At 46.3% G+C, this 72,089-nt stretch overlaps 1 long non-coding RNA gene across 1 annotated transcript; it reads left to right on the top strand.

Annotated features, from left to right (window-relative positions):
- The first annotated feature begins 33,745 nt into the window (after positions 1-33,745).
- LOC125440364 lies at positions 33,746-56,727 on the top strand. The gene is made up of 5 exons (XR_007245677.1): positions 33,746-33,755; positions 39,071-39,077; positions 49,753-49,761; positions 55,076-55,081; positions 56,575-56,727. It is a non-coding gene; the product is annotated as an uncharacterized LOC125440364 (long non-coding RNA).
- Positions 56,728-72,089: the final 15,362 nt, after the last annotated feature.

The raw sequence follows: 72,089 nt of genomic DNA, 5'->3' as shown, positions 1-72,089 counted from the left end.
CGCCCCCGCAGGAAAACCAGGTGAGGTGCAAGGAGCAAGCAGAGAAAACTGCGCCAATGAGGAAGTGCAGGAAAGGCAGAGAGATGTGGGAAATATCTTTAAAAGACCGCACAGGCAAATGAAGCCGTTTTGAAAGCATTCCAACTAAAAGTTTATTTTAAAGGGTCATTCATTTAAAAGAGCAGCAGTGGCGTAGGAGGTTAAGAGCTCGTGTATCTAATCTGGAGGAACCGGGGTTGATTCCCAGCTCTGCCGCCTGAGCTGTGGAGGCTTATCTGGGGAATTCAGATTAGCCTGTGCACTCCCACACACGCCAGCTGGGTGACCTTGGGCTAGTCACAGTTCTTCTGAGCTCTCTCAGCCCCACCCACCTCACAGGGTGTTTGTTGTGAGGGGGGAAGGGCAAGGAGATTGTCAGCCCCTTTGAGTCTCCTGCAGGAGAGAAAGGGGGGATATAAATCCAACCTCTTCTTCTTCTTCTTCTTCTTCTTCTTCTAAAATATTTTGAGGCTGCAAACAAAACGTTTTGGGGTAAAAACAATGCGGGACTCCAAGGAGGAATGGTTTTATTTCCTGCCTCAAACCGTTTTAAAGTGCCTGTGCAGAAAGGGACAGTGACTGATGCTACCGTTATTAATACTGAGCACACAATTATCGCCCCTTGGGTGCCAAAGATGGTGGGACCAACGGTGAACAATTATGATGTGGTTTCTGGAGCTGAGGTTGAAGAATCCATTGGGACTTCTACTCAAACAATGCATGCTGATATTAATAATCAGAAGGATCGCTCATTAAACTGCATTTCAGATGCCCAATCGCGTCTACAAGATTTTCAGGAGAAAATACATGTTGTTCAAGCTTCCAGGAGATGTTGGTTATGCATAGCAGTGATTGGCTAGATTTTGTGCCATCATGAATCATGTCCTCCTTTCCGGAGTTGTTTTTCATGTAATAAAAAAAATGGATTGGTTTTAAAGAAATAACATATCAAAAACGTAATTGAATGTGCTTGTAAGGCATCTGAATTATTTTTTTTTTAGAAAGACCTACCTCAGCTGGGAAAAGGGAAGTAAAGGAGGAAAGAAAAAGCACTGGATTTGAAGACATATCTGTGTACATCTGAAGGCAGAACACAAGAAGGAGTCAAAGTTATTTTGTAGCATGCAAAAGACATTCTTGTATGCACCCAGACCTATATGCGCATTATCCTTTAAAAACATACACTGCAGTGGCGTAGCGCCAATGGGACAGGGGGCATGACATCCTGGGCTGAGCTGCAGCAGACGTGTGGCCAGGCCGTGGTGGGGAAGTTCTGGGGTGTTTCAGGGGCGTTCTGGGGTGGGGCAGGGCAGGCGCCGCCACGACAGGGGTGGAGGGTGCATGCATGCCCCGGGCGCAGTTTCTCCTCGCTCCACCCCTGATACACTGTGCTACAATTAAATTGCATTTATAATACCCCATGGTTCCTCTACAGAGCTTCAAGCAGTCTCCTGAAGCCAAAATACACCTGTACGTTCCCGGATCTTCAACAAGCAATCCTGAAAGAAGCAGAAGATAACTTACAGGGTAACAATTTCACCACCCAGAGTAAGGCATTAATATTTTCTTTTTATCCCTAAGATGGTAGCAGTTTATCACTGTGGTGTCATGATTAAAGTATCAGGCTAAGGCCCCTCCCACAAATGCAGAATAATGCACTTTCAATGCACTTTGCAGCTGTATTTTACAGTGCAGAATAGCAAAATCCAGTTGCAAACAATTGTGACAGTGGATTGAAAGTGCCTTATTCTGCATGTGCGGAAGGGGCCTAAGATCCAGGTACTTATTCTATTTTGGAAGCTTGATGGGTGAATGTGGGCAAGTTGCTCTCCCTCAGTCTAATCTACTTCACAGGGTTATTGGGAGGATGAAATGAAGGAGGCAACTGTGATTACTACTTTAAGCTCCGAAAAGACCCTGATCTCTGTGAAGGAGTGGTAGGGTGGAAAAATGTGAGTAAAACCCTACGCAAAGTAAACATAACTGCCCTCCTCTTTGTGCCCACCAGTTAATCAACTAATGCTTTGGTTGATTTATTTACCAAGATAAATCTCCTGCTAAGGCAGGAGAGGCCAATCTAGAGAAAATGTAGCCCGATGTAAAATCTGACGACGACGCGACTTGCGACGCGACGCCTTGCCTTGCCTTGCGACTTGCGACGCCTTGCGACGCGACGCGACGCGACTTGCACGCACGCACGCACGCACGCACGGTATGGGCGGATGCCCTCCCCCACCATGACCAAACAACTTTTTTTGCACTCAGGTCTTGAGGTCAGTGTATGGACCTGGGGGGGAAGGAGGAGGGATGTAGGGGTGAATTTTCACCCCCGCATGACTAAATGGCCACAGCCCGGGGACATTTGAACCCATATGTCTCCCTGGGCGGTATGTCCCTGCAAGGCTTACCAACACTATCCTGTAACTGTTCCAATTTGGAAAGGGACCCAGGTTGAATGTGGCCCTTTCCTACATATGAAATATTTTATTCTCTTCATAAGTCATGTATGCTATCAGCGGCACAGCAATTAACCTCAGAAGAATGATGTAATGGACCTTAACAGCTGACTTGCTCACATTAATATCATTTAAAATTATGGAGAGATAGGAAAGGAAGACAGAGGTTGAAGATCGGTCTTTCTGCCAGTGAATATTTCATAAGTGGGTGAAGTACGATTGTTTTTGAAGCTTCTGGGCTCTAACCTTGCAATTCTTCAGTCCGATTTTACTGGGTACAGTGTGTGTGTGTGTGTGTGTGTGTGTGTGTGTGTGTGTGTGTGTGTGTGTGTGTGTGTGTGTGTGCGCGCATGTGAAGAAGACGGAGGAGTAGAGGAGGAGGAGTTTGGATTTATACCCCACCTTTCTCTCCTGTAAGGAGACTCAAGGTGGCTTACAATCTCCTTTCCTTTCCTCTCCCCACAACAGACACCTGTTAGGTAGGTGAGGCTGAGAGAATTCTGACAGAACTGTGACTAGCCCAAGGTCACCCAGCAGGAATGTAGGAGTGTGTAACTCTTCTTCTTCCTCCTCTTAAAATACAAGCAGACATTGTTATGGCCCTCTTATCTCCTCTTCTGTTACCATAAGTTGGATAAATTTGCTGGAGACAGAGAATGAGAGCAGGTAACTGGGAGCAGTAACCTATGTATACCTGGATAGTCCTGGACGAAAATGAGCAGGCTGTTGTATAATTAAAATATGGTTTTACTGACGAATACACATAGTGAAACCAGAAATATATTTTATGCAATGTGCACCCAAAGCATAGAAAAGATGACTAAGATAAACGGGAGGAGGAAGACGAAGAGTTTGGATTTATACCCCACCTTTCTTTCCTGTAAGGAGACTCAAGTTGGCAGGACTTTGCAGGCCATTAGTGGACACCTGCCAAGCCTAGTCCATAAGTTCAAGAAGGTTAGGACCAGTGGTGGGGTTCAAATAATTTAACAACCGGTTCCGGTGGTGGAATTTAAATAATTTAACAACTTATTTTTGAAGGTTTTCACGGCTGGATTCAACTGGTTCTGGTGGGTTTCCCGGGCTGTGTGGCCGTGGTCTGGTGGATCTTGTTCCTAACGTTTCGCCTACATCTGTGGCTGGCATCTTCAGAGGTGTATCACAGAGGGAAGTCTGTGATGCACCTCTGAAGATGCCAGCCACAGATGCAGGCGAAACGTTAGGAACAAGATCCACCAGACCACGGCCACACAGCCCGGAAAACCCACCAGAACCAATTTAACAACTGTTTGTTTACAAGCACCATTTTAAGATCATAAGAACATAAGAACTAGCCTGCTGGATCAGACCAGAGTCCATCTAGTCCAGCCCTCTGCTACTCGCAGTGGCCCACCAGGTGCCTTTGGGAGCTCACATGCAGGAGGTGAAAGCAATGGCCTTCTGCTGCTGCTGCTGCTCCTGAGCACTTGGTCTGCTAAGGCATTTGCAATCTGAGATCAAGGAGGATCAAGATTGGTAGCCATAGATTGACTTCTCTTCCATAAATCTGTCCAAGCCCTTTTTAAAGCTATCCAGGTTAGTGGCCACCGGTTTTAACCACCAGTTCTGCTGAAGTGGTGCAAACCTACTGAATCCCACCACTGGTTAGGACCCCTTCAGTAGACCAAGGTCCACATTCCAACAGACTTCTGTCTTGTTTGCAAAACGGGTTTGTTGTCTTCTCTGCTGAATGGTAGACTTCAGCCGCTCCTGCCTGTGTACACGGGGAGCATTTGTCATCAGCGGAGGATGTGAAATATGGCTGTCACTCTCCAGCCTGAGTAAAGGAGGACCTAATTTGTTGGGTGGAAAGAGTTAAATGAACTTTAACTGCAAAGCTCTGCCTCTCCCTCTCCGGCTAGAAAATAGCCAAGGGCAACAGCGGATGACTAATGTGGAGAATATTGCAATTAGTATAGCAAGGTACTTACAGGGATCAAATTAAAAAATTCATTAACGTACGCACTTAATTAAGAAACACTTTTCAGTTTACATGATAAATTATGACACCTATTAAATCTTCGAGTACAAGCTGTAATGGCTTCTTTGCTCCCGGGCAGAGAACTATTGCCTTTGAGGTCCTTTGAGCCTCCCCAAGGACCGGCTGCATCTGATACAAGTGTATTAAAAACAATGCCTCTTCTCTCCCCCTCCAGAGAGGTGCAAGCATCTCTTTGCTGGAAACTCATTTCAAGTTTCAGAAAGCAGCCCTGGGATTCAGAGACAGACACATCACAAACACCGCGGAGGAGTGAATAAACAAGCAACCTTTTTTTTTTAAAGTGACCTTGGAAGGAAAAGGAAATTCAGAACGAAATCTGAAAAAGGAAAACAGGCTGGGGAGGATATGAAAGGAGACACACACCTGATTGACAAAAGAGAAAGCTCCATCTCAACATACTGGGAAGGATCCAATGAACTTGCGGCATGAACCAAAGACATGTTTGCTTAGGTGCAAGGAGGGCCCTGATCAGTGATGGGATCCAAAAATTTTAGTAACAGGTTCCCATGGTGGCGGGATTCAAACTGTGGCGTAGCGCCAATGGGGCTGGGCGGGGCACGACAGGGGCGTGGCCAGGCATTCCAGGGGCAGAACATTCCTGGGCGGGGCTGTGGCAAGGACGCAGTCGCTGCGCCAGTCCTTGGGTGGGAAACGAATGCACGCAGGCGCAGGCTGCCATGCATGCCGGTGAACCTCCTGCTAGACTGCTTCAAGTTCTGCGCACTACTGCTGAGAGGAGGGGCGTAACTAAGGCAAAAATCACGCGGCCAAATCACTAATTAGTAACCCCCTCTCGGCACACACAAATAATTAGTAATCTACTCTTGGGAACCTGTGAGAACCTGCTGGATCCCACCTCTGGCCCCGATTCTCTCCCTCCTGCTCCTAAGCTGCTGTCTTACCTGGATCTTCAGAAAAACAGGACTCATCAACTCTCCCTTATTTAGGGTTGCCAACCTGGGGGGAAGAAGAAGAAGAGGAGGAGGAGGAGGAGGAGTTTGTATTTATATCCCACCTTTCTCTCCTGTAGGGAGACTCAAGGTGGCTTACAAGCTCCTTTCCCTTCCTCTCCCCACAACAGACACCTTGAGAGGTAGGTGGGGCTGAGAGAGTTCTGAGAGAACTGTGACTAGCTCAAGGTCTCTCAGTGGGAATGTAGGAGTGTAGAAACATATCTGGTACACCAGATAAGCCTCTGCCGCTCAGGTGGAGGAGTGGGGAATCAAACCCAGTTCTCCAGATTACAAGCCACCTGCTCTTAACCACTACACCATGCTGGCTCTCAGACCTTCAGCCTAAACCTTAAGGTTACATGTAATCTTATTTCCTGACTTTTTGGAGTTGACTCTGCCCCTTGTGGTAGCCATTTTGTGTATGCCCACAATTCCCTGCTTAAGAACTAAAGATCCCCACAAGCTAGAAAAGGTTTGGGACCAGCGGTGTACAATGTTAGGTGACGTGTCCATTCTACCTGTGGTGTTCCGTGTATGACAGGTCATTCCAATTTCCTGCTTTCCTTGAAGTTAATATCTTTAGATTGATGAGATGCTGCCAATTTCATAAATTAAACCCAAGACAACATTTTTTTACAACTCTGAAATTTAAGCTGTTTTTCAGTTTGTGATTATTGCGCCTAGCATTTTGCATTGTGTTGAACAGAAACCAGAGGTGGGATCCAGCAGGTTCTCACAGGTTCCCGAGAGTAGGTTACGAATTATTTGTGTGTGCCGAGAAGGGGTTACTAATTGGTGATTTTGCCACATGATTTTTGCCTTAGTTACGCCCCTCCTCTCAACAGTAGCACGCAGAACTTGAAGCAGTCTAGCAGGAGGTGCACTGGCATGCGTGGCAGCCTGCGCCTGCGTGCATTCGTTTCCTGCCCAAGGACCGGCGCAGCGGCTGCGTCCTTGCCACAGCCCCGCCCAGGAATGCCCCTCCCCCTGGAATGCCCGGCCATACACCCGTCGTGCCCCGCCCAGCCCCGTTGGCGCTACACTGCAGTTTGAATCCTACCACCATGGGAGCCTGTTACTAAAAATTTTGGATCCCACCACTGACACAAACATTCACATTTCAAAAGCTCTGTGTCATCATCAGGGAAACATTTTAAAGAAAATCAGAGGCCACTGTGACATTTGAATTCAGAGTTCTTGGGACTCGGGACCCTTCACTGCGTCAGTGGAATGTTGCTGAACGTTCCAGGATTATAGTGCCAGTATGGAAAGCAAGCAGTTGACAATTCAATCCTGGGCAGAATTACTCTAGTCTGAACTCATTGATGTCAACAGGCTGAAAGTGGAGCAACTCTTCACAGGACGGCATCACAGGTGTATTACTTCCCGGGTCCAGTGATACTTTAGGGTGGTACAGCTGGATGCTCTGACGGGCCCATAGAATTCCTCCATCAAGAAGGATGTCCCCATTCATTTTGGGTAAGCTGCGAGATTCATAGTCCAAGCATTGTTTGTCAGTGCCGAGTTCAACCGCTTAACATGTACCACCCTCCCCTCTCACAATCCCATCCCCTATATGGGTCATGAAAATTAAACATTTCCACATTGAAACAAAGCTGGAAGGGACCTCAGGGATCATCAACGTCTTGCTCAATGGAAGAAATTCACAACTACCTTTCCCTCCGCACTCTCACAATGGTGTTTGGTGTTTGGAATATGCTGCCACAGGAGGTGGTGATGGCCACTTATCTGGATAGCCTTAAAAGGGGCTTGGACAGATTTATGGAGAAGTCGATTTATGACTACCAATCTTGATCCTCTTTGACCTGAGATTGCAAACGCCTTAGCAGACCAGGTGCTCTGGAGCAGTAGCAGCAGCAGAAGGCCATTGCTTTCACATCCTGCATGTGAGATCCCAGCAGTGGCGTAGTGGTTAAGAGCAGCTGTACTCTGATCTGGAGGAACCGGGTTTGTGGTTAAGAGCAGCTGTACTCTGATCTGGAGGAACTGGGTTTGATTCCCTGCTCTGTCACTTGAGCTGTGGAGGCTTATCTGGGGAATTCAGATTAGCCTGTATACTCCCACACATGCCAGCTGGGTGACCTTGGGCTAGTCACAGCTTCTCGGAGCTCTCTCAGCCCCACCCACCTCACAGGGTGTTTGTTGTGAGGGGGGAAGGGGAAGGAGATTTTAAGCCCCTTTGAGTCTCCTACAGGAGAGAAAGGGGAGATATAAATCCAAACTCTTCTTTTTCTTCTTCTTCAAAGGCACCTGGTGGGCCATTCCGAGTAGTAGAGTGCTGGACTAGATGGACTCTGGTCTGATCCAGCAGGCTCTTTCTGATGTTCTTATAAAGGCAGGCGGGGGCGTGGCAGGGGTGCGGGACGCACGCGGGCCCCGGGCACAGCTCCCCCTTGATCCGGCCCTGCCGACCATCCCATGATACTACCGGCTGCACTTGCATAGCTACGCAGATGCAATCTGCAAAATGAAAGAAAGAAGAAGGGGCCTCCCTGCAACGGCTGAGCAATGGCAGGCAAATTCTCCCTGAGCACGGGTGGCATGGCGGAAGGGAGGGAAGTAAAGCCCCTCCTGCCTGGCCGTTCCGCGCAGCTGTGGTTCCAACCTGGGATTTCTCCAAAGGATCGCTAGTTGAACAATTTTCAAAAAACCTGGGTTGGGGGGAATAAAACAGGGCAGGCTCCTTTTGGGAGCAGGGCCTGTGTGAATACACACCCCAAAGGGTCATATAGCATCCTGCACCTGTCATATTTGCCCTGTGGAGAATCAGCCATGATGTGCAGAAGTATTCCAGGTTCAGAGCTGCAGCTGTAACCCCTCTGTTCAGAATGGGTTGACCCAGAAAGGGGTGGAGACTCAAAGCAGCAGAAGGCTGCAAAAACTGGTGAAGTTGGAGGAAGCAGGGCTACCAGGCTGGGACCTTGATTTAATTCTTTATAAGCTCTTCACACCTTGTTTAAGGTAACTGCAAAGTTGTTGGGAACTAGTGGGAAGGGAGTTGTTTATTTCTGCTATATTTGTAAACGTTAGAATTTATTGTTTCAGGGCTTGCTATGTATGTAGTTGACGGGAGTTCGTTTGGGGACCTTCATCATCTTGGATCCCATTCACCAAGCCTCTGAAGTCTTCATAAGCCAACCACCAGCAGGAAGAATTGGACTTGGCATTTATCAGTAGATTGTCAAGATAAGGACTTGAAATGCAACCTAGAAGGACTGTAAATCGTTAATGTTAAATGTTAATGTTAAAAGTGTTGTTTGTTAAGGAAGTAAACCATTTTGTTTTAAAATTTAGTTCTGTGCAACTCCTTCCAAGTTCTGCCCCACAGAACCCACAGTTAGAGGTTACACAGCCACCCGTGAAGCGAATGGACCAGCTCCACGAACACATCAGAAAATACAGATCTGTTTATATCCAAGTTTTAAACATTGCATTCATTGTGTATTAAACCTTTTTTTCCCATCGTGCTAGATATGCTTGGGGGTAAATCTCTCTTACTCCCTTCTGCCTAAGAGCCTTATTTAACATTTCTGTAACAGATTAGCTGTTGACTTAATTACTTGGAAAGTCAAGTAGGAATATTACACGGGTTTTATATATACCAAACGAGAGAACATGATTGTGTTTTTACAGTTTGCTGCTAGGTATCTTTTTCGTTGGAGTAAATCAAGTAAGTAAAACTGCCACTAGAAAAACATGCTCGAAAGATTCTTTCAGTTAAAAATGAAGATGCTGCATTATCTTTGTTATGGCTTTTCTTTTTTTTGGTAGATAGATACATTATGTACAGCCAATGATCGATAATAAGTAAAAAGTGACAATTGGCATAAAAAAGGAATAAAATACAAATAATCATACCTGTGCCATTAAATTGACTAAAATGAATGAGTAAAATGAATGGATAAAATTAATTAAAATCTTAAAATCTACAAAGAGACATTACTAGACTGTCTCACATACATTCCCCTTATATTCGTCAAACAATTATTCCACTGTTCACAAGCTTATTGTATATTAAGCACATTTCCAAATCATAAATCAAAAGCCATCAACATACTTTATGTCATTCCTTAATATTGTATCATAGGTACTTTATTGCGGTCAATGACTAGCAATAACAAATAATAGTGACAATTGGACTAAATAGTAAAATACAAAAAAACACACCTATGTTCTTAATAAAATTGATAAAAATAATTGCATAAAATTGATTAAAATTTTAAAATCACAAATAAAAAAAATTCCCACTGATCTTAACTACTTGATGCTGCAAAACTGGTACATTTATTACAAAGGACTTGGCCATCAGCTCTGGGGTTTCTTTGACTGGTCTGAAAGAAAGTTTTGAGAGATGCAGGCTATCAACAGCCTCAAATCACATAAAGCACCACCTTTAAAAAAATCAGAGGTTTTAGTACTTGGGTGGTGGAAAGTGTTGGAAAATTCAGCCTTGTTTGCATGCAGCAACAGCAGAAGAAGCAGGGAATTCTGGGAAGCTGCGCAAACATTCTAAAGGTGAAAGTTAAAAACCATTGGTAGTGTTCTGTTCCCTCACTGCCTCACTGACTTGCTCTCTGACTGACTGAGTGAAAGGTTGCTCTGTGCACCGCTTAAACCAAATGCTATGTAAAAGTGCTCTGACAAAGGCCCCTTCCACACACGCAAAATAATGCGTTTTCAAACCACTTTCACAACTGTTTGCAAGTGGATTTTGCTGTTCCACGCAGCTTCAAAGAGCATTGAAATCAGTTTGAAAGTGCATTATTCTGCATGTGGGAATGAGCCATTGATATTGTACTGCAACCAATTTGTAACAAACTATGAGCAGTGCATGTAACTATATATGTGTGATACTTTGTTGAGGTTTATATACTGTATATATTTCCTCTCTCAGTTAAAGTAAAGTTCTCCTTATGTTTATGAACTTCTGAGGTAAAACGACTGGTCTTTTGAGAGATAACTATTCTAATTTAACATGCTGCACAATCCAGATTTCCGCTGTTACTCTGCTTGACAGGATTATTTATTCTAAATATACCTGTTGCCCTTCAGAAAGTGCCATGAGATCACAGCTGTCTTATGGCAACTCAGTAGGGTTTTCAAAGCAAGAGGCATTCAGACACATTGCTTGCCTTTGCTTAGCGACCCCGTGATTCTTTGGTGGTTTCCCATCCGAATACTGATCAATGCCAATTCTGCTTAGCTTCCAAGATCTGATGGGATCAAGCTAGCCTAGGCTATCCAGGTCAAAATAACTTAGAAATAAAGACCCTATATTATACTTATTCAAAATTTTCTTTGATTCGTAGGAAATAAAGGTTTAAGAGAGGCTGGCAATCAACAGTCCAAAATCACATAGATCACCTAAAAAAATCAGTTTCAGTACATTGAATCACATGCAAATATCCCAGAGGAGTAGCTTCAAGGGGGTGGAGTGGGTGTGTGAAGCATTGGGCACTCGCCCCTGTGGGGGTGTGGCGAGTGCATTCCGGGGGCATGGTGAAGGCGTTCCGGGGCTGGATGGGGGTGTTCCAGGGTGGGTTGGGGCATTCTGGGGTGGGGGCAGAGGACGCACTGGTGCACCTATCTATCTATCTATCTATCTATCTATCTATCTATCTATCTATCTATCTATCTATCTATCTATCTATCTATCTATCTATCTATCTATCTATCTGTCTGTCTGTCTGTCTGTCTGTCTGTCTGTCTGTCTGTCTGTCTGTCTGTCTGTCTGTCTGTCTGTCTGTCTGTCTGTCTGTCTGTCTGTCTGTCTGCCTGCCTGTCTGCCTGCCTGCCTGCCTGCCTGCCTGCCTGCCTGCCTGCCTGCCTGCCTGCCTGCCTGCCTGCCTGCCTGCCTGCCTGCCTGCCTGTCTGTCTGTCTGTCTGTCTGTCATCCCTCCCTCCCTCCCTCCCTCCCTCCCCACAGGGCTCAGGGTGGGTTTCAACAATATTTCAACAACAAACATAAACTTTAAAATGTATTAAAACCAGTCTCACATAAATATACTACAAGATGCAAAAATACAATAATAGAAGATAGAAAAATAGATGGCGATTAGAAGTCTCTACTCTTCCTTCCCGGAGGCTGTAAATGGTGGCATAACACGCTGCTGTGGCTGGCTAGGTGGAAAAGGCCTGGTGGAAAAGCAGAATGGTATTGACTGGATATTAGGAGAAGCATTTTTTACAGCAAGATTTCAGCAGTGGAACGGGCAACCTATGGAGGTGGTGAGCTCCCTCTCTCTGGCAAACCATATCTGTTGGTCTTTTGCCGGGAAAACCCTCTGGGATCACCTTACGTTTGTCTGCAGCTTAACAGCACTTTCCACCACAGCATGGTGGTGTGGTTAAGAGCGGTGGACTCTAATCTGGAGAACCGGGTTGAATTCCCCACCTCTCCCCAAGAGTGACAGACTCTTATCAGGTGAACTGGGTTTGTTTCTCTGCTCCTATACGTGCTGGGTGACCTTGGGCTAGTCACAGTTCTCTCAGTTCTTCACAAGGTGTCTGTTGTGGGGAGAGGAAGGGAAAGGAGTTTGTAAGCCACCTAGAGTTTCCTTACAGGAGAGAAAGGCAGGATATAAATACAAACCCTTCTTCACCTGTGAGGAGAAGAGTGATTCTATCTGCTGCCCTGGGGCTCCTTCCAAGCTCATTTACATATCATCGTACTAGAGACTGGCAATAGTTCTGTACCAGGTCATAAGCACCATCTCTCAACAGGCCTTTCCAATTTTCTCGCAAGCTTGACACAGGTAGACCTGGCCTCCTTGAATCTGCCAAATTAGCCAGCCAAAGCTGCTCGTCTCTGTGTGATTCCTCTGACATGTCGTTCAAACTGGGGAGCAAATTAGGGAAGGTATCCCCTTGAACAGAACCCCTATAACGGGATCTTCTGCCTCCATATCCCAGGGGCAAACTGTGGGAGCAGGAGGAGCCTCATTTGGTACCTTTAATTTTTTTCCCCAGGGGGAATTCAGTCAAATAATCCCCCCCCCCACGCATGGCAATGAGGCAATTTGGCTGATGAATTTTAAAACACAGGACAGCTGGTGTTAAAGGGGGTTGAGGAATACCCAGGAGAGCCGAGGAGAATGGGAAGCATATGCCCACTACCCATAGGTACCGAAGAATTGTGAGTGCGAGCTACCCAAATGTACTTTGCATAATATCATCCAATGATATGCAGCAGATGGAGCCCTTAATGTATTATTTCAATCACCAAATCTCTGATCCCTGAAAGGGAGCCCACAGTGGAAAATTTGGAGAACTTTAAAGGAAAGACGGTGATTGATTTTCATTTGCAAGAGAAGGGCCTGATTATCTGGAGTGGAGGGAAAAAGCGTTTGTCCACTATAAAGAGAACAGTTCCCTGGGCAGGCACATGTAAACAAAACGGCGCATCTAAACAAAGCAGCGCTCTGTGGAAACCACTCACGTTTTGTTTCGACAATCATGTTCAGCAGTACCAAACAACTCTGCGGTTTACAGCAGCTTTTCTGCCAAAATGCTCACCTGTTCATTTGAATTGCCGTCATTTGCCCTCATCTTCCATTGCCCTCACTCGCTGTCAGTCACTGGGTGGCCACATTTGGATGCCTATGTAGCGTTTCCTAATGGTGTTTATGAATAACAGGCACATAATACAAAGTTCAACCAGGGATGCATATATGCATAATAATACAAAGGATGCATATATGCACTTAATACGAAGTTCAACCAGGGATTATGTATGCATAATGCTGAACCCTAGCCTTCGGAGAGCCATATAGATTTGTAAATTATTTTAAATTACCTTTGTTTTATGTGTAAAATGTTGTTTTTAGCCTGCTGTGTTTAATGTTATTATGTACTGTTGTTGCAGGCCTGCTGTATACCGCCCAGAGCCCTTCAGGGATGGGCGGTTTAAAATTATTATTATTATTATTATTATTATTATTATTATTATTATTATTATTATTATTATTATTATTATTATTATTATTATTATTATTATTATTATTGTTGTTGTTGTTGTTGTTGTTGTTGTTGTTGTTGTTGTTGTTGTTGTTGTTGTTGTTATTATTATTTATTAGGTTTATATACCGCCCTCCCCCGGAGGGCTCAGGGCGGTGAACAACATATAAAATAGAGCACATATATCAGATTAAAACCATTAAATATCAATTAATACGGCTCTAATAAATATAAACCTTACCCCATTAAAATGCAGCATATTTAAGATCAACATAAGATGGCACCTACTAACAACTCCCTTAAAAACCCAAAAGGGAGGGGCGGCAGGATCCACTTGATGTTATAAGGAGGAAGAGGGGCCCATCAGTGGGTGGTCTCCCCAAAGGCCTGGCGGAACAGCTCAGTCTTACAGGCCCTGTGGAACTCGTTAAGGTCCCGCAGGGCCTGGACAGCTGGCCGAAGAGCGTTCCACCAGGCTGGGGCCAGAGCTGTAAAATCTAATATATAAATAAATAAATATCATTGGCTAGGTTTAATTTTCTGCCTTCAGAACTGCTATAAGGTAGATTTTTTAAAAAATAGAAGGTGTGGAGAGATTCTGTTCCCGTAACTCAAATCAACTAGAAACTTTAGCCCATTCCCCCCGTCCATTGCACTAAACATGACAGAATTAGGAGAAAATATGCAAATGGTCTTCTCTTGAACTGCGACAGGATATCAGATACCCGAAAGATCTTATACTTGCGAAATAATTCTGATCTTGTAGTTTGTGAATTGGTGGCCAAGTTTTTACTAGAAATTATACACCCTAAAGGAGCTATCCATTCTTAATTTTGTTGTGTTACTCTGTTATTAAGGGACGCTCTATAATTATTTTTTGGGGGGTGGGGATTGTCTTAAACTTGTTTTTTGTATCCTACCTGTATTGCCCTATATGCCAATAAAGGCTTGGTGGTAGTTGATACAAAGTTCCATTCTAGTGATAAATTTATTATGAAGTGGGCACCCTTAGCCTGAAACTTTTACTTCATTTGTAATTAATCACAAAATTTTGGAACTGTATTAGGCCGGGCAGCTGATTTCCATAGCTGAGACTGCTGACACATATTCAGAAAGCGATTTCTTCAGCCCCTTGCTTGGTCTGAATGCAAAGGATTGCGAAGAGCTCCAAGCGGACCTTGATAAATTAGGTGAGTGGGCTCAGAAATGGCAAATGCAGTTCAATGTAGCAAAATGTAAAGTGATGCACATAGGGGCAAAAAATCCAAACTTCACATACACGCTACAGGGGTCAGTGCTATCAGTCACAGACCAGGAAAGGGATTTGGGCGTCTTAGTTGATAGTTCCGTGGGAATGTCAACTCAATGCATGGCAGCTGTGAAAAAGGCAAACTCTATGCTGGGGATAATTAGGAAAGGAGTTGATAATAAAACTGCAAGGATTGTCATGCCCTTATATAAAGCCGTGGTGCGACCGCACTTGGAGTACTGCGTTCAGTTCTGGTCGCCACATCTCAAAAAGGATATCGAAGAGATAGAAAAAGTGCAGAGAAGGGCAACAAGGATGATTGAGGGACTAGAGCGCCTTCCTTATGAGGAGAGGCTGCAGTGTTTGGGACTCTTTAGTTTGGAGAGGAGACGTCTGAGGGGGGATATGATAAAATTATGCATGGGGTAGAAAATGTTGACAGGGAGAAATTTTTCTCTCTTTCTCACCATACTAGAACCAGGGGGCATACATTGAAAATGCTGGGGGGAAGAATTAGGACTAATAAAAGGAAACACTTCTTCACGCAACGTGTGATTGGTGTTTGGAATATGCTGCCACAGGAGGTGGTGATGGCTACTAACCTGGATAACTTTAAAAGAGGCTTGGACAGATTTATGGAGGAGAAGTCGATTTATGGCTACCAATCTTGATCCTCTTTGATCTGAGGTTGCAAATGCCTTAACAGACCAGGGGCCCAGGAGCAGCAGCAGCAGCAGAAGGCCATTGCTTTCACCTCCTGCATGTGAGCTCCCAAAGGCACCTGGTGGGCCACTGCGAGTAGCAGAGAGCTGGACTAGATGGACTCTGGTCTGATCCAGCTGGCTTGTTCTTATGTTCTTACGTTCTTATGTTCTTAATGCAAAAAACGTCCTTCCTTGGTAGACAGAGTTGAGGTGAGATTTTTTAAAATGGAATTGTGATTTAAAGAACAAGGATCCATCTCTATCTGTAGTCTAGCAACTAAGGGGCAAACTCAATGCAGCGGGATCCTCATATCTGTCACAAGGACGTTGCCGCCATTTTGAAGTGATTTAAAACAGCTGCATGGAGGGGATCGGGCAGCCATTTTAGTACTTGAAAAAAGCATGGGAGGGAAACAAGAACACCTCAGCTTGCTACACTGCAGTCCTGACAGGAATGGGCCCTCAAAGCATTCTTATTTGTTTTTATTAGATTTATACCCCACCCATTCCCAGCCAAGGCCGAGTTCAGGACAGTTTGCAGTAGAGTTAAAACACAATATCAATGACATAACCCAAGTCACCACAGAAAGCTAACATTTATGAAGGCACACTATTTAGTAAAAATCCAGCCTCAAAATTCATCCCACTCCCTATCCTGACATCCGTCATTCCCTATTGGGTCAGGAAGGGGAAGGGCCATGCAAGTTGGAAATATCCAAGGTAAGGGAGACTGGGTGATCAGCTGGGTTAAATGGACCAGTGAACGGCCTCAACCAAAAGAGCCAGCGTGGCGTAGTGGTCAAGAGCAGGTGGATTCTAATCCGGAGAACCAGGTTTGATTCCCCACTCGTCCACCTGAGTGGTGGAGGCGTATCTGGTGAACCAGATGTGTTTCCGCACTCCTACATTCCTGCTGGGTGACCTTGGGCTAGTCACAGTTCTCTCAGGACTCTTTCAGACCCATCTGCTTCACAAGACCTGTGTTGTGGGGAGAAGAAGGGAAAGGAGCTGGTAAGCCACCTTGAGCCTCCTTACAGGAGAGAAAGGTGGGTATAAATACAAACTCCTCCTCGTTCTTCTATTCCAGTCTGAACTGGGTTTGATTCCCTACTCCTCCACCTGAGTAGAAGAGGCTTATCTGGTGAACCAGATGTGTTTCCACACTCCTACATTCCTGCTCGGTGACCTTGGGCTAAGTCACAATTCTCTAAGAACTCTCTCAGCCCCACCTGTCTAGTTTGGCCCTACTTGGCATCAAAGAAGTGTGTCACAGTTAAGGGAATGCAACTATGCTATTCATGCTGCAGCATTTCACGATCAAGCTCCCGGCTGCTCCATCCAATTCCCCCCCTCCCTTATTCCACTGGGAGACTTAATCTGTGTTATACATAGAAAGCCGTACCACAACCACATTGCGGCTGCCATAGAAGTTGGCAGGCGGAGAAGTCTCTGCTTAGAGTTCTTGCCATTCTTGCAGAGTTCCTTGCCAAGTTTTTTTTGGGGGGTGGGGGGTGGCGGGGGATGGGCTGTTTTAATGTGATACAAGTGTGAAAAGAAAATTATCTGTTGAAGTGGCTTCTTTGCACTGCTGAAAAATACTAGTAAATAACCCCAAACTGGGGCAATAAGAGAGTTTTGACAAGCAGTTTTGTCTAGAAAAATTCACTTATGGTTTGTGGCATTTGAAGGGAATATATAGCCAAGATGGTGGGGTTTAAACATTGGCTGATGCTCACGGAGGGGCTGTCAATCGCTCTGTCAAATGACAGAAATGTTTTCAGATTTTCTTTTGCTGTTTTTTGGCATTTCTTCATACACCTCTTGGTTGCAACGGAGGTTGGGAGAAACAACCACCGAATCGTCTTTTAGTCATAGCAAACTCCAGAACCACAGAGGATTTAAAAGGCCAACTAGTCGTAAGCACCCTTTAAAAAAAATAGATAAGTACATTTTTAATAGATAAGTACGCTTATCGTAGGGGCTTCCAACTTGAGTATTGAGTATTAGTTATAAATACCTTGTAGCCCTTAGAAAAACAGACAGAGTTATATCTTTATAAACACTTTTCAAATAGAAAGTCAGCAGCTCATTAAAGGTCTTGGGACTTTTTCTGAATGGAAAAGATACGCCTTCAAAGAGAAAAGTTGTTACTATGGGCCAGATTTGTGTTTCACGTATTGATGATGGAAAAAAATACTGGGTTGGGTCATATCAACTTTTCTGCTAACAAAAGAGGAGAAAGGGGGACTCTTTGGCTACTGAAAAGAAGAAGAAGAAGAAGAAGAAGAAGAAGAAGAAGAAGAAGAAGAAGAAGAAGAAGAAGAAGAAGAAGAAGAAGAAGAAGAAGAAGAAGAAGAAGTAGTAGTAGTAGTAGTAGTAGTAGTAGTAGTTTGGATTTATATCCCCCTTTCTCTCCTGTAGGAGACTCACAGGAGCTTACAATCTCCTTGCCCTTCCCCCATCACAACAAACACCCTGTGAGGTGGGTGGGGCTGAGAGGGGTCTGAAGAACTGTGACTAGCCCAAGGTCACCCAGCTGGCGTGTGTGGGAATGTATAGGCTAATCTGAATTCCCCAGAGAAGCCTCCACAGCAAAGCGGGGAATCAAACCCGGTTCCTCCAGATTAGAATACACCTGCTCTTAACCACTATGCCACTGCTGCTCCTATAGGCTGGGGACTGTGAAAACTATAGGGACAAAAGCTGTTCAGGACACCAATGACCACATGAAGCTGTCGTATATTAAATCCAAACATTGGTCCATCAAGATCAGTGTTGTGTGTTCAGACTGTTGGTAGCTCTCCAGGGTTCTGAAGCAGAGCTTTTCCAAAGCACCTGTAACCTGGTCCTTTTAGCTGGAGATGGTAGGCTAATCCTGCCCAGCACCCCAGGGGGAGGTAGAGGGCGAGGCAATGGAGACTGTGCGGGAGGGAAGCCTGGTGGGAGGCTATTTATGTCCCAACCTTGGAACACTCAGTTTCAAAACAAATTCTTTTGCACCTCTCACACATTCTCTGAGAAAACGAGTAGGGAGGGGGGAGAATCAAGGGGCAGCAAGGGGATAAATGTAACTTTAGAAGCCAGGTCCCTCAGAACTGGCTTCTTTGGTGATGACAAGTGCTTAATGCCAACTCTATAAACACTACAGTGCCTACTTCCAGAGTCTGTTTATTGATTACTGGTTCAAGACCAAACACAATCTAATCCACCATTTTTCATGGACAGGCAAAATTCTATTTCTTTGCCGCAGCATTTTCTGGTATGCCCCGCCCCCTATCTTCCCAGTTGTGTTCCTCACACAAACTTCACACTGGGATACCTTCTTATAGGATTGCTTAGGTGGTAGGTCCGGTTCTTTGGAATGCTGCAGGTGCATAATTCTGCACCAATTGGTTCCACGGAACAGTTTAAGCTAGGGGTGTCAGCCTCCAGGAGGACCCGGGGGGTCCACTGGAATTACAGCTCTTCTCCAGACTACAGAGATCAGCTCATCTGAAGAAAAAGGATGCTTTGGAGGGTGAATTCTATGGCATTATGCCTTACTGGGGTCTCAGCAGTGGCGTAGGAGGTTAAGAGCTCGTGTATCTAATCTGGAGGAACCGGGTTTGATTCCCAGCTCTGCCGCCTGAGCTGTGGAGGCTTATCTGGGGAATTCAGATTAGCCTGTACACTCCCACACACGCCAGCTGGGTGACCTTGGGCTAGTCACAGCTTCTCGGAGCTCTCTCAGCCCCACCTGCCTCACAGGGTGTTTGTTGTGAGGGGGGAAGGGCAAGGAGATTGTTAGCCCCTTTGAGTCTCCTGCAGGAGAGAAAGGGGGGATATAAATCCAACCTCCTCCTCCTCCTCCTCCTCCTCCTCCTCCTCCTCCTCCTCCTCCCCTTCTTCTTCTTCTTCTTCTTCTTCTTCTTCTTCTTCTTCTTCTTCTTCTTCTTCTTCTTCTTCTTCTTCTTCTTCTTCTTCTTCTTCTTCTTCTTCTTCTTCTTCTTCTTCTTCTTCTTCTTCTTCTTCTTCTTCTTCTTCTTCTTCTTCTTCTTCTTCAGTCCTCCATGCCCAAATCTTCAAGAGTTTCTCAGGCTGAAGCTGGCAAGTCTACCCACCCACCCATCCCCTGCCAGTGGCCAGGGGGTATGTACCGTCAATCCACTTTTACACCCAAAAGGCTAATTCACTTGTCTCAATTTATAATGGTCTTAAAGAAGTTTGCTCTTCCGGGTTTATAGCTGACTGATTTCTCTCTTGTCTCTCATGTCTTTGAGAGAATTATAAATTGAGCTACAATTATTGGGCCTAACTGAAGGATTTCTGAGACCAAACCGAAAGTTTGGTTAGCCTAAGCCAAAATATACCTCAGTTGAAATACGATTAATGATTTGTTGGCTGACAAATGTGCATGTCCTTAAGTTTTACTGTTTAAATAATAAAAAAGACTGCCCAAGTCAAAATATGGTTGGTGATTGATGATTGACAATAGTGTAAATTGTTTAGATTTCTTTGTACAGTAAACATTGCAGTTACTTGAAAGTTTGAATGAGTTATTTTGGTGAATGACTGGAGAAGCATTTCTGTATGTACATTGTCTGGGAACAAGTGAATTAGCCTTTTGAGTGTAAAAGTGGATTGACTGCAACTATGTAGTGCACCCACCCCATAATAATATTTCAAATACAGTGCCCGGGTGGGAGGGGGACAGGGCAACCCAAATTCGAACCTGTTTGTCAGGTCAATTTTTGCATATTGTGCAATTGAACACTAGGCAAGCTGCAGCCCTTCGTGCATTTACTGTTCTCCCTCAACCTGATGATATCCAGTGATGGGATCCAAAAATTTTAGTAACAGGTTCCCATGGTGGTGGGATTCAAACTGTGGTGTAGTGCCAATGGGGCTGGGCGGCACTAGCGTAACGTCCATTGGGCAGGATGGGCGGCTGCCCAGGGCATGAGACCGTTTAGTCACGTGGGGGGCATGCGAGGGATGTAGTCACGTGCAGAGGTGGGATGCAGCCGGCTCCCGAGAGGTGGTTACTCATTTTTTTTCAGTGCCGTGAAGGGGTTGGGCATACAGTCTGGCCCCTCCCTCCTTCCCTCACTGCCGGCTGCGATCCCTGCCCTGCCAGGCAAACAGACTTGCAGCCAGCAGCACCTTCAGAGTTCAGGCTGTGAAGGAAGTTGAAGGTAAACAAAGGGAGGGGTATGTGCTAGTCAGGCAGTCACTCTCAGCAGTCGACTTTCAGTTTCCTCTCCACCCTCCCTTCACACACACAGAGACTCTCTGGAGCCAGGAGGCGAGGCCAGCTGCATGCAACACGTCCGCCTGGAGTCTGGAAGAAGCGATTAAAAAGGGAAGAGACAAGGTAACTATTTAAGACTCAGTGGGTCAGAGGCAGCTAGGGACCTTCAGCTAAAGTTTGCTCTCCTCTGGGATGCAAAGTAACTCTCTTTCCCTCTGTCTGCAAAACGGGCTTTGTATTTGCTATGGGACGAAAAAGGAGGAGGCAGGTCTGAACTCAGTGGCTGGCAAACACAGGGCAGGCATTCCTCCCAGTGACCTGCACTAGCTCCTGCAAGCTCTGAAAATTGCAGCATTAGCCCCTTGGGAAAAGATCCTCCCCCCTTCCCGTTTCTATTTTATCAGATAGACCTGTCTCTTTGAGTCAGAAAGGATTAATGACATCAACCCTCTGATTTTTGTGATCCATCATCCTTGACTTGGGTCTCCATCTAATTCCCAATTGGCTCCTACAACTTGCACACTAAATCATTGGAATTGTTTACTTTTATGTACTCAAACAAATTTTTTAAAATATCCATTTTATTTACACCAAAGACCCTTTGAGTTCTGCAAAATGGAAAGGAGGTTAAGAAACATTTTAAAATAAATAAGTAAAATTAATAAAGAGCCTTTGACATTCTAAAACTTTATGTTGCTATTCATCTTCCATTGGTCTAGTTACAGAAGGAGAGGCCTACACCCTGATTGGGTGGGGGACTTGCTGCCAGAGCCCTTGCCAATGCATGCAGGGGTGGGTGGGGATGCTGGCAGCTTTGCTTTGTTCAGAGCCCCTTGCAGCCCTAGGGTGCAGAGCTGCCAGGTATGAGTTCCTTGGGCAGGTTGGAGTCCAGCATCTTTGACTGGATGGTGTTTTGGGAGTCTGAGGATGGTGGAGGGGGGCTGAAGGATTCTCTCCTGCTCTGAGACTTAGAGCTCCTTTCAGTGGTTTCTGCTGGTGAGGAAAATAACAGTTCATTTGGGGACTTTTGTACCTGGATTTCTGTTACAATGTAATGGGTCATTCACTCTTTAATTGTTGTCCCTTGCAGTGGCATTCACAAGGTGATGGTCTCACCTAAACATTCTCCCCCCACTCTGGTTGTGGTGGCTTCCAGACTGTGTGGCCTTGGTCTGGTAGGATCTTGTTCCTAACGCTTCACCAGCATCTGCATTGGCATCTTCAGAGGTGTATCCCAGAGAAACTGGTTGTTGTGGGTTTCTGGGCTGTGTGGCCGTGGTCTGGTAGATCTTGTTCCTAATGTTTCAGCTCTGCATCTGTGGCTGCATCTCAGAGGTGTACTGCCAGAGAAACTGGTTGTGGTGGTGGTCTTTCCAGGCTGTGGCCGTGGTCTGGTAGATCTAGTGAATGAGCCTATAATTGTTATAGTGAATGAGCCTAATGACTTTGCTTCACATCCTTTTGATGTAATCTGTGCTCTGAGCTTCCGTGTGTGGTGCGGGTGCGTTTTCCTGTTTGTCACTGCTTCCACATCGCGACACCATTGTTTGTTTGTTGGTATTATTGGAACAATTGTAAACAGCTTTTTGGTTTCTCTCTCCTACTTAAGAACATAAGAACTAGCCTGCTGGATCAGACCAGAGTCCATCTAGTCCAGCACTCTGCTACTCTAGTGGCCCAAATTCAGGTGCCTTTGGGAGCTCTCATGCAGGAGGTGAAAGCAATGGCCTCTCAAGGCCAGTTGCTCCTCCCAAGCACCTGGTCTGCTAAGGCATTTGCAATCTGAGATCAAGGAGGGGACTGGTGACTGGTAGCCATAACTCGACTTCTCTCCATAAATCTCAAGGTCCAACCTTAAAGCTATCCAGGTTAGTGGCCATCACCACCTCCTGTGGTAGCATATTCCAAAACACCAATCACATCACAGGCGAAGAAGTGTTTCCCTTTCTATTAGTCCCACTCTTCCCCAGCATTTTCTGCAATGAATGCCCCTAGTTCTAGTATTGTGAGCCAGAGAGAAAGTAGAAAAATTCTCTGCCAACATTTTCTACCCCATGCATAATTTTATAGACTTCAATCATATCCCTCCTCAGCCGCCTCTCTCCAAAAATAAAGAGGTCCCAAACGCTGCAGCCTCTCCCTCATAAGGGGAAGGTGCTGCAGTCCCCTCAATCATCCTCGCTGTCTTGCCCTTCTCTGCACCTTTTTCTGTCTCTTCGATATCCTTTTGAGATGTGGTGACCAGAACTGAACACAGTACTCCGGCGCGGTCGCATCCACGGCTTTATATAAGTAAGGCATGACAACTCCTTGTAGTTTTATTATCAACTCTTTCCCACTTATCCCCCTCGCATAGAGTTTGCCTTTTCAAAGCTGGGCTATGCAATTGAGCTGACATTCCCATGGAACTATCAACTAAGACGCCTTAAATCCTCTTCCTGGTCTTTCAGACTGATAGCACTGACCCTTATGTATGTGAAGTTTGGATTTTTTTGCCCCCTCTGTGCATCACTTTGCATTTTCCTACATTGACCTACATTTGCCATTTCCTCAGCTCCACTCCACCTAATTTATCAAGGTCCTGCTTTTGAGCTCTTTCGTAACCTTTGTGGTTCTCTACCCACCCTACCATAATTTGGTATCATCTGCAAACTTTACCACACTACCCACCCTTTCTACTTCCAGGTCATTTATGAATAGGGTTAAAGAGCACTGGTCCCATAACGGATCCTTGAGGACACCACTCCCTAAGTATCTCTTTCATTGTGAGAACTTCCCATTTATACTCCACCTCTTTGTTTCCTGTTCCTCAACCAGTTTTAATCCATAGGAGGGACTTCCTCCTTTATTCCTTCATTGCTGAGTTTTCAACAGTCTCTGGTGTGAGGAACCTTTGTCAAAGCCTTTTGGAAATCCAAGTAGACAATGTCCACTGGTTCCCCATTATCCACATGCCTGTTTACACCCTCTCAAAGAAACTCTAGTAAGTTTGTAAGACAGGGACTTGTTCTCTGCAAAAAAGCCATGCTGACTCTTTCCTCAGCAGGTCTTGCTTTCTCTACATGTTTAATAATTTTATCCTGTAATGATAGATTCTACTAATTTACTCAGGAACAGATGTCAAACTGACTGGCCTGTAATTCTTGGGTCCCCCTAGGCTCCTTTCTTAAAGATTGGTGTGACATCGGCCATCTCTCTCCAGTCTTCATTTATTTATTTATTTATTGTTTAAATTTATACCGGCCTCCCATCCCCTCAAGGGGCTCTGGGTCTTCAGGGATGGAGAGGTATTGATTTCAGGGATAAGTTGCATATTAAAGTGAGAAGATCAGCACTTCATGCGTTTGGAGCTCTTTAAGAACTCTTTGGATGAATGCAATCTGGGGCTAGGGGATTTGGTAGCATTTAGTTTATCAATGGCTGCCAGGAACTTCTTCCTTGGTTCTACCACTATCTTCGCTTAGTTCCCCGGATTCCTCCTAAGAAGCTTGTCTCAGGTGTGTGCAGGAATTTTCCTCACCTCTTCTTGGGTGGAGACACATGCAATGAATTTGTCTAGCTTCTCTCTGCAATCTCCTGTCATCTTTTTAGCACACCTTTTATTCCTTTGTCATCTAACTGGCCTACCGCCTCCTAGTTGGTTTCCTGCTTTTTTGATGTAAATTTGAAGAACTGTTTGTTACTGGTCTTGATGTTCTGTGAGCCATGCTCTCTATATAATTCTTTTTGTCTCCCCTTTACAGCTAACTCTTGTTTCTCTCTTTGCCACTCATTTGTGTTCTCTCTGGTATTCTTCTATCAGTTAAGTTGGACTTCCATTTTCTAAAAGACATCTTTTTCCCTAATACACCTTCTCAACCCCTCCTTGTTAACCATGGTGGCTTCTTTTGACTGTATACTGCCTCTTCCAAAACCTGCTATGGAACACATCTCCCAGCTGAGCTTTCTAAAGACTGTATTTTTAAATAACCCTCCAAGCATCTTGGACAGTTTTGATTCTCTCTGATTTTCCCTTTCAGCTTCCTTCTGCGACTATCCCCTCATCTTTTGAGAAATTTCCCTTCTGAAGCTGCAAATGTAACTACATTAGTAGTTGTCACTCTGTCTTCACATGCAGAGATACCTGAATCTGACAGCATTGTGGTCGCTGTCTCTCTATCGGCTCAATAACAACATCTGGACTTCCCCTAACTCAGGTCCCAAGGTACCACATCGAATTAGATCTAGGATCACCCTCCTTGGTTGGTTCTCACAACCATCTGCTCTAAGTCATGACATTTAGCATATCAAGGAATGTTCTCTCCTTTACTATGACCTGCTAGGATGCATTTTTCCCCGTTTATATGGGGATAGTTAAAACGTCCATTACCACTAAGCATTTTTTGCTTTCTATTGGCCCCTCTGATTTCTTTTCCATCTCTCAGAATCCCTCTTGTGTGCACTTTGGTCAGGGGACCTATAATATATTCCTAATGTTAAATCCATGCTTCACCCCTGATATTGATATCCATAGTGCTTCTGTAGAGGAACTCAGCTCCTGCATTGTCTATTTTATGTGACACTATGCTCTCTTTGATGTAGAGGGCCACTCCCACCCCTAATACCTGTCCCATCCCTTCCTGTAGAGCCTGTAACCTGATAACAGCATCCCACTGGTTCTCCTCATTCCACCATGTCTCTGTGGATGCCCACTATATCAATGTCCCTCCTTCAAAACTCTGTACCCAGCTCCCCCCATTTTAGGTCGAAGGTTTCTACTATTCAGTATAGAGACACTTGTATATTCTGTCTCTTGTCCCTAACCTGGGATTTCATGTGTTTTCTCTCCTCTAGCCTTTATTTGTAGACACTACTGTACCTATCACACATTGCTATGCTCCTTTGCTTTGTATGTGGTTGATTTAGAAACCTCTCTCTGTCTGCATCCCCATAGATACTGTATTCTGAACCGAAGTCACCTCTGTTCCTGCTCTTTCTGGCTTTCCCTCAGGGATCAATTCTAAAAGCTGTTCCCACACCTTTTTAATGTTGAGCCAGCAGCCTGGTTCCTCTTTGGTTAAGATGAAGCTCCTGGCCCCTTTGTACACAGGCCTGCCTTTATCCCAAAAGGTTCCCAGTTCCTGGACATTAAATCTGAAACCCTCTGCCTTACAATCTCACCTCTCTCTCATCCACACATTGAGTATCCTGTATCTCCGGCTGTCTAGCTCACTTTAAAAGCTGGTGGAACAGGTAGCATTTCCTGAGAATGCCACCCAGGGGTCCTGACGATTTTAACTCTGTTTCTAGCAGCCTAAATTTAGCTTCCAGAACCTCCCGGGCTGCATTTCCTAATGTCATTGATGCCTCATGTGGGACTACAACTGTTGACTCACCAGCACTGTCTAACAGCCTATCTTAGACGGCAAGCGACATCCAAGTAACCTTCGTGCACTCAGGCAGGTAAGTCACCATGCGTCATCATGCCTTCCTCACAAACCCAACTCTCTATATTCCTAATGATCAAATCAACGCACTACAAGGGAGCTTCACCTCACCTCCTCGAGGTGGCATCCTCAATGCGTAGAGGATATCTGACTACCAGCTAAGGAAGGGGTCCCATCTAAGGGAGCTTCTTTCACCACCTCAGACTGGCATAATCCCTCTGTCTCACACAGAACTTTATTTCCCAAAGACCAAGTTGCCGTTGTTGTATTTTCTAAAGTTATTTTCAAAAGCACTTTTCACAGTAAAAAAATTTTTTAAAGCATTTTTTTATTTCTCATGTGTTGCATGGCCCATTGCTGTGCCTAGATTTGTGGAGAGTTGGGGTATATTCTATAATGTGATGATTTAGAAATGACCTGGTGCAAAAAAAAAAAAAAATTGGTCGTGGTGGGTGGGTCACCGGGGCATACAACTCAGGTTTTGCCCAGGGCTACAGTTTGCCTCGTTACGCCCCTGCTGGGCGGGGCACAACGGGGGCATGGCCAGACATTCCAAGGGTGGGGCATTCCTGGGCGGGGCTGTGGCAAGGACGCAGCCAGCTGCCAAGGGCCGGTCCCATGGGCGGAAACTAATGCACGCAGGCTGCCAGGCTGCCGCCACGCATGCCGGGTGTGCACCTCCCCTGCTAGGACTCGCTTCAAGCCTCTGGCAGCGGTTAACAAGCGAGAGGAGGGGCGTAACTAAGGCAAAAATCACGTGGCAGTTTTGGCTGTAGTTTAAGTCTTATCTCAGCAAGCTGAACAGATCTGAAGGCTGGGCTATGAGTTATGTCAGCCGTTGAACCGTGAGATTTTTCTTGTCAAACAGGTTCACCACAAAAAAGCCTTCCAATTAATGGCAGAGAGGGCAATAACCTCCAGAACCAGTCTGGTACACTGGTTAAGAGCAGTGTACTCTAAACTCGAGAACTGGGCTTTGTCTCCAACTCTTCCAGGATCAACCTAGAGCATCCCTGGCAAATGTTTGTCCAGCTTCTGCTTAAAGAGGAGCTGTTTGTCTAGCTCAGTGATGGCGAACCTTTTCGAGACCGAGTGCCCAAACTGCAACCCAAAACTTATTTATTGCAAAGTGCCAACATGGCAATTTAACCTGAATACCAAGGTTTTAGTATAGAAAAAACGGTTGGCGCCAAGGTGTGTGTTACTCAGGAGTAAGCTTGGTGGTAGTCGGTAGCTTTGCCTTGAAGCAACTGTGCAACGCTTCAAACGGGTGAATCATGACCCTAGGAGGGTTTACTCAGAAGCAAGCCCCATTGCCAGCAACCAAGCTTACTCCCAGGTAAAGGATCACGCTTTCGTTCTTCCCATGAAAATCAATAGGGTTTAACAGCGCTTAACAGGGTTACCTACACTGCTTCCCCAAAACTAGGTCTTAGGTTTAATGCTAATAATCTCCCTGAAATAATGACACTATTATCACATGACAAACTCTATGCATGCGTGCCCACAGAGAGGGCTCTGAGTGCCACCGCTGGCACCCGTGCCATAGGTTCGCCACCACTGGTCTAGCTTCTGCCAGGGAGGGGAAACTCACCGCCTTGCTAGGCAGCCAATTCTACTGCTGAACTACTCTTCCTGTGAAAAGAAATCCCCAGCGTCCAGCTGGTAACTTTCAACCTGTTATTTTTCCCCATATAAACTACTGCCCTCCTCTAAGTGATAAACCTTCAAAAACCTCCGAAACCACATTACCCCTCCCCCCCCCCTTGCAGGTAATTTTGAGATCATCAACTGCAAACCTCCTGGTGACACCCACCCACCCCCCAACTACTGTTAGATTGGCCTCAACCAGGGCCAGGGCTTTTTCGGCTCTGGCCCCTACCTGGTGGAACGCTCCGCCTCCTAACATCAGGGCCCTGCGAGATTTGATGCAATCCCACAGGGCCTGCAAGGCAGAGTTGTTCAGCCAGGCTTTTGGTTGAGGCCCAAAATTGAAACTGTCCTGAAATTATTCCCATCCTTAGTTTACACTTGCTGTCAGCCTTAAATCGTTAATCTCTGTCGTGTGGACAAATACTTAATTAGCAGAGTTAATGCAATAATGAGGCAGAGACCAGTTGCTTTACTGAAATAAAGTTTACTTACTACAGGGAAGGGAAACTTGGAAGAAAAACAATAAACATCTTTCTTACTTGCTAGCACCAACAGCCAGCTTGCTGCTTAGACTATTGCATGGCTACTAAGCTATAGACTGGACTGGACTGAACACGTGCAGAGTGCAACACAAAGAAGATATATCTAAAGCCTACGTTTGACAAGGAGCAGCAGTGGCGTAGGAGGTTAAGAGCTCGTGTATCTAATCTGGAGGAACCGGGTTTGATTCCCCACTCTGCTGCCTGAGCTGTGGAGGCTTATCTGGGGAATTCAGATTAGCCTGTACACTCCCACACACGCCAGCTGGGTGACCTTGGGCTAGTCACAGCTTCTCGGAGCTCTCTCAGCCTCACCTACCTCACAGGGTGTTTGTTGTGAGGGGGGGAAGGGCAGGGAGATTGTCAGCCCCTTTGAGTCTCCTGCAGGAGAGAAAGGGGGGATATAAATCCAAACTCTTCTTCTTCGTCTTCTTCTTCTTCTTCTTCTTCTTCTTCTTCTTCTTCTTCTTCTTCTTCTTCTTCTTCTTCTTCTTCTTCTATGTGCAGACCTGCATGTAGCCCACCCAACCAATAGGTATCAATTACCTGGTCACTGACTTCTGACCTCACTAACTAATTAGCATGCAACAATTAACTCCTTCATTACTGGATTATGTTACTAGCACTTGCCAAATCCCATCAATCTCTTATTGGTTTTAGTGGTGTCTCTTGCCAGTCTTATTTTATCTTTGATTTTAACTCTTTAAGCAGAAGGCAGGGACGCTCCAGGTTGATCCTGCCTTGGGCAGGGGGTTGGGCTACATGGCCTGTATGGCCCTTTCGAACTCTATGATTCTATCACCACCTCACACAGAGCAGCAGCCATGCATGCAAACCCACTGAATGCTGGGGGAGCGCCTGGGCACTTTATGCGATTGCCATTCATGCTGAAGAGAACTCTCCTATCGCTGCTCTCCGAGGATGTCAGCGGCAATCGCAAGCCGATTCTTTTATTTAACAGTGGTGTTGATACAGAATGATCCCCAAAAGGCAAGTATTGGCCGCGAGAGCATCCTTGCTGAAGGGACAAGAGAACTTGGTGTTCATGAGCCCCACTGGGTAATCAATACTGATTATTTCCACTGGTCTGCTTACTGGAGTCAATAATCAGGAAGGTCAGGGAAAAGTTCACTCGCTCTCTCTTCTCTCATCCTGCTGAGAGCCCTGGGTGGTTTTGTAGAAGTCAAGGGGAAAGAGAGACGGAACACTTCAACTCTGTTCAGGTGCAGGCCACCATTCTTCTCTTCCTCTGGTCAACTTGTGCATGCCATGGGGGCAGGGGTCCAAGTGAAGGGATGGGAAATTCCTTTCTTGAGCAACTTTACAATATTGGAAGTGGTTGGGGGTGAAATGACTCCTCATCCCACATGTGACTTCTAGAAAATCTATCAGTCTGGGACATAAGTGTTTAATTTGCACTCTGATAACACCCATACTAACACTGAAGAAGAAGAAGAAGAATAGAAGAGGAGGAGGAGGAGGAGGAGTTTGGATTTATATCCCCCCTTTCTCTCCTGTAGGAGACTCAAAGGGGCTGACAATCTCCTTGCCCTTCCCCTCTCACAACAAACACCCTGTGAGGTAGGTGGGGCTGAGAGAGCTCCGAGAAGCTGTGACTAGCCCAAGGTCACCCAGGTGGGTGTGGGAGTGTACAGGCTAATCTGAATTCCCCGGATAATCTGAATTCCCCACAGCTCAAGCGGCAGAGCAGGGAATCAAACCCAGCTCCTCCAGATTAGAATGCACCTGCTCTTAACTACTATGCCACTGGAGGAGGAGGAGGAAGAAGAAGAAGAAGAAGAAGAAGAAGAAGAAGAAGAAGAAGAAGAAGAAGAAGAAGAAGAAGAAGAAGAAGAAGAAGAAGAAGAAGAAGAAGAAGAAGAAGAAGAAGAAGAAGAAGAAGAAGAAGAAGAAGAAGAAGAAGAAGAAGAAGAAGAAGAAGAAGAAGAAGAAGAAGAAGGAAGAAGAAGGAAGAAGAAGAAGAAGAAGAAGAAGAAGAAGAAGAAGAAGAAGAAGAAGAAGAAGAAGAAGAAGAAGAAGAAGAAGAAGAAGAAGAGTTGGATTTATACCCTCCCTTTCTCTCCTATGGGAGACTCTCTTTCCCCCTCACAACAAATCTTTGACTTCATTATTTTAGCCGGCACTGTCCCAAGCAACAAAATGCGAGCTTGGAAACGTTCAAGCCTGCAGAAAGCTGAATTACACTCTTCCTCTGATTATCTATGTTTCAGAATGACATTCAGAATTGGACATCATCAATACTCCTTATGTCACCTGGCAATCACAAATTGGAGATTCGGTAAGGGAATGCGAGAGCCTTTGTTCTAAGTTTGTTTCAGACATTAAATAAAATTTTAATATGAAGTTATCTTAAGATATGAAAATTGCCGCTCTTGCAGCAGGGATGTTCAAAGTACCTTTGGATCTGGCTTATGGATAAGTGAGGCATTCAATCTGACATGCGTGCAAGGCACAGCCCAGTAAGGATCGATGGTATTGACTGATCTGACAGAGACTAGCTTGGTTCACACAGCAGGTGGTAGATTAGCAGACAGCAAGTGGCAAAATGGAAGATGGGATCTTTAGAGCCACGGACAACTCCGGGGCACCATAGATGGGGCTGTCTGGCTGAGAAGACGGACTGAGCCCCACTGACCTCTTATATCCTGGATTCTGCACATCTGAGAAGGGCCTGAGTTTTGCAAGTTAACTGAAGAATTTAAAAGGGGCGAGCTTCTGGCTTGCAGAGGTTTGTTGTTGGATGGCTTTTAGTAAGGCGTCTGAACTATCGAAAGGAGGTCTATGTGAATGTTAGAGAGCCAGTATGGTGTAGTGGTTAAGAGCAGGTGGAGTCTAATCTGGAGAATCGGGTTTGATTCCCCACTCCTCCACCTGAGTGGCAGAGGCTTATCTGGTGAACCAGATGTCTTTCCGCACTCCTACATTCCTGTTGGGTGACCTTGGGCTAGTCACATTTCTTTGGATCTCTCTCAGCCCCACCTACCTCACAAGGTGTCTGTTGTGTGGGGAGAAGAAGGGAAAGGAGCTTGTAAGCCACCTTGAGGCTCCGTACAGGAGAAAAAGGCAAGATATGAATCCAAACTTCTCCTCTTCCTCTTCTTCTTTCTCTTCCTCTTCCTCTTCTTCAATGAGTCACTTCTGATGTACAGTTATCCAAAGTATTAGTGACATCCAAAACGTTCTATCCAGTGGTGGGATCCAAAAATTTTAGCAACAGGTTCCCATGCTGGTGGGATTCAAACTGTGGTGTAGCGTCAATGGGGCTGGGCGGGGCACGATGGGGGCGAGGCCGGGCATTCCGTAGGTGGGGCGTTCCTGGGCGGGGCTGTGGCAAGGACGCAGCCGCTGCGCCGGTCCTTGGGTGGGAAACAAATGCACGCAGGCGCAGGCTGCCACGCACGCCGGTGCACCTCCTGCTAGACTGCTTCAAGTTCTGTGCGCTACTGCTGAGAGGAGGGGCGTAACTAAGGCAAAAATCACGTGGCAAAATCACCCATTAGTAACCCCCTCTCGGCACACACATATAATTAGTAACCTGCTCTCGGGAACCTGTGAGAACCTGCTGGATCCCACCTCTGATTCTATCACAAGCAGCTTGGTTCAAGTCTTGCAAACTGCGGGCCATGGCTTCCTTTATAGAATCGATCCATCTCCTGTTGAGTCTTCGTTCTTTCTTGCTGTCTTCAAATTTCCTAGCATTTTTTTTTCTTTTTCAGTGACTCTTTGATAGATTGTCTCAGTTTAGTCATTTTATCTTCTAGGCGAAATTCAGGCTTGACTTTATCTAGATCCTACTTATTTATCTTTTTGGCAGTTCGTGGCCCTTTTCTGCACAAATCCCCTAAAATGATGGCACACCTCTGCTGGCGACTAAGGTTGGCCCCACCCTCCGGAATGCCTCCACCACACCAACGCAGCTGGGGGCAGTGTGAGAGCGCCACCATGAGGCCAAGTGCCACGGCAGGGTGCCACAATGGCTGGGCGCCAGCAGATTATCCCCTCTGCTGGAGTAAGTCCCCCGGGAAGGGCATTTCCACCAGCATAAGCCCATGCCACCTCCAGAGGGGTATTCATTTCCCCTCCCTGGATTGGCTGCCCGACATACCATTCCAACCATTTCCCAATATGAGACAGATGATATCGTCAACCGAAGAGTCAGGAAGTGACATCTGACCCCACTAATCATAGCAATATGGATGGCAAACTCTATAATCTAGAGCCGTATCTTGAGTCAAATTAATCCCTTTGACTTCAGTGTCCTTAGAAGGGTGTAACTTTGCCTAGGAGTGCACTTACTGCTACTAATGAGTTTCTTTATGACATTTGTTGTAATGAAATAAGTGGACCGAACAAATAAGTCCGGGGTGCCACCCAGTTCTCACACCGCATGGTCCTTTTTCCCTCCGGTCAACGGGGACTGTCCCCGGCCCAAAAGGGCAGTTTGCAATCCCACTTCTAACACCAAATTGTTATGGAATATTTTCTGCCCCAAAATACTCATGAACAAGGCGGTCAGCAGTAAGCAGTTTATTGTAGTCACGACTGCAGACATGGAGAGAGGGCACCTTGGTGGGTGCGGCTCTCTAAAGTCTGTGGCGCACAGCACAGCTCATTTTTAAGGCCCCTGCTCTGCCCTCTTGCCCACCCCTCAAGTGGACACGAGGTTCACATATCCCCTTGATATATCAGTGGCTTTCCACTTGCAGGCATTAGCTAAGCGAGCATAGAATACTCTTATTAGGAAATCAGCTAATTCTATATGTGGCACAAACATGCATCAATATCCTGTGTTTCTGGCTACCACAGGCTACCACAGGCCTAGTTCCCTGTTCTTTCCTCCCTTTAGTTCCTCTTTTCTCTTTGTCTCATTTTCCGTAGTGTGACCTTCACACTCAAGAAATACATTTTTCCATATCAAGACCACCATTTGAGTTGCTTTCTTTCTAACAAGTGTCTGTCAAGAACTATCATTTAGATGGAGTTGAGACTGGAAGTTGAGACTGTTGGTACTGGAAGTTGAGATGGAGCTGAGACTGGACACCGTGGGTAACAGACTTCCCTCTGTGATACACCTCTGAAGATGCCAGCCACAGATGCAGGCGAAACGTTAGGAACAAGATCCACCAGACCACAGCCACACAGCCCAAAAAACCAACCGCAACCAGTTGAATCCGGCCGTGAAAGCCTTCTTCAAAAGAAAGTCCAAATTGATACTGGAAGTTTCAGGTGCTGCACCATACATCATCCACCCTCTTAACAAGTTTCTTTCTTAATGACACAGACATACTTCCTGTCTCTTGAGGAAGCCCCTTTACATGGGGCTGGGCCCCCTACTCCTTAGTCCTTTCCCACCTAGTTCACCTCGACAGCTTCCTCCACAACAGACACCTTATCAAACGTGACTGATTGCTGTAATCTGCACTCTGGGCAGCCATTAAGCAAATTACCTGAATCATTGCAAGGATTAGTCTCATTAACACATGATTAGCATCAAATTAAAATAATGAGTGTTTAACTTCTGATGTCTTCCAGTTGTTTGAACAGCTTGATCAGCCACACCAAGCTGGAAGGGAGCTGGTGGGTGTCAAAAAGTCATCAGGCAAAGAATGGGGGGGGGGTCTCAAGGTAAGCCACATGATACAAAAAGAACATCAGTCTCAAATACAACAGGCTGCGGAAGAAGTGGGAGCAAGCTGTTGAAACGTTTCCTGGTGCAGCTTCTAAGGCAGGGGTCCCCAACGTAGAGCCCGTCAGAAGAAGAAGAAGAGTTCGGACTTATGCCCCACCTGTAAGGAGGCTCAAGGTGGCTGACAAGCTCCTTTCCCTTCCTCTCCCCACAACAGACACCTGGTGAGGTAGGCGAGGCTGAGAGAGCTCTGAGAGAACTGTGACTAGCCCAAGGTCCCCCAGCAGGAATGTAGGAGTGCGGAAACACATCTGGTTCACCAGATAAGCCTCCACCACTCAGGAGGAGGAGTGGAACTTGAAGGAGAGGAGCGGAAGGGAGCGGAAGGTGTGGGAGAAGAGCTGGGATAGTGTGGTAGTGTAAGCCAATTCGGTGGTAGTGTAACCCTACTCGGTGGTAGTGTAACCCAATTATCCTTGGCTACATCGATCTCCATTGGAGACCTAGGAAAATTCAAAAGTTAACATAACGACAGCACCCTGTGGCTTGACAAACAAATATAAAATTCCTTGAACAGATTAACAAACCTTTAATTTAAGAGGGTGCCCTGCTTTTATCCTCCCCTCTGCTGTATAGGGTCCCTAACATCATCGGGACCCATCATTCTTCTTGGGAGGGTTGCATATGGGTTCATGGGATACTGTTTTAGAATGTAAATTTTAAACTTTTATATGTTTATGTTTATATATGCTTTTATATTGTTCACCGCCCTGAGCCCTTTGGGGATAGGGAGGTATACTAAATCAAGTAATAAATAAAAATAAATAAATAAACCCACAGCTTCTCCAGTTAAGGTGATTCCGCACAGCACATTACCAGCAGAGCTCGACGTGTTCGACTCAGGTAGTCCGCACAGCTGTAGATCTTGATGCAAGTCTGACTCTCCTTCAACCCGCCTCAGCAGGATTTTCTCGATCCTGCTCCCGAGCTAGTACTTTCTGGTGAAGTCACGTCGAGCTCACGCTTGTGCGGACCGTCTGTTGAGCTCGACTCACCCCGCCAGCCAATCACGTCGCTCCTGTCTCTGCCCAATCAGGGCTTAGTTTCCCTTTAATTAATCAAGGCGCGTTTTCGGCCAGCCAATCATTACCGACCATTCAGAGCATGCGTAGAGCTGGAGTTTGTAAGCCCCTTTGAGTCTCCTTACAGGAGAGAAAGGGGTGTGTGTATATAAATCCAAACTCTTCTTCTTCTTTTCATCCAAACATTCTGCAGCAGCCCACCTTGATAGCGACTTTGTGCTTGGTGAAAGATCGGCTCCTGAGAAGCTGGTAGATGCAGTGGATGGGAAGGAATCCCCTCCCTCCTTTCCTTGGTCCCTTTCCAGCTGCATTTCTGTCCTTTATGTGTTGCCTTGCTGGAAAAGATATGCCAGGGCTGTGTCATGTCTTTCCCGTTTGTGACCGCACCACAAATGCTATTTTTGGATCCTCATCCCATCCTACAGAGCCACTATGCACAGAAAAAAAAAGGAATTTCACGTTTCCAGCCATGGGAAAGGGAACCAATCGGGGCAGAGGGGTGGATGACGCACAGAGTCGACCCCGCCCACTGAGCTCAGGTAAGGAGAGCCGAGCTCGGCAATGTGCGGATTAACGGCGAATCGAACTCAGGTGCCAACTTTTCGTGGCAGCCAATAGAATGCGAAACAGGAAGAGGCGTGCACAGCTCATCCCGCCCTCTGAGCTCGGCTAAGGAATAACGAGCTCGGCTGCTGTGCGGAACGACAGTGAATCGACCTCATGAAGAAAAATTCCGGCTGACCCGAGTTGAGCTCTACTGAATGTACTGTGCGGAATCACCCTTAGAAAAGATCAGGTAGACTAGGGTAATGAGAAAGTCCTCTGTCAGACAGCTGGACTGAAGCTGCCAGTCAGAGTAGGCAATATTGACATTGGTGGATAAAGGGTCTGTTTCAGCTTCTTGTCTGCATGCCCAAGAGACCAAGATAACTTCTTTAGACATGCTTTCTATCAGCAAGGAAGACTTCCCAGTTTTTAAAAATAATATGTTCTGTTCACGAGGGCTTTGTGTTGATAGAATCTGGTTTTCAACACTAATTCCCTTCTCAGTTCAAGACCTAAATCAGTTGCAGGCTCAAAGAGCTGACATTGTCCAAACACTCTAATTTTAACAATTGTTAGAGTAAACAGATGTTTTCCCCCCCACTGGTTAGGACCTTCCAGCTTTTCCTTGGTTAGGCACAGATATAATTATTCCTCTCACTTTGATTAAAATGCACTGTACAGATGATAGGATTTTGTCATGCCTGAATGTCATTATTCGCTCCCCCCCACCCCCCCCGCAGCCGCCGCCATTAAATTATATTACAAACTGTCACTAAAATCACATAATGGGCAGCTTAGTGCTGGTTCTCCATTCCGAACTGAAATAACGTTGGTGAGGCAAAGGGATTGTAATACACCAGGAATGGCCAATGTCTGTATTCTTGGGGGTTCAGCATTGGCTTTGCATGCAGACCTTATGTATTTAATCCACCTAAATCACAGAGCCTCAAGGTGGATTACAACATATAAAAAAGCAATGCAACAAAGATCTGTTTATCTGTCTGTCCGTCGGTCCGTCGGTCCGTCGGTCCGTCGGTCCGTCGGTCCGTCTGTCTGTCTGTCTATCTATCTATTTCCTTAAACTTTTATACCGCCCCATCCCCGAGGGGCTCTGGGTGGTGTACAACATAGGAATAACAATGTAGAACAACTAAAACATTTAAAAGCAGCGATAAAACCGTAAAAACTGTTTCTGATAAATATACAATAAATCTCAATAAAATGAATGGCGTTCAACAGTCTATTTTAAAAGTTCCCTCCCCTCCCCCGAAAGGGAGGAGTGGCATCCAGCATTCTAATTTTAAAGTTCCATTTTAAAGATGGTACTAAGACACATAAAGCGTGCAATAAGACTGGCCTGCAAAACTACCAGCAGGGAATCCTGCAAGGACTTGCAAGGTGGTGGCATCCCGTTGAATCCTTCCCTGCTACTTCCTCTTTCCTGGCAGCACCCATAGCCCGCCCCCTTTCCCTGCTTTCTTTTCTTCTTGCCTCTCACCAGCCAACTTATCTTAATCTGCTCCCAATCCTCAGCTGTCCCTACTTTCTTCCACCTGGCAGCCTCTGCTCAGGAAAACTATGGGCTAGTTGTGCTGTGGTGGCTGTCAGGTTCAGATCTGTGGTGGGGAACCCACAAGGGCTTGCCTCCCCCCTCCCATCTTGCATTGTTTCTTTTTATCCCTTCTCCTGGCAACCCATAGATGGGAAACCCACATATTTTCACCTTTCCCTGCTTCTTTCTTTCCTTTTCACCCACCTACTTACCTTTCATCTGGCGCCATCTATATTGGTTTCCTTCATTTATATGCAACCTGTCTCCAGAATGGGAACCCAAAGCCTCTTGCATCATTATTCTCTGCTTTATTCTCACAACAGTCCTGTGAGGTAGGCTAGGCTGAGAATATATGACTGACCCAAAGTCCACCCGGTGAGCTTCCACTGCAAAGTGGGGATTCAAATCTGGGTCTCCCAGTTTTATTCTGAAACTTTAACCAATATACATACTGGTTTTTGTGGGGTGGTTGCTGTTCAATAGTAGCAAGCAGTGAGTCCTAAGTAAATCTCGCAGGTCAAGTGGTTAAAAGTCTGGTGGCTGTTGCCATGCTAGCTCTGATGAGTCCTCCCTCAAAGGCCAAAACAGTCCTTGAAAAAGCCCTCCCTGGCTTTTAATAATAGAAACCAAGACTTGAAGGCTTCTAATACAGTTTTGGTTGCCTAGCAACACCAACTGGGGGCACTTGTTTCTTAAAGCCACAGGCACCGCTGCTATCGTTTGGGAGGGTTTCCCACCAAGGTATTGTTTTCTTTTGATGTTTCTGCAAACCTGAGCCTTTTTTTCAGTTTCAGAGAAATAAATATCTGTTGTGTCTATTCATGGTTGCAGTCTCTACATTTAAATATCCACATTGGCCATGTTGAGAATTTGATCTATCGATTCAAACAATAGATAGCATAGGAGATGAGCACAGGGCACTGTCCGCGATTTGTGATCTGTAATTCCGGTAGGAGCAGCAGTGGCGTAGGAGGTTAAGAGCTCATGTATCTAATCTGGAGGAACCGGGTTTGATTCCCAGCTCTGCCGCCTGAGCTGTGGAGGCTTATCTGGGGAATTCAGATTAGCCTGTGCACTCCCACACACGCCAGCTGGGTGACCTTGGGCTAGTAACAGCTTCTCAGAGCTCTCTCAGCCCCACCTACCTCACAGGGTGTTTGTTGTGAGGGGGAAGGGCAAGGAGATTGTAAGCCCCTTTGAGTCTCCTGCAGGAGAGAAAGGGGGGATATAAATCCAAAACTCTTCTCTTCTTCTTATTTTTGGATTAGAGCTTGTACTTCAAGCATCCTCCAAAAATCATGAAAAATCATGATAGGGCTTATTTTCAGGGAAACACGGTATATTGTTCTGCTGCATATTATGGGCCGTATGCCACCGCAAACTTTCCTGGGATGGAGCAACAGGCCTCAAACTAGGTTGTGATAAACAGTTCAGACAACCCATTTACCACCCGCTCATGGTGCAATTTGGGAACGCAGGGCAGGAAAAGTACTCCCACCAAGCAGTAGCCGGCATGACTGTGAAAACTAGTCCTAAGTTATCTTGATCTTCATTTTATTAAAAACGTCTGAAAATACTTTAGGGTTTATCAATTATTGTTTGCACACTGTAAATTACCTATTTTGAGAGCATAATTTGTCTGTAATGTATGTTTTAACAGCGTGATTTGTTTCTTGTTTGTAATTAATGCCGAGCTTTGAAGCTAAAATTGCATGACAAATCGTTATGTGCAAAAGCCATTACCTCGGATATGACTGCTTAAGATTTGTAATATAGTTGAGCATCACTTTGTTTGCTTAATTGCCAGATACACCACACTGGTCTTCAACTCGCGAGCGGGGGAGGCAATTCTCTCTGGGTTTTGGGATGTGCACAGAGATATATCCACAGCAGGCTTTCTACCTTTGGAGAACCCTGGGCATCTGCCGCAAAAGCCCAGTGGATAGCAAAGGATCTGGGTGTACGGTCATTCTGAGATGAATTGTTCCACCTACATTATCATCTGACGTGAACCATGGGTTTGATGCAGACCCCATTTTCACATAATTCCTCTTCAGACTGAAAAATCATGATAGGGCTTATTTTCAGGGAAACACGGTATATTCTGCTGCATATTATGGGCCATATGCCACCGCAAACTTTCCTGGGATGGAGCAACAGGCCTCAAACTAGGTTGTGATAAACAGTTCAGACAACCCATTTACCACCCACTCGTGGTGCAATTTGGGACGCAGGGCAGGAAAAGCATTCAGCTCCCAACCTGCATGGCTTTTGTGTATTTGGGCCCCATGATCCCCAGCATAGCCTTTTCTGGCCAGCATGGTGTAGTGGTTAAGAGAAGGTTGATTCTAATCTGGAGAACTGGGTTTGATTCCCCACTCCTCCACGTGAGTGGCCGAGGCTTATCTGGTGAAACCAGATGTGTTTCCGCACTCCTACATTCCTGCTGGGTGACCTTGGGCTAGCCTAGTCACAGTTCTCTCTGAACTCTCTCAGCTCCACCTACCTCACAAGGTGTCTGTTGTGGGGAGAGCTTGTAAGCCACATTGAGTCTCCTTACAGGAGAGAAAGGTGGGGTATAAAATCCAAACTCCTCCTCCTCCTCCTCATTTGATCTGATCCATTTGATCGGTTCATTTGATCTGATCCAGCAGTCTCTGTTTATGTTCTAAGGTTTTCCCCTTTCTCAGTTGGATCCAACTCCATACAATCAGAACGGCCAGGGTTTTGAAATGTCATAAGGCTGTCGCTGTGTGCGTTAGGGTTGTCAACTTCCACGAGGAACCTGAAGGTTCCTGAATTACAGCTGATCTCCAGACTATGTACAGAGACAGAGAGCAGCAGTGGCGTAGGAGGTTAAGAGCTCGTGTATCTAATCTGGAGGAACCGGGTTTGATTCCCCGCTCTGCCGCCTGAGCTGTGGAGGCTTCTCTGGGGGATTCAGATTAGCCTGTGCACTCCCACACACGCCAGCTGGGTGACCTTGGGCTAGTCACAGCTCTACAGAGCTCTCTCAGCCCCACCTACCTCACAGGGTGTTTGTTGTGAGGGGGGGAGGGCAAGGAGATTGTCAGCCCCTTTGAGTCTCCTGCAGGAGAGAAAGGGGGGATATAAATCCAAACTCTTCTTCTTCTTCTACATCAGTTCACCTGAAAGAAATGGTAGCTTGGGGAGGCAGGCTCTATGCCGTTACATCCCTGATGAGCTCTCCAGGAATTTCCCACCCTCTAGTTGGCAGCCCAAGCACGGCCCGGGCCCAGCACCCCCTTTCCCATGTGATTAGATGGCGTGTCCCTGGGGACATGTGATACCCCATCTCCCTCTGGCAGATACGCCCCTGGGTGGACCACGAAAGGCGTGGAGAATCACAAGGCCCCACTGTGAAGCATGGTAGCATCATTTGTATAACATTCTCAAGCAAGAAGGGAGGAAAAAAAGGGAGAAATCACAAAAATGGCGGCCAGGAACTGTTTTGAGGGGGTGAGTCTGGACACACATCATGGTAAAGGCAGGGGACAGAAAACACTTAACAAACATTTTATTTTATTTCTTTATTTTATTAGATTAATCTCCCGCCCTATCCCTGCAGGGCTCAGGGGTGTCGAGGGTTTGTGTGGAAAGGGCCTCTATCTGGTGGAAGGACCCCCTAAGCAGATTGGCCTGATCGTGCTTTGAGGACTTTAAAGAGATGCGACGCAATTGCCGAGCACTGTTCGTATCTGTGACGAAGCTTTCAAATGAGCAAAGGGACTACCATCGATCACTAAACAAAAACTTTGGCAGGCAAGCCGTGAGGACCCTGGGTTGGGGACCTGCGCCTGGTTCCAATTATGTTTACTCCTGATGGGATTTGTGGCTCAGATGGGAACGTGTGTGAATCCGTGATGATACTTAGCAGTCCAGACTGACAGGAACCAGAAGCCAGGCTGATCAGCGCTTTCGGATCCAGAATTGCTAAGCCCGATCTGTGCCAACACAGACCTAGACTGTCCAGATAGACTGAACAGGAGGCAAATGTAATGCCAAAAAAAAGAGAGAGAGAAGGAGAAGAAAACTGAAATTTAATTAATTGGAAGCAGAACAAAGTCGTTACAATGGCAGCTCCAAGGCAGAACACATTTAATTGGAGGGTGCCCTGTGTTTTGTAAGGAAGACACGGGGAGTGGCCCTGAAGTCATGCACTGCCATTTCTGCATCTTGGTATTGGACAGTGATCAAACCTTTCCCATGAAGTCCATGCAGACAACTGTTTTCTTCAAAAATAACGAATGGGGATTTTTGTCTCCCCACAGGGTAGGCAAGGGTGCCATGGGTGTTGAGGCAAGGAGACTTAGCAGGCAAATCATGTTTGTGAGCCATGACCCTTAATGAACTCGGCTCAATGGGGCTCAAGCCGCTACCCAACTCCTTCGTTGCTGCACAAATAACCATGGAGATGGTCAAAAATGCTGCCAAGTTGCAGCTGACGTGGCGATTCCATATGGGGTTCCAAGTCAAGGTGTGAACAGAGATGCTTTCCCATTGGCTGCCTCTGCGGAGTGACCCTGGACTTCTTTGGTGGTCTCCCATCCAAACACTAACCAAGGCTGATCCTGCTTAGCTTCTGAGACCCAATGAGATTGGGCTAGCCTGGGCAATGCAAGCCAGGATGTATGTATGTATGTATGTATGTATGTATGTATGTATGTATGTATGTATGTATGTATGTATGTATGTATGTATGTATGTATGGATGTATGTATGTATGTATGTATGTATGTTTGTTTGTTTGTTTGTTTGTTTGTTTGTTTGTTTGTTTGTTTGTTTGTTTGTTTGTTTGTTTGTTTGTTATATTTATATACCGCCCTCCCCCGGAGGGCTCAGGGCTGTGAACAACAAGCATAAATAGAGCAAAATAAAATCAAGACTAAAATAAGTTAAATATTAATTAATTTGGCTCTATATAAAATAAACCCCACCCCATTAAAACGCAGCACACTAAATCAGCATAACAGATGGCACCTACAATCAGATCTCCTGCTGGGGGTGAAAAGTTGCAGCCAACTTAGTGACCTCATTGGGCCTTTAAAACAAGACACAAACTATATAGCCGTGGTGGCGAACGTTTGGCACTCCAGATGTTATGGACTCCAATTCCCATCAGCCCCTGCCAGCATGGTCAATTGGCCATGCTGGCAGGGGCTGATGGGAATTGTAGTCCATAACATCTAGAGTGCCAAAGGTTCGCCACCACAGCTATATAGTGACCCTGGGCTTCTGTGATGGTCTTCCATTCAAGTATCGTTTGGGACTGGCCCTGCCTAGCTTCTGAGAACAGATGAGATTGGGCTAGCCTGGGCCACTCAGGTCAGGATGGGAGTGTTGTGCAAAAGGCCCCAAAGCCCTTATCCGTTTTTAGGTGGACCTTCACATCTTCGGATCTGGGCCTATCTCAGTATCGGTCAATACAACAGACTCTCCCATCCCCCATTTAATCCTCAAAACAATTCAGTCAGATCAAAAGTGAATGGCCCAAAGTCACTCAATTAGCTTCATGACTGAGCAGGGATTTGAATTCAAGTCACCCAAGTCTGACGCTTTACCACACTGGCTCCTGATACTACCTGCTTCCTGCTCCCAGTCCCTTCTTTCCAAGCCTTAAATGTTTTATTTGGAAAGGAGGGACCAGTCATAGGGTTTCTCTTTCAGTGTTGGGAAACTGCTGGAGATTTGGGAGGGAAGCCAGGTGACAGCGAGGTTTGGGAACGGGGTGTCTTTTTAGGACATAAATTCCACCCTCCAAGGAAGCCATTTTCTCCAGGGGGATTGGTCTCTGTCATTTGGAGACCAATTATAATTCTGGGATATCTTCAGGCCCAACCTGAAAGTTGGCAACTCTACATAGTCAGCAGCATTTCAAGGCCCTAAATGGGGTCCGTTGCTCCTATTATTACCTTCCGTAGCATTTCTTCCCACTGTGACTGACGATGAGTTTTTTCTCGGCCTCCTTCACTGAACCAGAAAGCTGTGCAAACTACAATTCCTATCAACCCCAGCAGGTACTAGCCCAGGGGTGGGGGAATATAATGACTGAGGAAATCAGTTTGCCTGTTCTCTATTTAACAAGCCCTCCCATGCGTAGTTACTCCCTCACACCTTCATGATGGTAAGATTTACAGCTTGTAAAATGTGTGTGTGTGTGGGGGGGGTGAATGGGAAAGGAAAGGAGTGAGCATCATAAAGGGATGGGCCAGGTACGTGTGTCCCACTTGACAAAAGCCTATTGGAAGTAGAAACGTCTTTTTTTCTTTGCCCGCAAGGAAAAGCCCAGAAGCCCCTGCTGCCATCTTTTAGGACCAAAAATCTTCCAACCAAGACTGTCTCCTATTATTGCCAGGAGTCCTTCATCCTGCATGTGAGCTCCCAATGGCACCTGGTGGGCCACTGCGAGTAGCAGAGAGCTGGACTAGATGGACTCTGGTCTGATCCAGCTGGCTTATTCTTATGTTCTTATGTTCTTACCTATGCCAGTTAGAACAGAGCAAGTTTTGTGCTTTTGCCTAGCTGGGGGAAAGGTCCTTCACACAACGCGTGATTGGTGCTTGGAATATGTTGCCACAGGAGGTGTTGATGGTTGCTTACCTGGATAGCTTTAAAAGGGGCTTGGATAGATTTATGGAGGAGAAGTCGATCTATGGCTACCAGTCTTGATCCTCCTTGATCTGAGATTGCAAATGCCTTAGCAGACCAGGTGCTCGGGAGCAGCAGCAGCAGAAGGCCATTGCTTTCACACCCTGCATGTGAGCTCCCCAAGGCATCTGGTGGGCCACTGCGAGTAGCAGAGTGCTGGACTAGATGGACTCTGGCCTGATCCAGCAGGCTAGTTCTTATGTTACCATAGCTGGTGTGCAGGGTGACTTGAGGAAAGGGGAGAAAAACGGTCTCGCAGGTTGCAACTTCATACCAAATGACTTGGGGATGGCATAGGGGCAAAGTATCTTCTAGCAGTATCTCACAAAAAGAATGGGGAAAGCCCAGCTGTTTCAACAAGATTTGAATGGTTTGGCAGGATTGGCTTTTCACCTTGGAGAGGTGCTTTTCAGCACCTTGGAGAGACTTAATGGCTTTGAGTGGTTCGCTTTTCAGCACCTTGGAGAGCAAACTACAGGCAAGGAAGATTATGTTGGTTACTGTTCTTTGCACCCCATATTCCATCTGCCTCCAAATTATGTTGCTCCTTCTTTTGCAGTAAATACAGCCCTAACAGCAAAAATATGGCCTTTTGTTTCTACCCAGCATGGTGCAGTAGGAGACTCTAATCTGAAGAACTGGATTTAATTTCCCAGTCCTCCATATGAGCAGTGGACTCTGATCTGGAGATCGGGTCTGTTTCCCCACCCCTCCACATGAAGCCTGCTGGGTGTCCTTGAGTTAGTCACAGTTCTCTCTGAACTCTCTCAGCCCCACCTACCTCACAATGTGTCTGTTGCGGGGGGGGGAGGGAAAGGTAATTGTAAGCCTCTTTGAGACCCCTTAAAGGTCAAGAAAGTTGGGTATAAAAACCAACTCCTCCTCCTCTTCCTCCTCCTCCGACACCCAGAAATGAAATTTCTGCAAAGACAGATATTGTAACAATGTTGTCTAGGGCTAGTTTGAATTAGCTCATGTGGTTGGATTTCACCCTGTCCACTCCTTCCTTAATTTTGGAGGATCACAAAGGAAAGTAACTGTGTACAATATTCTTATAGTGCACAGCTTTTCTGGCAATGCATTTTAAAACACTGCAGCCCTTGAAATCTCACCGAGACCTTTGCTCTTTCTGAATGAAATTCAAAATGGAGCCTCTAGTTACTCTAGTGCAGTGGTGGCGAACCTTTGGCACTCCAGATGTTATGGACTACAATTCCCATCAGCCCCTGCCAGCATGGCCAATTGACCATGCTAGCAGGGGCTGATGGGAATTGTAGTCCATAACATCAGGAGTGCCAAAGGTTCACCACCACGGCTCTAGTGCATGGAACAGGATGTTTCACCACACAATCCTAAGCAGACCTGCCCCCATCAAAACCCACTGGAAGTCAATGGGTTTAGGAAGGTGGACTCTGCTTAGGAATGTACCTTAAGCTAAATGCAATGTTTGCATTGCCATTTCAGGAGCTTCTGAACTTTAGCAGCAGTGGCGTAGTGGTTAAGAGCAGGTGCATTCTAATCTGGAGGAACCGGGTTTGATTCCCTGCTCTGCCGCCTGAGCTGCGGAGGCTTATCTGGGGAATTCAGATTAGCCAGCACTCCCACACACACCAGCTGGGTGACCTTGGCCTAGTCACAGCTTTTGGGAGCTCTCTCAGCCCCACCTACCTTTTGTTGTGAGGGGGGAAGGGCAAGGAAATTGTAAGCCCCTTTGAGTCTCCTGCAGGAGAGAAAGGGGGGATATAAATCCAAACTCCTCCTCCTCCTCCTCCTCCTCCTCCTCCTCCTCCTCCTCCTCCTTCTTCTTCTTCTTCTTCTTCTTCTTCTTCTTCTTCTTCTTCTTCTTCTTCTTCTTCATGAGCATAAGCTATGAAGGCTGCGGACTTGACATTTTCCAGTTGACGGGGAAGCACCAGGAATGTATATATCCTTTTTCTGCAGAACAAAATATCATCCAAAGTTGCTTTTTTACACTGTGCTTAGATGTAAAAAGTTAATTTGAGATATGATGGGGGGTGGGAGAGAAAGAGAGAAAAATAGAGAAAGCGATTGCACTTGCATTGTTCTACAAAATAAGCGGCCGGGTTGCCGGGGGGGGGGGGGGGGGTTTAATGCAATTTTTTGTCATGTGAAACTCTCAGATCTGAAAAAAGTTAACTCGATTTGAGAGAGGCTTTCTGTTTTGCGTGGCTTGACAAGTTCAGACTGCTTTTGTGCATTCCAAGTAGTCCAGTCCAAATTTCGCCACCTGTTCCATAATTCTGGGTATAGTCGGGGTACAGCTCTATTCCATATGGGCAATGTGATTCTATTAAGTCAAAATCCAGCATAGTTATAGCCTTTCAAAAAAAAATGTTAAACCTCAAGAGTTAATCATCCATCTGGGTGTAATCATTGATTCCATTCAGCCTTATGGCCTTGTCAGATTATCAAACATTTTAAACAGCATGATATCCCCCACCCTGCCAACAGAAAAGCGTTTGATAATTAAGGCCATGGGTAGATCAATGTTTTGAGACCCCTGTGAATTTCCCAGTATACCTGGCCTGTTTTCAGATGGGCTTTTCTTTTAAAAAAAAAATAAAAACACACACCTGTATGAAGATCTCTTGTAAATCTACATTATGCTTGTCTGGAATAAGTGCGCTCCCACCTTTTTCTTGCCCTTTCTTCTTCATTCCATTCGTCCCACTCGTGGGTTTAATCAGGAGGATTTCGAAAACGAATTCCAGAATTTGCACAGTTTGCTCCAGCTGTCAGTTCAAGATTCCTCTTTGTGCGGAGGATCTCTGATGGACTCCTGTGCATTGGTGAACACTATTCCAAAATAAACCGCATGTCCGTCATTTACTGAATGTGAGTACATTCAGACTGTACATTTTGCTGAGTTCTTCCTTCAACACCCAATTGGCACTGGAGCATGGGATATGCTGATCTTATCAAATATTGGAAGCTAAGCAGGGTTGGTACTTGGAAGGGAAACCTGCAAGGTAGATTCTGCAGAGGAAGATAGGAGCAAAGCCCCTCTGCTTCTCATTTGTCACAAAACCCCATTGCTGGGGTCGTCAGAAGTTGGCTGACTTGATGGCGCTTTATACTCACAGAAGAAGAAGAGTTTGGATTTATACCCCGCCTTTCTCTCCTGTAAGGAGACACAAGGTAGCTTACAAGCTCCTTTCCCTTCCTCCCCCACCACAGACACCGTGTGAAGTAGATGGGGCTGAGAGAGTCCAAAGAACTCTAGCCTAAGGTCACCCAGCAGGAATGTAAAAGCGCGGAAACATATCTGGTTTACCAGATAAGCCTCTGCCACTCAGGTGGAGGAGTGGGGAATCAAACCCAGTTCTCCAGATTAGAATCCACCTGCTCTTAACCACTACACCATGCACATATATAAAATTATAAAATAGTTCAGTAAAAAGACAAAAACATGCAACACCAATACCAGGGAAGAGGGCTAGTGAGGATATGCCAAATGAAACAAACTAACAAAAGTCTTCACTGGTGGAGAACACTGAGAGAGGAAGACACTCAAATCACCTTGGGGAAGGTTTCCAACGTTTTGATGTCATGACTGAGAAACCAGAAAAAGTTGCCCACAGGATCCCAACTTTCCCAGTTTGAGAGATGAATGCTTGCAGACTTTCACACATCGCAGTAATGATGTGCCTTTCCATCCGGTGAATGACGATCACTCACCAAGCACCTGGTTGAGGTTTATTCCTCTTTCTCCCCATTCTTCAGATATCCCACTGGTCTCGATTATGGCCCACCTGGGTGATCTTGAAGTGATTGCTTCACATCCTGTGCTTGTTCCATAACTGCATGCCAGGTATCTCATAGTGGGAAGGTAGCTGCAGTCCAGTTATAAATGGTTGATAAAGTACTGAGCGGGACACTAAGCAGATCCTTCCCCACCATATTCACTACTTCTTTCCACAGCTATAGAGGAGCAGCAGTGGCATAGTGGTTAAGGACAGGTGCACTCTAATCTGGAGAACCGGGTTTGATTCCCCGCTCTGCTGTGGAGGCTTATCTTGGGAACCAAATTAGCTTAATTCAGTCCAACACATTCCAGCTGGGTGACCTTGGACTAGTCACAGTTCTTCAGAGCTCTCACAGCCCCACCCACCTACAGGAGAGAAAGAGGGGATATAAATTAAGGAACAAGTGGTAAACTTTAAAATCAACTCTATCCCGTGCAGAAGAAATCAGAAATATTTTATTTTTATTCTTCCATATTGTGACTTTGTCTACCATTGGATGTTGGTATTGCATAGTCGTAATAAATAACTAATTAATCAATACAAAAAAAAAGAATTAAAGGATCCTGGGAGCTTTGGTAGAAGATCTCAAATACCTGCATTGAGAAGGGAAACAGAATCTCATTCCAGATCCTATTAAATGGTAGTCGTATTTCTAAGAATTTTTCTTCCTTGGTAGATGAGCCTCTAGCCACATCTAGGCTTCAATATTTGCACCAAGAACAAAAACAAACCCTCATCTCAGACCTCATGAGCAGCAGTGGTGTAGCGGCTAAGAGCAGGTGCACTCAGATCTGGAGGAACCGGGTTTGATTCCAGCTCTGCTGCTTGAGTTGTGGAGGCTTATCTGGGGAATTCAGATTAGCCAGTGCACTCCCACACACGCCAGCTGGGTGATCTTGGGCTAGTCACAGTTTTTTGGAGCTCTCTCAGCCCCACCCACCTCACAGGGTGTTTGTTGTGAGGGGTGAAGGGAAAGGAGATTGTAAGCCCCTTTGGGTCTCCTGTAGGAGAGAAAGGGGGGATAGAAATCCAAACTCCTCCTCCTCCTCCTCCTCCTCCTCCTCTTCTTCTTTTTTGACGGTAGCCAAGAATATTTTTCTCTTGATAGACGAGCCATTGACCATATCCAAGCTTAAATACCTGCAGCATTTATTCATGGAGAAACTCATGGTGGGCAAAACGTATTCAACCCCAGCATTTGGATGGTTGTAGATAAACTGTAACCAGCTGTTTGAAACAACAGAACATGGAGAATCCAGGACAAAAACCCCCAAACTCTGTTCCTACATGACCATGATCCATTGCCTTGGATAGGATAAAATGGCTTTTATTGGATTTGGCGCCTGTGTTCTAATTTATCCGCATGAAAATGCTCCTCCCCCCCCCCCCACGTTTCTGCCGGAAGAATTGGCCTAAATATGATACGCACCGCTATTTACATAAGCAGATAGCAACACCGCAAGCTCATCAGTTCTGCTAACTGTGTCTTGTTAGCCTAACTAAATTTCATACTCCGCAAGGAACGGCATTTTCCCCTGAAGTTATTAAAGAGTAGATTTCTTTTAATTAAACTCATTTGCATGTCTAAATGAGACGTAATTGCTACCATTCATTTCACTAATACCGCTCTTTGATTGGAGAAAAGGAACTTTTGTAATTGCTTTAAATGCCACTAAGTAGTTCTCGCTGGTTTGCGATTTCGGGAAAGCTCGGATTCGAGGAAGGGGTAATGGAACAGATATGGCGCCACTGGCACCCGTCCCAGCTCGGAAACACGACTGTTGTGCCTGATCAGACAACAATGAAAGCCGCTTTCATTTCGTAGTGTCGTCCTGTTCCCTTCCCCTTTCATGTCTCAAACTTCACAAACTTTCACACTTCAAACTTCCAGGAGCAATGCTCATCAGGTTGGTTTCTTCCATGGGTTTGCCGGCCCGCTAAGTAGCTGATTAGCACATTAAACATTTGGAGTCTCTAATGTGCAATTCCCAGTGGAATCCCCAAATTTCACAAACATGGAGTGCCATTCACACTCATGTGCTTTTCTTGTTGTCGTCCCCTCAAGTGTCTTTTCCTGCCTGTAGTGGCTGCTGCTTCTCAAAGCTGCTAAAGGCAACCATGCCTTGAGAGCCCACTTCTAGCCCTCTTCTTATTTATTCCATGCTTAAGAAAAATGGGGAAACTTTACAGCCACACAGCAGCCCTTTCAGCAGAAGAGCCAGCAAGGTGTAGTGGTTAAGAGCAGGTGGATTCTAGTCTGGAGAACAGGGTTTGATTCCCTACTCCTCCACCTGAGTGACTGAGGCTTATCTGGTGAACTAGATGTGTTTCCGCATTCCTACATTCCTGCTGGGTGACCTTGGCCTAGTCACAGTTCTTCAGAATTCTCTCAGCCCCACCTACCTGACAGGTGTCTGTTGTGGGAAGAGGAAGGGAAAGGAGCTTGTAAGCCACCTTGAGACTCCTTACAGGAGAGAAAGGTGGGGTATAAACCCAATCTCCTCCTCCTCCTCCTCCTCCTCCTCAATAGTAGTGGAAGCAATGGGGACTCTACTTTGGAGAACCGGGTTTGATTCCCCACTCCTCCACATAAGCGGTGGAGTCTTATCTGGTGAACTGGATTTGTTTCCTAGTCCTACATTCTTGCTGGGTGACCTTGGGCCAGTCACAGATGCCCACAGTATGGACATCCTTAAGAGGGGATTGACAAATTCATGGAGCTTAGGTCTATTGGTGACTATTTGTTATGGTGTCTATAGAAAACCTCCATGTTCAGATCAATCTCTGAATACCAGCCCCAAGAGGCAACATCAAAGAAGGTCCCAGTCTATATGTTGGACCCTTGTAGTATCTAGTTGGCTGCTGTGTGAAACCGGATGTTCCAATAGTTTGATCCTGCAGGGCTCTTTCAATCCAATGTGCAGGGTGTGGGGGCACACAGAAGAGCTTTCTTGGAGATTGCCCCTTGGGCTCTGGAATAGTCTTCCCTTAAGAACATAAGAACATAAGAACTAGCCTGCTGGATCAGACCAGAGTCCATCTAGTCCAGCTCTCTGCTACTCGCAGTGGCCCACCAGGTGCCTTTGGGAGCTCACATGCAGGAGGTGAAAGCAATGGCCTTCTGCTGCTGCTGCTCCCGATCACCTGGTCACCTTGGAGATTCACCATGTACCTACCCTTCATGGGTTTATGGCAAAGACTTTCTCTTTCACCCAGTCATTTGTCAGCCTCCCTGGAGCCCCCCGCTACAGCTACTGATCGGGGGGGGGGAGCTATTATTTTAATGCAATTTTTATTGCTGTTTTAATTGTAATATTTTATTCACAGTGCTTTTATTGTGGTTTTTATTGTTTATTGTTTTTATTGTTTGTTGTTTTTAATCTTTGTAAGCTGCCTAGAGATGCTAGTATGAGTCAGGGTACAAGTAATATAAATAAATAGATAGATAAAACTCCTCACGTCAAACAAGCTGGTTACGGTTCATCTCAAAGGCCATTCCTGCACGGCCCAAAGACGATGCCCAGGGATGGTAAAAACATCGTCCCTGGGGTGCTGTTCACACAGCTGCCACTGCTGCATTGCGGCAGCACCACGCCAAACTCCCCCAAACAGCAGGAAAATCCCACTTTTGAAACTCGCTCCCTGAGCAAGTTTTTTTTAAAGTGGCGTCTTCCCGCTGGTGCAGTGCAAAGTGCACCAGCATGAGGGCGCCGCTTTTGGCCCCTTCAGTGTTCTGTTCACCTACTTCTCCTCCCTGTGCAGCTCTGGACAGCTGGAGGGACACACCCACACTGCCCTCCAATCCCCAGAGGTTGGAGGGCAGCATGGGTGTGTCCCTCCAGCTGTCCAGAGCTGCGCAGGGAGGAGAGGTAGGTGAACGGGACGAATCGTGGGCGGCTCCACGCAGAGCCACCTCTGTGGTTCACAGCAGCTTCGGGGCCACCTGCATGGTACCATGCGAGCGGTCCTGAAGCTCCATGACAGCCATTTCTGCCGCCGTGCAGAAACAGCCGGAGACTCACAAACAAAGGGAAGCACAAACCCAACCTATCAAATAAGCCAGGAATCAAAAAGGTTGAGAAAAGTTGCAGGAATATTAAAATCTTAAATATAGTTAAGTATATAGTTATTAAATTGCACTCACAAGAATTGTATTAAAAACAACCATTTAATATTGAGGGAATTCAATGGAAATGTAAATCCTGGAGTTGCATCTCCAATAGTACCAAGCATGCACATGCACACGCACACGCGCGTGCACACACACACACACACGCACACAAAATAATAGGACATAAACTGTTACATAAACTCCCCTGAGAGCATGGGGACAGGGGTGGGCGCCATTTTGCCCTGGGAGCCATTCCCCGCCCCCCACACCACTGGTTGGACTTGATGGCCCTTCTGGTCTATTCCAACTCTATGATTCTATGATTCCCCCCTTTTCTATCCCAAATGTAGTTCCCTAATAAACATTTACTTTTAACCCTTTTTAATCAGCGTGTTAGTCAAGTCAAGTCATTTTATTTACAGTCAGCGACCAGTAGTACAAGATCAGGGTACATCAGTTTCAAGATACCGTTACCATAGTATATATATATATATATATATACAAAAGAGTACTAGAAGCACTATTCAAAATGTTACATAATCTATAATTATAATAAGAGTACTAGAAGCACTTTACAAAATATTATATAGTCTATGGTATTTGCAAGATGGAATATTTGCGACACTAATATAATTATTATTATTGTACTTATACACAGTCGGTGACTGTTTACTAAAAGGTCAACTCGTGAAAAAGCAAGTAGTAGGTAAAATACATTTGATTATGACAAAAGATTAAAAAGTTAATATAGCTACACTTGTAAAGTGCCCGTGCAGCCTTGCTAAAACCTATAGTGACATTACTAAAAAAAACTCCGGCCTCCGACCATATCTTCTAAGGATCACAATTTATTCAGTCTTTCCTTCCCTTAACTATTCAGCCGGCAGATGTCTCTTATTTTGTTTGCAGATTAAAGAACAAAAGCGGGCAGTTGCCCCAGCATGTTAGTCAATTCTCTGTGCAGTTAAACCCAGCACTTCCTACCTGGTCTTTTCAACTACAGATTGAACCTGAAATCATCCCCATGCAAAGTAGATTTGCTATCCCTGACCCGTGGCCTTCTGCCAGCACTCCACCCTTCCTTCATTTTGACGTGGAATTCTGATGTGAGGAGAACACGTGGAGTTTGCCATCTCCGTGGATGCCGAATGTATCGTTCATCTTTTCTTCTTTTAGCACCTCCTCTCCACAATCAGCATAACTGCTCTTGTCTTGGACAAAGCAAATTAGTCTTCATGGCCCTTGGATATTTATGGCTGGGGTAAGAGAGTGCCGGCAGCCATTTGCGGGGCATCAAGTCAAGGCAACCCATCTATTCTGATAGAAATAGGAATGCCTTTTTCGACTCTGATGGATGCGGTGAGATTAGCAAGGATACGCCGGTGAGGAACCATCAATTGAGCTCAATTTGTTTCCCATGCAGAGATCTGCAAAGGTACATTAACGGCTGGCAGGGAAGGCTTTGGGGTTAATAAAGTCGGCTTTCAAAAATGCCATTAGGAACACTTAAAAACTCATCCGTTGTGCTGGTGGTGTGTCCTGCCCAAGGGAGGACCTTAAAGCAGCATAAAAGGCACTTTGCAGAGGGCTGTGTGGGATGGGTGGAGACATGGGGGGAGAGGAAGAGGAGACACCGCTCAGAGGAAAGGACTTAAGAACATAAGAACATCAGAAAGATACTGCTGGATCAGACCAGAGTCCATCTAGTCCAGCTCTTTGCTACTCGCAGTGGCCCACCAGGTGCCTTTGGGACCTCATAAGAACATAAGAACATAAGGAAGAGCCTGCTGGATCAGACCAGAGTCCATCTAGTCCAGCACTCTGCTACTCGCAGTGGCCCACCAGGTGCCTTTGGGAGCTCACATGCAGGAGGTGAAAGCAATGGCCTTCTGCTGCTGCTGCTCCCAAGCACCTGGTCTGCTGAGGCATTTGCAATCTCAGATCAAGGAGGATCAAGATTGGCAGCCATAGATCGACTTCTCCTCCATCAGTCTGTCCAAGCCCCTTTTAAAGACTTGCAAATGGCTTTGCTGGATCTGGAAGGGGGGAGATTGAAATAAAGATGTATCTGGAAGAAGAAGAGTTTGGATTTATATCCCCCCTTTCTCTCCTGCAAGGAGACTCAAAGGGGCTTACAATCTCCTTCCCCCCCCCCCAACACCCTATGAGGTGGGTGGGGCTGAGAGAGCTCTGAAGAACTGTGACTGGCCCAAGGTCACCCAGCTGGCATGTGCTGGAGTGCGCAAGCTAATTTGATTCACTAAACAAGCCTCCACAGCTCAAGTGGCAGGGCAGGGAATCAAACCCGGTTCCTCCAGATTAGAGTGCACCTGCTCTTAACCACTATATCATGTTGGCTCTCCATTTTCATCCCATCCCATCATGTGGTTCTCCATGCCCTCCCCCCCCCCAGCACTTTGCCATTACAACCACCATCATGACCCTCTTGTGGATCCTAATCCAACACAGTGTTTCCCAACCTTTTCGAGTCAGGGTACCCTTGACCTCACTCTTCATATGTCATGGTACCCCTGCCGCCACCCTCCACCTTCCCCTCCCATTGCCCCTGCTTGCCACACACCCCACCTTCCCCTCCCAGGGTGAAGGGTAGCACTGGGGGTGGGGGTGGCTGCTGACCTTGTGGCAGGCCCTGCCCCATGGGCCAGCTCCATGTCCTTGCTGGCGCCGGTGGGAGACACCACAAAAATGAGGGGGGAGGGGCGGTAGTGTTGCTGCCGTTCCCTTGGGACATGCTCATGGCACCTGAGGGTACCATGGTACCCTGGTTGAGAATGACTGCTCTAACTACTGTACATCACCAACTTTCAAGGACAGCTTTCTTGTTGGTGCCTTGGGCTTGATGTTCCTTCATATCACTGTTTATATATAGAACAAGACTTCAGTCCAGTAGCACAGAAGAGGAAGAGGAAGAGTTTGAAATTATACCCCCCCCCCAAATTATAAGGAGTCTCAAAGCAGCTAACAAACTCTTTTCCCTTCCTCTCCCCACCACAGACACCTTGTGAGGCAGGTGGGGCTGAGAGAGTTCTGAGAGAACTGTGGCTGGTCCAAGGTCATTCAGAAGGCCTCATGTGGATGAGTGGGAAAACAAATCTGGCTCCTCAGATTAGGCTCCGCTGCTCATGTGGAGCAACAGGGAATCAAACCTGGTTCTCCAGATTAGAGTCCACTGCTCCTAATCACTACACCATTCTGGCTCTCTTAAAGATCTATAAGATCTGCAAGTTATATGCTTCCAAGAGTCAAAGTTCCCTTTGTCAGATACAAAGGGTATCTGATGAACGGAGCTTTGACTCTTGAAGATGTGTTCTCCGGAACACTTTAAGCTGCTACTGGCATCAAATCTTGCTATTGTATTGCAGAATAAAATGGTTATTTGCCTGAAACTATGTTAGATTGCACCTAAACACCAGGAAAAAGTCCTGACCGTCAGGGCTGTTGGACAGTGGAATGCGCGACCTCGGAGTGTGGTGGAGTCTCCTTCTTGGGAGGTTTTTAAAGAGAGGCTCGATGGCCATCTGTCAGGAGCGCTGTGATTGTGGTTTGGCCTTGATGGCCCTTGGGGTCTCTTCCAACTTTATGATTCTACGATTGGATCTAGAACCCACTTATGTGCCTTTTTGGTGGTCCATAGGATCCATAAAACTCTTCTCCAAAACCACATTTCAAAGGAATTCACTTTCTCCCTTTCACCTTTCTTCCATGTCCAACTTTCACATCCATGCATAGTCATGGGGAAAATCATAGCAGGAATTATCTTGATCTTAGTCACTGGCGACACACCCAGCGGTGGGATTTGTCCGGTTCGCACCAGTTCAACCGAACTGGTAGCTAGTGGCTGAATCCCACCAACCCAGGCGAGGGTGAGCGAGGGGGCTTTCACTTCCTGGCCAAGCTGCAGCCGCTGCCTCCCCTCACCTCCCTGCCCCCCTGTGGCCCAACAATTGGCAGGTCATGGGGGGGGGAGAGTGGCAGTGGGGGTGCACGACAGTGGGGGGGATGAGTGGTGGTGGGGGGGGGGGCGAATCTTTAGTTAAATTAATAGAATCCACCATTGGATACATCCTTACACTTAAGAACCTTTTCTAGCTCCTTCACAGCTGTCCTTCCCAAGTTTCAATCTGATTCCTGGGTTGCCGTCTCCCTTGCGATTGATGACGGAGCCAAGGAACAGAGGATCGGTAAAAAGTTATCGTTACATATGTAAAATGAATCGCCAATATTAGTAGCAAATGCGAGGTTATAGTGACATATTTAATATTAATAGTTAATATTAATAGCATATACGTGCTTGGTAGGCTGGTGCAAAGCGTGTTACAGTAGCCATATGGCTTTTCTGGTGGATGGCAACTGCGAATGTGACTCTCTCCGAGCCACAGAGTTGGCTCCTCTGTGATAGTCCAAAATGTATACTGCATTCTTGGGCACCTGCTGAGTCTGGCAAGCTGTTCAGATGTGTACAAATGAATTCAGACTTGTCCTTTTGCCAGATGGTGCTTCTTTCACGTGCTCTCAATGGGTTTTTTTCTCGGCAGCGTCTCCCACCACTCATCTGCCACCACCTCCCAGTTTAAAAAGCACAGAATGAAAAAGAAATGATTTATGGGGAGCTACATGACTCCATCATCAACTGAGAGGATTTAGTTTGTGGATTGGGCAAGGGCACCCCTGAGCTATAGCAGCCTGAACCCCAAGAGGGGCTGTTGCATAGTCACCAAGCCACCTGAGATGAAGTTCAACCACACCCATCAAGGCAACCTGAACAGTACCTTGCCTCACTTGGAGTGAAGAGAAGGTTAAGAGGTGACATGATAGCCATGTTTAGGTATTTGAAGGGATGTCATGTTGGTGAGGGAGCAAGCTTGTTTTCTGCTGCTCCAGAGTCTAGGACCAGGAGTCATGAGTTCACCAGGAGATTCCACCTGAACATCAGGAAAAACCTGCTGACAGTAAGGGCTCTTCGACCGTGGAATGCACTAACATGGAGTGTGGTGGAGTCTCCTTCTTTGGAGGTTTTTAAAGAGAGGCTGGATGTCCATCTGTGAAGAGTGCTTTGATTGTGTGTTCCTGCTTTGCAGGGGGTTGGATTTGATGGCTCTTGGGGGTCTCTTCCAACTCTGTGATTCTATGATGGATTCAGAGGAGACCCAAATAATGTAAGCCTTTATTGTCAATGTAAATAATGTAAGAATAATGTAAGAGGACCTTTACTTTACTGGCGAGGGAGCAAGCTTGTTTTCTGCTGCTCCAGAGACTAGAACCAGGAGTCATGGGTTCAAGGTGAAGGAAAAGAGATTCCACCTAAACATCACTAAGGGCTGCTCAACAGTGGGATGCACTACCTTGGAGTCTGGTGGAGTCTCCTTCTTTGGAGGTTTTTAAAAAGAGCCTGGATGGCCATCTGATAGGAGGGCTTTGAATGTGTGTTTCTGCTTTGCAGGGGGCTGGACTTGATGGCCCTCGGGGTCTCTTCCAACTCTACAATTCTATGATTTCATCCGATGATCCCGCCCATGGGAAGAGAAGGTAGTATGGAATAGCCTGATCTTGTCAGACTTTGGAAGTAAAGCAGGATCAGAACTTAGATGGGAGGCCAGCAAGGAAGACTTTACAGAGGAAGGAAACGGCACCTCTGCTTATCACTTGCATTGAAAATCCCTTGCTGGGGAGGCCACGAGTTGGCTGCAACTTGATGGCACTTTACCCACACGTTGTGCCCACGTCGCAATTTTGCAGCTCGCTTGCGTATCACTTCTCATTTGATGGCACAGTGCTCAAGACTTGCAGCTGAAGACAAGAACCCTTGATGGGAATACTTCAGCTACTGGCTACAAGGCAGCATGGAGATTAGGCTCTTCCTTGGTGTCTATCCAGCCAGCCAGCAATAGCCATTTCCCCGCTTTCCCTTTCATTCTGGAACCCTTTCATGATCCTTGGAAAGATAATTCACAGGATCCATGCAGAGGAATGGCCGTCATGCAGGCTGGTGGACTGGAGTGAGGAGTGTCACAGAGATAAGTCACAGGTACCATATGATGACTCAGACCCTTGGTCCATGAAGGACAAAATTGTTGGCAGCAGCACTTCAGGGTCTCAGGTGGAGGTCTATCACATCAGCTGCTTACAGATCCTTTTGCTGGAGATGATGGGGATTGATCCTGGGACCTTCTCAATGCCAGCGGAAGCTCTACCACCCTTTCCTTGGGAGAGTCAGTTGCACTTGTAGAATAGGAAGGAGAAATTTCACTCTCGCCCTTCCTCATTTAGGCTGTCCCAATCTGCCCTTCCAGGTCTCATAGAATCATAGAATCATAGAGTTGGAAGAGACCTTAAGGGCCATCAAGTCCAACCCCCTGCCATGCAGGGACACACAATCAAACAGATGGCCATCCAGCCCAGTGGTGGGATCCAAAAATTTTAGTAACAGGTTCCCATGGTGATGGGATTCAAACTGTGGCGTGGTGCCAATGGGGCTGGGCGGGGCATGACGGGGGTGTGGCCAGGCATTCCGGGGGTGGGGCATTCCTGGGCGGGACTGTGGCAAGGACGCAGCCGCTGCGCCGGTCCTTGGGCGGGAAACAAATGCACGCAGGCGCAGGCTGCCACGCACGCCGGTGCACCTCCTGCTAGACTGCTTCAAGTTATGCGCGCTACTGCTGAGAGGAGGGGCGTAACTAAGGCAAAAATCACGTGGCAAAATCACCAATTAGTAACCCCCTCTCGGCACACACAAATAATTAGTAACCTACTCTCGGGAACCTGTGAGAACCTGCTGGATCCCACCTCTGATCCAGCCTCTCTTTAAAAACCTCCAAAGTAGGAGACTCCACCACACCCCGAGGTAGTGCATTCCACTGTCGAACAGCCCTGACTGTCAGGAAGTTTTTCCTGATGTTTAAGTGGAATCTCCCGAAATATGTTCACCCAGCCTCTGTTTAAAAACCTCCAAAGAAGGAGAATCCACCACTCCACCACTCATGATCCAAGCAATAAACTTCCTGGCCTGGAAAGGGCTATTGGAATGAGCAAGAAGGCCAGAGAACTCCAAGTCCTTTCCCTTACCATTAGGATATTGCCAGTGGTGTGATTCAAATAATTTAATCACCGGTTCTGGTTATGATTGAAGTCTATAAAATTATGCATGGGGTAGAAAATGTTGACAGAGAGAAATTTTTCTGTTTTTCTCACAATACTAGACCCAGGGGGCATCCATTGAAAATGCTGGGGGGGAAGAATTAGGACTAATAAAAGGAAACACTTCTTCATGCAACGTGAGATTGGTGTTTGGAATCTGCTGCCACAGGAGGTGGTGATGGCCACTAACCTGGATAGCTTTAAAAGGGGCTTGGACAGATTTATGGAGGAGAAGTCAATCTATGGCTACCAATCTTGATCCTCCTTGATCTCAGATTGCAAATGCCTTAGTTGACCAGGTACTCGGGAGCAGCGGCAGCAGCAGAAGGCCCTTGCTTTCACATCCTGCATGTGAGCTCCCAAAGGCACCTGATGGGCCACTGCGAGTAGCAGAGTGCTGGACTAGGTGGATTCTGGTCTGATCCAGCAGGCTCTTTCTTGATGTTCTTATGTTCTTATGTTCCGGTGGTGGGATTCAAATAATTTAACAACTGGTTGTTTACATGCACCATTTTAAGAACTGGTTCTGCCGAAGTGGTGCGAACCTGCTGAATCCCACCACTGGATACAGCGCGTTGTATTGACTTCTATTCTTGGTGTTTGCAGCCATTCCCATCAACTCTGGATGTTGCCACGATGAAACCGTAATGTTGTGTCCCTGCTTTTCTTGCACAGAGTCAAAGCAGCTCAGGCTAACTAATCCGTCATAATGAAAATAATATATTTCTGTGGCTGAAACCGCTGGCAGACAGGCAGAGTCGTGCTGCTCTCCTCCATCCCACCGTCCACCAGACCCTGGCAGTGAAAATGGGAGCTCGGCTGGCTGGCTGGAGTCGGAGCAGCTGTTGACATCTCTGGCAGATTGGCAGTGCCAGGCCGTTTTCCTCCTCCTCGTCCACCCAGGGGCCCTGGCAGCGGAGCAGGAGCGACACACACAAAAGAGCGCTAGGATCAAGCTCGCAAGCACGGAGTTGCCTTGTTATGGAGTTGTATAAATTATAGGCCAAGCTCTGATCATTTCCATTGTTCCTCCGGGTTTCTTGTTCGGGCAACGTGAGGTGAGGGCTGTGGGGCTGGCGGGCGAGACTGTCGGGTTGCTAGAAAACAACAGCAAGGTGACAGCTGTCAAAAGACCAAAGCAGGAAGTCCTCCTGGATGCTGTCAGCCTGTACAGGAGGCCAAGCACCAGACAGGGAGGAGGAGGGTTTGAAAGTCAGCTTCTCGCGCTCTCGGCGGGCATTGGACTGCATTAGGTGATGCATAATTAAGTGCCACTGTATCTGAAGTGTGTTTAGAGAACAAAATATTCATGGGAACCGGGGGGGGTGGTGGGAAAGGGAGGGAGAGATGAGTGTTGGTGTATTGAGGTGTTTTTCTTTCATGCCTTCCTAATTCCATTAGCCATGGAGGGATTGCACAAGAGCGCAGAAATGATGAGGGTTAATGGCACTCCTTCGTTGGGGACGGAAACTTGTAATTGAAAACCTGACATGGCTCGTGCCTCTCTTCCCCCTCCCCCCCCAAAAAGAGCTGTTTATGCAATAACATGCCTTGAAGAGCATGTTCTACTTAACTTGGGCTATTGGTGTTGCTGTTTTACCTGATATCTCTCCTTTAGGAGCAGCAGTGGTGTAGTGGTTAAGAGCAGGTACACTCTAATCTGGACAACTGGGTTTGATTCCCTGCTCTGCCACTTGAGCTGTGGAGGCTTATCTGGGGAACCAATTAGCTTGTGCACTCCCACACACGCCAGCTCCAACACATGCCAGCTGGGTGACCTTGGGTTAGTCACAGCTTTTTGGAGCTCTCTCAGCCCCACCCACCTCACAGGGTGTTTGTTGTGGGGTGGGGGGGGAAGGGAAGGGGAAGGAGATTGTAAGCCCCTTTGAGTCTCCTTACAGGAGAGAAAGGGGAGGGGGGTATAAATCCAAATCCAAACTCCTTCTTCTTTAAAGATTATGGCAATGCAATCCTAATCTGAATTTCAAGCTTCTAATTCCATTGAAGTCAGTGGTGTAAGAAGCATGTCACACTATTTAGGATTGCAGTGCAAGACTTCCATGCATCTGAACTGCAATCCTCCTGTGCACTTATTACTTAAATCGGAAAAATAGCCAGGGGGATTTAAACAGTCATGGGGACAGAGATGTGATTAGAAACATAGAGCTGGAAGGGAACTTGATGGTCATCTAGCCCAACCCTCTGGACAATGCAGGAAATTTACAAATACTCCCCCTGCTCTTTGTCCAGAGAAAGGCAAAGAGCCTCCCGGATCCCTGGCCAATCTGGATTGGAGGAAAATTCCTTCCTGATTCCAAAGTGGCAATTGGCATTACTCTGGGCATGTAAGAAAGGGCCACAAGAGTTGAACACTGACTGATTCCTTCCTGCTCTCCCTCTCAGGAATTGCCTACGTTCACAGGATCAGCGTTGATGTCAGATAGCCATCTAGCCTCTGCTGAAAAACCTCCAAGGAGGGAGAGCCCACCACCTCTCAAGGAAGCCTGTTCCACTGAGAAACCGTTCAAATTGTCAGGAGGTTCTCCCTAACTTTATTTCAAGCTGTTGGTTCTGGCCCAACCTTCTGGGGCAAAAGAAAACAACTCCATTCCATCCTCTATATGACAGCCCTTCAAATACTTGAAGACGACTATTATAGGAGAGTTCATTACCACAAAGTCCGACTCCATTACTCCATCAGTAATCTTTGGATGTAGCCTGAATGCAGTTTTCCTGAATTGCTGCTGCTAGCCAACTCTCCCTACAAATTGAGGAAGGGATAACTAGCGGCAGAGAGGAATTACAGGTTCCTAGACAGGAACGGTTCCTAATTCAGTTTTGAAAGGCATGAGAATAACAAAGGCCACACTTCCTGAGAGGAAAAGATGTTTCTGAGAATACTCAGGAAGGCTTATAAGCAAGCTTCTTTCATTTGGGAAGCCATATTGGTTACCTGCTCTGTGCTCTCTCCTTCACAAAGGTGAGTGTTCCCCCCCCCAAAAAAAAAATAGTGGAAGAGAACTGGTCAGAGAAGGAGGAAGCCCCCCGTCTCTTAGTTTCCTTCTGGGAATTCTCCTCCAGGAAAACAATCCAAGGCAAGTCGGTGAGACCCATCCTTCACTTTGTGTTTTTGCATAAAACAGGAGTCTCAAAAACTAGCACCCAGCTCCACATTTCCTCAGTGTTAGGAACAAGCCAGTTTGAACCAGAAATCCCAGGAGTGAGCAGTCGTTCCTTGCCTCTTTGGAGATACTGGTCATTGGAGGGAACTTCATGGATTTTATGCTGGGAGGTTACCCAGGAGCCTAGACTTCTCCAGGTTCTAGGAATCAGGAGACACCAAAGAGCCCATTCTGTCCTACAGGGGTTTTCAGTATAGTGCTCACAGTTGCCATGGTGCTAACTGAAATGTTTTTTAGTGCCATTGTTTCTTCCAAAGATCTGCTCTTCTTCAAGGCAAAGAGGCAGTCTCGGCTTTCCTCAGCTTCATTAGAATGGAAGGTGCTCCAGAAGAACCCAGGAAGTATCATCTTTCTGTACATCTCCATCACAAGAAAGGATGGGTCAGAAGCACACAACATGACACGGAACCTCCCCATGTTCTGCTATTGGTCCCATCCTTCATGACGGCCATTTTTTGCGTGCCTCCTCGCCCCCCCCTTCCCAAATGGAGACACATCCATAAGAACATAAGAACATAAGAACTAGCCTGCTGGATCAGACCAGAGTCCATCTAATCCAGCTCTCTGCTACTCGCAGTGGCCCACCAAGTGCCTTTCGGAGCTCACATGCAGGATGTGAACGCAATGCCCTTCTGCGGCTGTTGCTCCCGAGCACCTGGTCTGTTAAGGCACTTGCAATCTCAGATCAAGGAGGTTCAAGATTGGTAGCCATAAATCGACTTCTCCTCCATAAATCTGTCCAAGCCCCTTTTAAAGCTATCCAGGTTAGTGGCCATCACCACCTCCTGTGGCAGCATATTCCAAACACCAATCACACGTTGCGTGAAGAAGTGTTTCTTTTTATTAGTCCTAATTCTCCCCCCCCCCCCCAGCATTTTCAGTGGATGCCCCCTGGTTCTAGTATTGTGAGAAAGAGAGAAAAATTTCTCTCTGTCAACATTTTCTACCCCATGCATAATTTTATAGACTTCAATCATATCCCCCCTCAGCCGTCTCCTCTCCAAACTAAAGAGTCCCAAACGCTGCAGCCTCTCCTCATAAGGAAGGTGCCCCAGTCCCTCGATCATCCTCGTTGCCCTTCTCTGCACTTTTTCTATCCCTTCGATATCCTTTTTGAGATGTGGTGACCAGAGCTGAACACAGTACTCCAAGTGCGGTCGCACCACGGCTTTATATAAGGGCATGACAATCCTTGCAGTTTTATTATCCTCCTTGCTGAGATAAAGCTCTTGGCAATTTGCTGGGAAATTTGGTGGTAGTGGAAATTGCCATCCTTATATGGTCCCATTCCCCCATTGGTCCCATCCCCCATGATAGCCAACGTATGGTGTGTGCAAGGCAAAAGACATACAGAGGTGGTATTCCATTGCCTTCCTGTGTGTAGCAACTTTTAGTGTTCTCCCATCCAAGTACTGGTCAGGGCCGACCTTGCTTAGCTTCTAAGAGCTGACGAGATCCAGCTAATCTGAACATTCCAGACCTGGGTAAGAAAAAATGGATTCCCCAACAAATGTGGAACCCGGGTTGCTCATGAGTCAACTGGTTTGGGGCTAAAATCCCTTAGGCCGAGAAGGCTGTTGGGGAGCTCCAAGATGGTGGCGTAAAGTATCTGCAGAGTATCTATCAGAGGATAACAGCCACCTCGAGAGGTTATTGCTTTCATTTGGCAGAATCTGATTTCCAGACACAATAATCAGCTTTCGGCTTCAGCTTCGTTCACCCCCAATAATGCCAGCCATAACAATAATTCTGTCAAAGGGCAGACTATAAATGGTTGCCGTATCACCCCATTGCCCTTCCCATTGTGTCCTCCATGCATATCACAGGCAATTATCTCCTGATAACCATTTGCACTGGGGATCATTAAAGGCCTTCGTTTGGTTTCACCTTGCAGCTTCCCATTGCAGAGGGCTGTTTGTAAGTGAGGAAAGGAAAGAATGTCATGTCTGTGCGGTTGAGCATGTTGAGGTGACATGGGCAAGTCTGACAGGATTGCCTGGGCATTCGTTGGACCAAGAATCAGGCTGTATTCATAGAATCACAGAACCATAGAGTTGGAAGAGACCCCCAAGGGCCATCAAGTCCAACCCCCTGCCATGCAGGAACACACAATCAAAGCACTCCTGACAGATGGCCATCCAGCCTCTCTTTAAAAACCTCCAAAGAAGAAGACTCCACCACACTCCGAGGCAATATATTCCACTGTCCAACAGCCCTTATTGTGCCCCCCCACACCCCTCCTCCACCCCCCTGGGTCCATATACTGAATTCAAGACCTCGTGCGAAAACCCCCACATTGTTTGGTCATGGTGGAGGGCGGCCGCCCATACAGAGGTGCCCCCCTTGAAAACTCAGATTTTGCACCAGGCTACATTTCCTTTAGGTACCCCTCTGCCTGAGAGAGAGATATTTCTAATTACCTTACGTTACCTCTCTTTATCTGGAAATCCCAAGGACTGAACCTGACCTTCCTCATACAAAATTGTTATCATGCTCTCCAACTGAGCCACAGCCTTTCCACAGGCTCAGGTACACACACTATGTATAATATATGCTAATGCCTTATTGTTGCACAAATAATGCCGGAAATGGATACTATTTATTAGAACGTATCAGCTGAATAAGAGCCAGCGTGGTGTAGTGGTTAAGAGTGGTGGACTCTAATCTGGAGAACAGGGTTTGATTCCCCACTCCTCCACCTGAGTGGCTGAGGCTTATCTGGTGGACCAGATGTGTTTCTACACTCCTACGTTCCTGCTGGGTGACCGTGGGCTAGTCACGGTTCTTCGGAACTCTCTCGGCTCCACCTTCCTCACAAAGTGTGGGTTGTGGGGTGAAGGGAAAGGAGTTTGTAAGGTGCCTTGAGTCTCCTTGCAGGAGAGAAAGGCAGGGTATCAATTCAAACTCTCCTTCTTTAAGGAAACAGAAAAAAGCACAAAAAATAAAAAATCATGGGCTCAGTTTGCACACAGGAGAGGAAAAACAGAAATGGCAGGTTTTCAGGTTGAAACATCCACGGTGAGAAATTCCAACTTTTCCCTGAGGTTTTGGTGGCAAAATTTTGGTGACATTTGGACTCTGAGTGGCCAACATTTATAATTAACATTCTTCCTTAACCCTGACCTGGATAGTCCAGTCTAGTCCAATCTCATCAGATCTTGGAAGCTAAGCAGGGTTAGGCTAAGGTGACCAGATGGTCACCTTTGCAAACTAGGACGGGTGGGCGACTGCACGCGCGCATGCACGCACAGCCACAGGAGCGCACTGCCTTCTGGGGCGCTCCCGTTTTCCGGGAGCTCCCCAGAAGGCCGCGCGCTCCTGCGGCTGCGCGGGAGGCTGCCACACTGCCTTGCACCCCAGAAGGCAGTGCGGCAGCCTTCCAAAACCCGGGACACTTGAAAAAACCCGCGGGACGCGAGACAAGTTGTTTTAAGGCGAGACTGTCCCACCAAAAGCGGGATGTCTGGTCAGCCTAGGTTAGGCCTAGTTAGTCTTTGGATGGGAGACCACCAAGGAAGTCCAGGGTCACTACACAGAGGTAGGCAATGGCAATATCTTTATCATATCTTTATCTCTATCATATCAATATCTCTATCATATCTTTCCTTGAAAACTCTACGGGGTTGCCACAGGTTGGCCACAACTTGTCGGCAAAAACAAAATCTTTCTCTCCACTTCAGTTGTTTTCCCATGGAGAGGAGTAGGATAGAAAATGCAGCTAAGGGGGTACCACATTAAAATGTAATGTGTGATAGCTTATCAAAGCAGGCCAATTCAAATCACTGGTAGATGTTGATACCCTGACAGCTCAGAATTCAGATGACACGGAATAGCGGCGACAACATCAAACCCAAATGATCTAGCAGGCGGGCAGGTAAATTAATGATAACACTCCAAAGTCGGAAGCTCTGTCAAGAACATTTCAATTCTGCTTCTAAGCAAAAACAAAACAAAACAAAAATGAATTTGTTTCAGTGGAGCTTCTGGGCAAATGCGCCACACACTTGGATGTACACCCTCGGCACGTTCCTCTCCAGAAGGAAACCAGTTATGGAACAAAGAACTGCATTACTAATTTAGAAAGGCAGATTCATTAGATGTTTCAGAACAGAAATTTAACGCTGCGGTGCTGCGTGGGACTACCTCAAAGATTTTGGGTCCGTCAATAGGTAACCCACAGTTAGGTTATCACTGCAGAGATGTCATGGAGAACCTTCTGCATTATTTACACACACCCCTCATGGAACTTTCAGGTCAAGTGAGAAGCAGAGGTGGTTTGCCGTTGCCTTCCTCAGCAGAGGTTTCTTTGACAGTCTCCCAACCAAGTACTGACCCTGCGAAGCTTCTGAGATACAATCAGAGGTGGGATCCAGCAGGTTCTCACAGGTTCCCGAGAGTAGGTTACTAATTATTTGTGTGTGCCGAGAGGGGGTTACTAATGGGTGATTTTGCCACGTGATTTTTGCCTTAGTTACGGCCCTCCTCTCAGCAGTAGCGTGCAGAACTTCAAGCAGTCTAGCAGGAGGTGCACCGGCGTGTGTGGCAGACTGCGCCTGCGTGCATTCGTTTCCTGTCCAAGGACTGGAGCAGCGGCTGCATCCTTGCCACAGCCCCGCCCAGGAATGCCCCACCCCCGTCATGCCCGGCCACGCCCCCGTCATGCCCCACCCAGCCCCATTGGCGCTACGCCACAGTTTGAATCCCACCACCATGGGAACCTGTTACTAAAATTTTGGATCCCACCACTGGATACAATGGGATCAGGCCATGCCTGTAAACCCTTTTACACCGTTTTAAACCATTTTACACCATTTTCACACCGCTGTTTTTGGCACATGCGGAATCTGCCATGGACTCTAATGTAGAGAACCAGGTTTGATTCAGAACTCTCTCAGTCCCACCTACCTCAGAAAGTGTCTCTTGTGGGAAGAGGAAGGAAAGAAGTTTGTAGACCACTTTGAGGCCCCTTGGGGTAGAGGAAAGTGGGGCATAAATCCAAACTCTTCTTCTTCTTCTTTGCCTATAAAAGACTGCTTCAGATCCTCTTTCAAGTTTTAATTTACTTCATTTGCTTGTTATTTGGAGATAAATCCCAATATATTATTTATGCTGTTACAAGATCTGCTCTAGCTGCAAATGAGATTAAAATTAATATTGACAGTTTAGGTAATATAAAGTAATTTTGTTTTGATTAACATTCCGGCTTGGATTACACAGTGTACTGTATTGACTTGTTTTCTCTTCCTTGCCTGATAATGATTGTTTTAGAGCAGAAATTCTTTTTCTGTCCACATAAGAAACCCTGAACCGCTTCAGGCATATGCCTAGGAACTAGATGGTTATACATCCACTGTACAAACCTAATTGACCCTCCAATTGACTGCTCTGCCCATCAGTTGCAGTCAAAACAACAGAACTCAGTAGAGAATGGAAGTAGCTGGCTGTCTTGGAAAGTCCTAGATCCTCTATTGCAGTGGTGGCGAACCTATGGCAAGGGTGCCAGAGGTGGCACTGCGCAAACAGAGTGCCCCTCCCCACACACATCTAGGCTGGCCTGGCCTGCTGGGCTCGATTATTAGCATTAAATCTAAGACCTAGTTTTGGGGAAGCAGTATAGGTAACCCTGTTAAGCGCTATTAAACCCCACTGATTTTCATGCAAATAACTAAAGCGCGATCCTTTACCTGGGAGTAAGCTCGGTTGCTGGCAATGGGGCTTGCTTCTGAGTAAACCCTCCTAGGGTCGTGATTCACCCATTGGAAGAGTTGCACAGTTGCTTCAAAGCAAAGTCACCGACTACCACCAAGCTTACTACTGAGTAATGCATGCCTCGGAGCCAACTGTTTTTTCTAAACTAAAACCTCAGTATTCAGGTTAAATTGCTGTGTTGGCACTTTGCAATAAATAAGTGGGTTTTGAGTTGCAGTTTGGGCACTCGGTTTTGAAAAGGTTCGCCATCACTGCTCTATTGTTTATTATTATTCTTTATTATATTTGTATCCTGTCCTGGCAGTGGCTTAGCGGTTACGAGCAGGTGCACTCCAATCTGGGGAACCGAGTTTGATTTCCTGCTCGGCCACTTGAACTGTGGAGGCTTATCTGGGGAACTAGATTAGCCTGTGCACTCCCACACACGCCAGCTGGGTGACCTTGGGCTAGTCTCAGTTCTTCGGTGCTCTCTCAGCCCCACCCACCTGCCAGGGTGTTAGTTGTGGGGTGGGGGGTGGGGAGGTTCAGGAGATTGTAGGCCCATTTGAGTCTCCTTACAGGAGAGAAAGGGGAGATGTATAAATCGAAACTCTTCTTCCTCTTCTTCCTTCCCCTAAAGAGCTCAGGGAAACTTGAGCAGGCCTCCCTTTTTAGCTTCACAAAGAAAAGCCTGTCAGGTAGGTTAAGCTGAGAGAGCGATAACAACTGGGCCAAAATCACCCAGCAGGATTCTGTCACTCCCAGATCTGCTCCTGACACTCTTAACTTTGCACCAGGCTATTCATCTTATACTGCCAATTTATCAATGCCTGGGAGACTTCCCTGCCCACTCTGATAACGTGTATTATTCTCTGTGATACACCTCTGAAGATGCCAGCCACAGATGCAGGCGAAACGTTAAGAACAAGATCTACCAGACCACAGCCACACTGCCCGGAAAGCCCACCACCACCAAATTTTCAAAGATTTTGCTAGGAGAAAGGGTAGGAAAAAGCTTTGTTCGTCTTAGTGTACTTGATTATTGTACTTTATTTTTTTAATCTGTCTTTTAAAACCAACTGTTCAATTAGGATCTCAAAGTGTCACCTTGTCATTGCTGGGTAGTCATAATCATCTTATTAACACTTCCCAGGCAATATAATTTGTAAGCTTAGGAGTTTTTTTTTAAAGGATATAACACTAAACTTGCAATTTCATTTTCCTAAACATTCCTGCTTATTCCAGAAATGTTTACAGAGTTCCGTTATGGTAAAAGTTTTTCAGTGTTAATTTTAATGTTTATGCATTTTTTAAAAATCACTGCAGTATTTGACAATAATGTCTCATGTCTGCCCTTGAGAGGTGGGATTGTGAATTGTGGAATTTCAAACACCCAACATCATTCTTGGCTTTACTCAGCTTTAAAACACTCTTCCATCTTCCTCTAGTCATGAGAGTGGGGGATTGGGCGGAGAGCCTCACAAGTGGAATAGCCTGGGGCCAGTGGTGGGATCCAAAAATTTTAATAACAGGTTCCGATGGTGGTGGGATTCAAACAGTGGCGCCGCCGCACACACGCACCTCCAGTCCCTATTGGGCAGGGAGGTTGCTTTAGTAACCCCTTCTCGGCACTCAGAAAAAATTAGTAACCACTTCTCTAGAAGTGGTTACTAATTTTTTCTGAGTGCCGAGAAGGGGTTACTAAAGCGAGAAGTGGTTGGATCCCACCTCTGCCTGGGGCCTTTCTTCATCTAAAGATAAGGTGACCAGATGGTCACCTTTGTGATCCGGGACAGGGGGGGAGGTGGCCGCGCGTGCGCCCTGTGACAGGGCGGGAAACGGCAAGCCCCAGAAGGCCATGCTCCTGCAGCTGCGCGCGCGGGAGGCTGCCGCACTGCCTTGCGCCCCAGAAGGCAGTGCAGCAGTCTCCCCAAAATCAGGACAATTTGAAGAACCTGCGGGACGCGGGACAAATTGTTTAAAGGCGGGACTGTCCTGCCAAAAGCGGGATGTCTGGTCAGCTTATCTAAAGAGAGCCAGCGTGATATAGTGGTTAAGAGCAGGTGCACTCTAATCTGGAGAACTGGGTTTGATTCTCTGCTCTGCCACTTGAGATGTGGAGGCTTATCTGGGGATCCAGATTAGCTTGTGCACTTGAGCACATGCCAACTGGGTGACCTTGGGCTAGTCACAGTTCTTCGGAGCTCTCACAGCCCCACCCACCTCACAGGGTGTTTGTTGTGAGGGGGGGAAGGCTATTGGCTTCTGCCAAGTATTTTTAGGAAGTGGACAGGGGCAGGTAGGGCTTTTGCCCAGCAAGGCAGTAGATATTATTATTTTATGACCGTCAAAGACCAGAACAAAAACGTATACAGTAATTAAAATGTTCACATTTTAAAAGTTGCTTGGATATTAAAATAGCAAATATAGTTAATTGAATTAATACAGAGGGACAAAAGACCTATAACACCTGGGAACCTTATCTAAGGCTCATGATCTTACAGTAGAAGGGTAATATACGATCCCTTGGATCTACCAGGGCTTTTAGGGAGTAAGGAAATATCTAAGAATGACATAAAAGGGAAATACAGTAAATCATGCTCAACTGTTTCAACTTCTCCACTCGCATAAGTATACACACATTCCTAGATGTGTGTATACAGATGTGTGTATATAGATGTGTGTATACAGATGCCCAGCAAGACTTCTGATGAACTACTGGAGATCTGAATTTTTTTTAAAAAAAATACTGCATTGGCAGCAACAGCCAGCACAGCGCAAGGATCTACACCACAGGTGTCAAATTCGCGGCCCTCCAGATGTTATGGACTACAGTTCCCATCATCCCCTGCCAGCATCATGCTGGCAGGGGATGATGGGAACTGTAGTCCATAACATCTGGAGGGCCGCGAATTTGACACCTATGATCTACACTGTGTTACTGAAATTAAGCTGTGGCAATCATTTTATGACTGGCTCCGCCTCCTGCGTCAGCCATTTTGCAGCAGCCATTTTGTACCCATAGGCTCAAAAAGGTTGGGGACCCCTTCTGTGGAGTGATCTTCCTCAGACTGTCCAGACGGCATGCCTCTCATGTCTCTCAAAAAGTTGTGTAAGACCCAAGACCATTTGCAGGTGTTCAGTTGTAATGGCAAGTCTTTACCTTTTTTGTTCTCATTCTCCTTTTTAATTATGTAGCTACGAACAGTTATCTAAGAACATAAGAACATAAGAACAAGCCAGCTGGATCAGACCAGAGTCCATCTAGTCCAGCTCTCTGCTACTCGCAGTGGCCCACCAGGTGCCTTTGGGAGCTCACCTGCAGGATGTGAAAGCAATGGCCTTCTGCGGCTGTTGCTCCCGAGCACCTGGTCTGGTAAGGCATTTGCAATCTCAGATCAAAGAGGATCAAGATTGGTAGCCATGAATCGACTCCTCCTCCATAAATCTGTCCAAGCCCCTTTTAAAGCTATCCAGGTGAGTGGCCATCACCACCTCCTGTGGCAGCATATTCCAAACACCAATCACACGCTGCGTGAAGAAGTGTTTCCTTTTATTAGTCCCAATTATCCCCCCGTCCAGCATTTTCAATGAATGCCCCCTGGTTCTAGTATTGTGAGAAAGAGAGAAAAATTTCTCTCTGTCAACATTTTCTACCCCATGCATAATTTTATAGACTTCAATCATATCCCCCCTCAGCCGTCTCCTCTCCAAACTAGCTAGTTCATTCGTTCCCCTTTGTCCAAGAAACTCATTGTGAAATATATTCCTCCCCCCTTTTATCCCCATGATGTAGGTTAAGCTGAGAGGGTGTGACTCAGAATGGAGATTGCTATCCACATCCTAATCCAACTGACTAACCACTGCACCATGACTATGGTCATGGTTGTTTCTTCATCTTTGAAGAGAACTTCCAGAGCACAGGTGTCAAACTCGCGGCCCTCCAGATGTTCATGAACTACAATTCCCATCAACCCTTGCCAGTATAACCAATGCTCATGTTGTGAGGGACTGATGGGAACTGTAGTTCATGAACATCTGGAGGGCTGTGAGTTTGACAACCCTGTTCCAGAGGGACTACAAATACTTCAAATAAATAAATAGTCTTGGCCTTGGGACTCCAAAAAGAGGAAGGAGGACTATAGGTCTGCAGCATGAATTATTCGGTATGATGGGATGAAGAAGGCATGCTTGGTCTGACCTTGAAGACTATGATGAGATACAGAAGCAAAGATGGACTCTCCCCATCCACAATGCAAATTGCAATGGGGTTTCTCCAATGCAACCAAGTCCTGTTCTCTTGTGGTTCACCGGATGATGTTTGAAGAGGAGCTAGTTGAGTTGCTTGATTTAACTTGTTCATTCGCATCAATCTTTTGAATAGGATTTTCAAAAGACATAAGAACACAAGAAAGAGCCTGCT

Source organism: Sphaerodactylus townsendi, linkage group LG10 (genome assembly GCF_021028975.2).
Source record: "Sphaerodactylus townsendi isolate TG3544 linkage group LG10, MPM_Stown_v2.3, whole genome shotgun sequence".
NCBI classification, from domain to species: Eukaryota; Metazoa; Chordata; class Lepidosauria; order Squamata; family Sphaerodactylidae; genus Sphaerodactylus; species Sphaerodactylus townsendi.
This window is presented reverse-complemented; position numbering and strand designations above follow the sequence as displayed.